General features: G+C 36.1%; 1 protein-coding gene across 7 annotated transcripts; it reads left to right on the top strand.

The window, feature by feature from the left end:
- Positions 1 to 34,752: 34,752 nt before the first annotated feature.
- Positions 34,753 to 67,249, top strand: YTHDC1 (YTH N6-methyladenosine RNA binding protein C1). Of its 7 annotated transcripts, none has more exons than XM_090266805.1 (17): positions 34,753 to 34,923; positions 45,024 to 45,125; positions 45,505 to 45,836; positions 45,949 to 46,372; positions 50,321 to 50,410; positions 50,852 to 50,905; positions 51,483 to 51,577; positions 53,334 to 53,442; positions 53,529 to 53,646; positions 57,310 to 57,394; positions 58,266 to 58,432; positions 60,916 to 60,998; positions 62,198 to 62,234; positions 62,307 to 62,370; positions 62,481 to 62,543; positions 64,001 to 64,135; positions 66,268 to 67,249. In XM_090266805.1, exons 3-17 carry the CDS (start codon positions 45,528 to 45,530, stop codon positions 66,484 to 66,486), a joined length of 2,052 nt encoding a protein of 683 aa, XP_090122931.1. In that variant the 5' UTR covers positions 34,753 to 34,923; positions 45,024 to 45,125; positions 45,505 to 45,527; the 3' UTR covers positions 66,487 to 67,249. The 7 variants fall into 7 exon arrangements, with proteins under 7 accessions (XP_090122931.1, XP_090122925.1, XP_090122929.1 ...); XM_090266799.1 differs by lacking the exon at positions 34,753 to 34,923 and adding an exon at positions 35,134 to 35,487; XM_090266802.1 differs by lacking the exon at positions 34,753 to 34,923 and adding an exon at positions 35,135 to 35,487 and having other exon boundaries at positions 45,505 to 45,833; positions 62,331 to 62,370.
- The last annotated feature ends 308 nt before the right edge of the window (positions 67,250 to 67,557 follow it).

Here is a 67,557-nt window from a genome sequence, read left to right as displayed (position 1 = left end):
CAAATGGCTTCTGCCCGCATTCTACTTATCAGTCATATCACTGCAATCTTGCTGATCTAACTGAAAGGGACAGTTTGAACTATAACTTTCCATATGCCCAAGAGAAAGAAATAAAATTAGTTGCATCTAGCCAGTTTCTCCCACAATCCTCTTTTCTAGCCACTCATCCCTTTTATCATCCTTCCAGACATGAAACATTAACTCAAAACCTTTCATTACTAATTGTGTCTATTCAGAATCCAGGCCCTCCAGGGGACATGCAGTCCTTCCCATCAGACCAAGATGTGATGCTCCGACTCTGAAGACCTATGAACTAAAAATATAAGTAACTCATTTATACCCCAAAACTTATTTCTAATTGCAGTGGTGGAGTGGGGATAAGATAACCACAAGAAACTCTTCCCTTTGGAAGGATAATAAATGCAGCTGCCACTGGTTTGAACCAATTTTGAAATCCTGCTGGGCAGACATTGACCTAGGGTCAGGAAAAATTCTTGATTAGGTTCTGATTACGTTTCCTGGGGAGAGTTCCATTATCCAAAGTTCTCAGCTTCTGAAAGGTTCCTTCTTGCCTATTGTTCTTTATGACAACATCTGAAGTGAGTATTGGGAAGCATGCCCTCTGTAGAGGCTGCATAGATTTAAAAGTCTGCCTCCTGCTCCCACATAGGGGATCTGCAGGTTGTTTTAAATCTTAATATCCCGAATGCTTTCTATTGCACTTCCACAGCTTCACTGGCAACATTATTTCAAAAATTTAATATTTTTGATCTGTTTATAATTATTCCATGTCCTAGTAACTGCACCGATAGTTTTTTCCTTGACATAATTTTCCAATCTGATTTGTGTTTTCTTCACCCTATGATTTCCTTTCCTTAACGGCAGCTACCTTGAGTCCATCTTGAGTAAATGAAGGACATACCTATAACCTGATCTTTGCCGTGAGTCCCTTTAGCCAACCATCAACTTCTACTTAACTTTTTTATTCACAGTTTTTAGTTAGCCTGTCTTTTACTGTTTAAGGTTTAGAACATTAGAAATTTTCAACTTCAACCGTGAATTTCTGTTCCCTCTCTCCTTCTTAGCATTTCTGTTTATCAACTGGCCAATTTTCTCCTGGGATCATCTTTCTTTTTTAACTTTACTTTCCCAAACAAGCCAATTAATAGTCCCCCCAAACATTGCTCACATTAAATTTTCCAAGCTCCTTCTGTAGAGTTACAAGTCCAACTGGCACATGATATGCCTTATAAGGAAAAACAAGAAACAAATTTACAAAAGTTTTGCCAGCATATAGCATAATTGTCTAGTGACAATTCCCTCACTATCACAGCTGATAGCTAAGTCAGTGACCCTTATTATAGGTTTTTGTTAAGGCAGCACCTCCTGTTACCAATTTATGTGCTAATCAAAGTAAAGATCACTATCTACTTTAACAATAAGCCCTGAGATCAGAGGGGTTTAATACAACAAAAATTTGTCTCCTCTTCCTGATGTGGCTCAGGTAGTTCTTCCAGGTGTTTCTGTTCCAAGTGATGACTCAGAGATTTGGATCCCTTCCATGGCGAGGCCCTTCCCTTTCACTTCCAGCCACTCAAAGGGGGAGAGAGTTTGTACAAGATTGAGGACGCATTTTAGTGGCTGTTCAGGAAGTAGCCTACATCACTTTCACTCAGTCACAGGGCTCCAAACTAAAGACATGACAGGCTGTGAAATGTAAGATTACTGGTTGCTTAGTAAAATGAAAAAGTAATGTTCAATGGGTAGCTGATCTCTGCCACACTACAGTAAACAAGAAACAGCCCCAGACTTAAAAGTAGAGTAGTTATATTTGAATCCTGGCTCTTAGTTCTTATTACATGTTTGATCTTAGCCAAATTAATTAATGCCTTATAATCTTTGTTTCCTGATATGTAAACAGTATTCACAAAACCTCTCTTTATAAGGTTACAGAGAAATGCAATTTAATTCTTTATTTTATTGGTCAGGTTATGCAAGTAACAGAAGCCAACTTTAATTTAAGTATTAAAGTAATTTTTTGAAAGAATTTTAAATAGCTAAAAGAATTGCTGTGAAAGCTTAAAGAACCACATTCTGAAAAGGGGAAAGTACAAAGGAAACTAGAGAGCATGGATCCATGAAACCATGGATCCAGAGTCACGGGGAGACAGTTCCTACCATTGGAGAACACTGGATGCCACCACTGGCATGGCCACCCACCTCCAGCATGGGACACCATACGCCACACTAGTTCTGCTTCCACTGGTGCTCTGGAGCAAGTTGTTTCTTGCATGCTGCTATCACTATCAGAGTAGATTCTCTACCATTCCTGCTCCTTTGCATCACTAGCTCTCAATGCAAAGTCAAGTAGGTGCAGCTGATCATTTGAGCCCAGGCCATGATCCTTTGCCCTAACTAAAAAAAAAAATATGGGATACAGAGAATATGGCACTTGGGACTTTTGTAAAAGATGCATATGGTAGAGAATCCTCCAAATATAGAAAAGGAGTTTGCACTCTGGGCAAAAAGACAAAACGTAAATATTTACTCCAGACACTTGAGCTATCGATGCCAGTTTTAGGGTTCCAAGGATAAAAGTCAGTAAAATAGTTCCTGTCTCTAAAAAGATGTGTATAAAAGTATTTTATAATTTAGAAAGATCTCAAAAGCTTAAAATACTGATATTACTATAACAATGTTAAAATCAAGATTATATTAATAGATACTTGAGATATAGATATTTATGTCCTAGTAGTCATCTAATTTCACAATTACGTTAGTCTATTCAAAGAAAAAGGAGCCTACCTACCTGATCTTATATGTAGAATACCATTTTTAATTAATAGCTTTTGATGAAGATTGCTGATTGCAGCCCCGAAGTTACAAAAATACAGTATATGTGGATATTTCTATGATTTCTCTTTAACTAATGAAGCTATGGTTCCTAATCTAGCAGAAGCTTCACTTGTATTCATATAGGAATTATGTCAAACAACCTAAGAAAAACAGGTAAGAAAACCCAAAAACTAACATTGCTTATTTTCTATTGTAAAAAGAGACTTTGGAATTTCACATGTTTCATAGAAGAACACATGAACTTTCTACATTATAATATAAAATAACTGGATCTCTAAAGAGAATTTTTTTCCTACAGAGAATAACAGAGAAAATGTCCCTCCAGGGCCATATAAGTAATTAATCTTCAGTGAGTTAAATGATTGATCTTCTGAAAGAAGTACTGTAGGTCATTCTTAGTCACCTTGTTTATTGTGATAGTGAACCAGGGAGTTTGTGACTTAGCCTGACCCAGAGGAATGGATCAAAATCAGAAGTGGAACTAAGTCTCACAAATCCTACTTCTTTGGGGAACAAATCAGGAAGAACAGGTAACAACAATAGCAATCAGCGGGCAAACACTATGAAAAATAAGCAGGACTTCATAGTTCCAACACAATCAGATCCCAAAGGATTATCTTGTTCATCTGTCTTTGGAATTCAAAATAATCATTTTTGCAACAGCGAAAAATTTTGAAATGCTCTAAGTATAAAAGTTCACATGCAATAACCAGAAAAAAAAACATAATTATGATGACAATAAAGAGGAACACAGCATCACTTCCCATTTACAGAGTGAAAGCAAACCAATTTGCCACAATAACCAGTTTCCTTAGGTAGTGTTTCTGAGACTATCCTTCTCAATCCACATAGTTGAAGAAGGAGTAACCTAGCCCTGTTCACTAGTTAAAAGATGAAAGAAGAAGATGAAAGAAAAAGATGACAGCTGGATTGTAATCATCACTCTGAGTGATAAAGTAAGCTTTTTTGTTCTCAAATGGTAATGTCTGTCCTTTCTCACCCTACAAAACACACATACTCTTTAAACTTTTTAAAGCACTTTAATCAGCAGCCAAAGACATTCTTTAGATTCCCTGCGATACAAAGCTGGCATTTTTCCCTATGACAAATATTCACTACACCATGAATTAAGGAGCAACTAGTGATGATAAAACACGCTGAATATAATTAAATATTCTACATAGAAGCAGAATATCCTTTTAATATTCACACTCAACATTTAAGAAAATATTATTTCAGCCATTTCCTCTAATAGGCTGTGCTGTACATTTCTTTTTTTTTTTCTTTTGTGATTATTTAAAGGAAACAAGACAATAAGGACATAAACCACAGGGTAAATGCAAGACAGAAAATTTTGAGATGCACTGAGCTCCAAAGATAAACCTCATTCACAGCCATTAATTATAATTAAAGATAAAATGATGGCTTCAATTGTAGTAATTTCTAATGATATCGCATTAAAATCTATGAATAAATTTAAGCACCACATTATACCAATTAACAAGATAATTGCAAAAGGAATTCCACTATGAAAAAACACCATATATGACACACAGAAAGGTGAAGTTTTAGATGAATGTCGTTTATCATTTCTTTTAAAATATATTTTCTACACTTTTGTTTACTGATATAAATAGATGTGTCAGTGAGAGCTTAATAGTTTATCCTGTTATCATTTGCCAAACCAAAACAATTAAAATATAACTACTGTGAAATTTGTTATCTTCCTCTAAGAGCAGGGGATAATCAGAAACCTGAGAATTCAATGTGCTCAGATAGCACCGATGCTCATATTCTCTCTCAAATTACTCTAGACCCCATACTCCAGCTTCTACCATGTGTTATTATTTTTAGACTATCAAGTGCACAAAATTGAATTAATCACACTATTTTGTAGCACATTAATAGCATCTGTGCAATGCCTTTTTTATTTTTATAATTTTATTTTACTATTTTCTCCATTCATCCACCATTCTTATCTCTTTTCCACACTTGTGTATTTACTCTATGTCTTTCCAGTCTTTATTTCTATGTTTATTTAGATATACATGTATCCTTAAAAATAAATGTAGTGTTTTCTGGGTGTGTACATTAATATCCTACCCCTGGCTGGTTTGGCTCAGTGGATTGGGCGTCGGCCTGCGAGCTAAGTGTCGCTGGTTCGATCTTCCAGTCAGGGCACATCAGAGAAGGGAAACTCTGACTCCAAAAAACCTCCACTGCCTTGCGGCATACCTCTTCAGGGGAAAGGCTAAGGGAGTAAACCCCGACAGAAAATCCGGAGCCGGAGTCCCTAAGGCGGTTTGACGTTGTAGTCAACACCGGCAACTCCTGCGGCGCACCTGAAGCCAAGCTGTATTGACTCCGTCTTTCCCTTGGACCTTTCAGCTGCGAAGAGAGGGGGGGTCTGCTGCATGGGCAACAGCAGACCCTCCATATCACCTTGCCCAGGCTCTGTAGCTTCAGCTTCACTGGAGAGGACACTCCAGCGTCATCGTAAGATGTCAATTCAACACAGGAGGAGACAGATACTGTGTCACTCCCGAGTCGGACTGCACAGCCATTCTCGGCGGTGCAGATAGACTCTTAAGAAGCTACACCATCATCTCTCGAGACGGACGGCTGCCGACGACGACGACGACATTAATATCCTTGAAAAATATTCTTTTATAAATCACACGTTGTTTCTTTCTTTCTTTCTTTCTTTTTTTTTTTTTTGCTCTTGCCATGGTATTTTAATATTAATCTAGCTATATATTAATCTAAAACATTCCTCATGTGTCTATCTCTCATTTTACTTTCCATTTCTGTCCTCGTGGAAATCTAGGCTTTCTAACTATCACAAATAGTGCTATAAAAAGTATTCTTAGCAACACATGCAAGAGACCTAGGATGTAATGGTTATATCCTATAAAAAGTATAAGTATAGTTACTTTACCAAGTACTTCCAGGTTGTTCTTGGACATGGTTGAACCAGTTTACTTTCCCTTAAGTAAACTGGATGGGAGGTTTCCTGTTTCACAGCATCCTTACTACAGACTTTCTAATTGGTGTTTTAATTTACATTTCTCTGATGACTTGTATAGGAGAGTAACTTTTAATTTGCTTATTAACCATTTGGGTTTCCCATTGTATCTATATATTTTCTGTTTCAGCAGTAGAAAGCAGACTTCTTGGGTGCTGTTATTGCATCTACCTTCTTTTTCCTGATTAGTTTTATCAGAAGCTTGCGTAATCAATCTTTTAAAAAGAAAAAACAGCTTTAGATTTTTATAGCAATGCTTAGCACATAGATGTTCAATGTATATCAAATGAATGATGAGTAACTGCACAAGTGGCAAAGGAAGTTTTTTGCTATGTAACACACTACATAACGCAATGACATAACAGACTTTTATTTCTCACTCACGGGTGTGCAGACCAATCTGCTAAAGTTGGGGCTGAGATACACTCGGCTAGCTCCAGCCTGCGATTTGGCTGAGGTCTGCCATGAAATGAAACTATCCTTTAGGGTTTCTTTTTTTGTTTTTTGTTTTTTTTAACTTTGCTTAAAACACTCCATGTTTTAAATTTCCTTTCTTTCTAATATACAAAAGAAAATGATACCGAATATTTACAACCTTGTAAGCCTAGTGAAAAACCTTGCAAGCTGACATCTGAAAAATTTCTTGAGTAAGATTATACTTGATTATTCTCTATCCTTTATTATAACAATATCTTCTACTTACATTTTCTAACTTTAATGTAAAAAGAGACTCTCCGGTATGCTAAACTGTTTTACTATAGAGATTGTTCTAATCTCTCAGGAATATAGGTTTGTGGTAAAAAACAAGTCAAGCATGTTTCAGAAAATTGTATGATGTCATCAAACATGAAGGCATTTTGCTATTCTGCCAGTAGACATGACAGTACCAGTTGCTAAAATTTTGAACAATTCCATATCCATTGGTAAATAAAACTATCCTGAACCCCTCCCCAGTGCCTCCCTACTACCCACATCCGCCCCAAAGGGACTCATAACGCCCCAGGTGAGGGGCACAACAGGAGCCTTCTGAACCCTCTCTAGCACTTTGGCTGGTGCCTGCTCTGATTGGTCAGTACTAGTTGCTATGTGTGCTGTACTAGATGTCATAGACCTCTGATTATAGGAAATAGTGCATTTTCACATTTAACTTGTATTGTAAATAAACTCATGGTGGTGGTGGGGGTTATGGTCTTTCTTCCTCCAATAAATGCACATAACACATATGGCATGTGTGAAATATCTGTTTGTATTAAAGATGCTTCCAGCAGTTTCTGATCCAGATGCAATGCAAATCATTGCTTTTTTCACTCTTTCCACAACTAGTTACCTCCTGGAGTTACTCCTTTTCTTATTCAAACACTTCCATCCACAGTGTTTTCAAATAGGATCTTTGTGTGTCAGGCTTCTGAGGTACCTACAATTACTTATTTCAGCCTTACATAATAATGGATGAAAAATTCAGGCTTTAAAATTTTCTTATTCTACCACTTCCCCATGCTCTTTCCAACTAAATACTAATATCATTCTTTAATCTTGCAGTATCCTGTCCTTATGTCTTTTATCTTATTTTTTAACTAGCATGTTGTCCCTTCTGGAAGTGTTTACTGACTGACTCTTTCAGCTCACTACTTTGTTTTTCAAGGGGATTCACTCTGAAAAAAACATATGCGCAATACAGTAGTAATGTATATCTGATACTATACCTACTCCATTATTTTATCTATTAGATTTTTCATAATCAGTGTCTCCAATTGGTCCTTCATAATTGACTTTCTTGATTTATGTTTCCAATTTACTCCTTTAGTTCTCTAAGGTAATTTATTATGTTTTTTAAAAATAGTTGTTCAATCCAGTCTATTCATTTGGCTTGCTCTTTTAAAGATTTCTTAATTTGCTTACTTTATTTTCATAGTACTTGCATTCCTCCTACTTTGTTGTTTTTTCCAGTGTCCCTTATGATCTGAAATAATATCCAAATGATTTAATAACAATGTTACAGAAACAGGGGAGTCCAAAAAACCCCAGAGTTTGCGGCTGGGGGATGGGGAGAAGGAAGCAGCTTTTAGAATGCCTCCACATGCCTGAGGCTGGTGGCTAGTGTCTTTTTTATGCAAAATGGCTTTAATGCATCCAAAGCCTCAGGTAGATGGGAGGGGACTTGGACCAGGGGATGATATGGAGAAAGCACACAGGGCCTGCGTGAGGTTCTGTGAATGGTCAGAACTGGTTACCGCACCCTCTGCATCAGGGGATGTAGTCAGGAATTTAAAAATAAGCGGCAGACATTTTAGCCAGGCTGACTGCGGATTTGACTAAGGCTGAGGCTGACTATGTGCATTTGACTAAGGCTAAAACTGACTGTGCGGGTTACAAAAGGACTAACTATACAGTGTACAAGAAGGCTGAGAATCCGTAAGGTTCTGGATTAAAAGCTGGTGGACCCCATAACACAGACAAGGTCTCCCCAATCAGGATTGAATGACTGGCAGCTACTGGTAAAGCTGAACTGTGTTTGGAAAGTAGGGAAAGGGTTTCTCTGACTTCTAAAACTAGCCTGGTTTGGTAGTGGGGGGAGGCAAGTATATGTGTTTATGGGTGTTTTAAAGAATATAAGACTTAACAACAGAAATCCGCAAATAACTAAATCTATATAACTGTTAAATAAACAATTCTTTTTCTTTTCACTAAACTCTGGTATTGAGAGTTATAATTTTGGCGGCAGGCAATCGGGCCCCTAACTAAAGAGCCCGTGGGTTTGTTTTCAATTGGAGCAGCCCAGGGGTTCTGTAACAACGAGATAGCATGGATACCAACTAATCTTAATAGAATTTGAACATATTGGAACAGATAGATGCCCACTATAACTACCTATATAGCCTCGGTGCTGAACGTTCACCTAACTTAGGACTATCCGCTACCTTAGCTAGTTTTGTGAACCATCATATCCTAATTTATATCTCCCAATTGTGAAGTTCTTGTACTAAAAATCTCCTGCCCGATGACCCAATTCTGATGCTAATTTGCTCTCAATTTATTGGCAACATATTCTCTAAATCTTCTCCCAGAGATAAAAAATAATTCAGTATTTTCTTAAGAACAATAAGATTTTTAAGATAATAAAATGTATATAATGTTAAGAAAAAATGCTTCAAGAAAAGGCCTATAGTTATGAATATTCTTGTTTATCATTTAGCAAGGGTATTGTTTTAATTTCCAAATTAGATGACCTGACATAATATCAAATTACAATCATGGATTATTTTATGTACGGTTTTCATTTATATTAAAATTTAACAACATTGTGGTGAGGTTTATTTGACACAACAATACTTACTGTTCTCTTCGTAAATATTTGGCTCTAACACTCAATGTCAGAATAATCTTAAGAACTTACTTTCAGTTAGCCTATATTACCACTAGATGGAGGGTGATGACAACTTATGGTCTTGTAAACAGGTTTAAGTATAATGAATGTGCAGAGTCTTGCATTAACCTGGTGAAAAATTAGTATTCTACTTTCAAAGGTGAATTTAGAATAAGTTCTTCCCTTCTAAGTTATTAAATATGAATAAAACAAGCCATCTCTATAATGCCTCCTCTAAATCACCCTATACTTGTTTAGGAACAAAAAGGAAGATCTTTAGCCCGGGAATAGTAGATCAATCAATCAAACTCAATTCAGCCTTGATGCTGCACATACCTGAGGGTTCCCCAAGAATTTATCCAGCCACATTAAATCAGGGTAGGATAGTGACTCCTCCAGCAGATTCCAGAAGACGGAATGACAGCTGTATTTGGGGGCCCTTCGCACCTTCCTGAGTCATAGTGCTCTTCTTCACAGAGGCTTCTAATTTTGAGAGGCAACACATTCAGAGCCTGGACCAGTGCACAAGTAACCCACAGAACTTATAAAATTATACTGATAAATAGTATAGCATTTGCACCTAAACTGAATTGGCTGCAGCATAATCAAGTTACATAATCTTAACTTCTAAGTTCAGGCCTACAGACTTCAACTGAGTTTAATTTTGGAGTCGGAAAAGAAGAAAGTTTCCTTGGTGTTTACTTGAAAGATCTAAAGAGGATTGTTTGCCTCCCGATATAGGGCTAACTAGCTCTTAAAGTTATTTATATAAGTAGTAGTACTTATACATGGAAGACAAAACAACAGTTAAGTTTCCCATCATTTGAGATAATGTTTAAGTGCATTGCTGAAAAATACTGAGGAAACAGCTATTATAAGACTTGATTATAATTCACTTATGTGAGAATTTAAGTACTGGCAAAAGAAATTCTAAGTATTTAAATGATGTCTTATTTTTCTTTTTAAAAAAGTAAACAAATGCATTAATCATAATTATAATCATAATAATGACAATATGGATCAAGGATGACTGGAAAGAATATAAACTGGTGTAAGTTTTCAAGAGGGCAATTTTGCTATAATTATACAAATTAAAAAAACAACAACAACAAACCTAAAATATCCATACTGTTTGATTCAGAGGTTCCACTTGTAGAAATTTATTTATCATAGAGAAAAATATAACGTAACAACTTAAGTGTAACAACCTAAAAATATAAAATTTAAGGAATGGTTAAGTCGATTATAATACAATGGTCTACTTCAATTCCAGTCTATTTAAAATATTCTTTCTGTGTCTTCGAGCTTGGCAATTAAAAACTACATTTCCCAGACGCCCTCGCTGTTAGGGTTTCAAGTAGGTTTGGGCCCACCAGTCAGAGACACGGATCACTAGACACGGGACCCGCGGCAGCCCCGGTTTTTGGTGCTGTGAACATAGGAGGATCCTTCGTCGTTCAACCCGCTGCAACCTTGTGGTTGCTAATGCTGCTTCGGAATCGCTGGATTAGCTGTGCGATTGTGGCTGGTGGAAGCTCTCCCAGAAGTTCACTTAGTACCCGCTCCTAAAATTTCGAAGAGATTAAGCCATCTAATACCCAGTAATAAATTCATTTCTCCTTAAACTAGATAGAACGGTCGGCTGAACTATATCCGGTAGTACATGCATACAATGGAATATGACATCAGTTTTAAAAATCATATGGTCAAAATGAATATTTAATGATATAAGATTAAATTCTGTAACTTTTCTAGTGGACAACTTATTTTTTGTATAACTTAATCATTACATCGAAAACTTTTCTTAAGAGCCTCTGTGTCTTACAGAGAAAACAATTGAGCACATGTGAGTAGTTCAATGGTGGTTGTAGGGAAATTTAAAAGTGCATTTATTTTTCACATATAGAACTAAAAAGATTTCTGTTTTTGCTTTTCATCTTAGCCATAATTCTATTGCTGTACTACTTAATTTACCTCAAGAGCATATGTTAATTGTTGATTGTTACCTATCCTGTGTCCCTGGCTGGTTTGGCTCAGTGGATTGAGCGTCGGCCTGCGAGCTAAGTGTCGCTGGTTCGATCTTCCAGTCAGGGCACATCAGAGAAGGAAAACTCTGACTCCCAAAAACCTCCACTGCCTTGCGGCATACCTCTTCAGGGGAAAGGCTAAGGGAGTAAACCCTGACAGAAAATCCGGAGCCGGAGTCCCTAAGGCGGTTTGACATTGTAGTCAACACCGGCAACTCCTGCGGCGCACCTGAAGCCAAGCTGTATTGACTCCGTCTTTCCCTTGGACCCTTCAGCTGCGAAGAGAGGGGGGGTCTGCTGCATGGGCAACAGCTGGCCCTCCATATCACCCTGCCCAGGCTCTGTAGCTTCAGCTTCACTGGAGAGGACACTCCAGTGTCATCACAAGATGTCGATTCAACACGGGAGGAGACAGATACCATGTCACTCCTGAGTTGGACTGCACAGTCATTCTCGGCGGTGCAGATAGACTCTTAAGAAGCTACACCATCGTCTCTCGAGACGGACGGCTGCCTACGACGATATGTTTTTAGACATAATCCAGTTATCAAATGAAGTAGACTGACTGTTCTTTAATAGTCAAGCAAATTTGACTCAAACCTACATAAATGGTAGATGTCCTGGTTTCAGTTGCTCATGTAATTGTTGGGAAAGTGAAGGAAATTAGGAAGGTGGTTTCAATAATTTTTATGAACAATTAAATCTAATGGTTTTCTGCTTGTTGTCCCTATTATTTATGAGAGGAAGGGGACAGTAATAAATTCTTTCCCCCCTGATAGGATTTATATCACTTCCCTTAGCTATGTTAAAGTAATTAAACCAGGAAGCCATTAGACTGAGGTGGCTCTGAATGTGCGGTCCGCCTGTGTAAGCAAACCAAAGCCTAAGCCTGTAAATGCCTCGAGGTTAGCAAATCAAAACCTAAGGACAACCAATCTACAACAGCCAACTAGGCTTTAAACTAGAGCCAATCAAATAATTTCCTTTCTTTGCCTCAGTATTTTCTCTTGTTAAAGAGAAACCCCAGGCCCAAAATGGTATCATTCATCCTAAAAGCTCATGATACCAAACCTAGATTTAATACCTGATCTAATTGCAATTTAAAACTCTCCCAGACACATAATCTTAATCAGCCAGTCTGGAATATTTTGGTCAAGCATCAATAGTCTGTTACATGGGTCCCCTCAATCCCCCACAGAAAAGAGGCCATTGGCATGATTAAAATCCCTTCCCCATTCCTTTCCCCACCAAAGAAAATTTGTTCTGAGCCCAAAAGGTTTTTGTTTGTTTGTTTTGTTTTTTGTTTTTTTAAATAAGCAATGCGAAGAAAATTTTGGAGCAGCGACAATAGAAGCACATACTACCCAGGAATTTAATAAGTCAACACATAAAAAATGTGAAATAAAGTAATTAGTACTATTTAAAAACAAAACTTAACTGAGTAAATTTGAAGATTAATTGGCTTAATTAAGTGACTCATGAATCTGGCAGTATCACATCTTGGAACTAGAAGGGCACTCGGAGGGATTGTACAAAATGCAAAGTTTTTCTAGGAAGCAGGGTGGGGCAAGGGAGCGATTAGTGAAAGAAAAGGAATTATTTTAGGCCCTATACTTTTTTTTTTTTTTTTTTTTTTTTTTTTAAGGGAGGGAAGGATATTTATCATGCAGATTGTCTCTTCTTTCTATGGGGGGTGGGTGGGTATAGAGAGATTCTACTACCGTGTTTCCCCGAAAATAAGACACTGTCTTATATTAATTTTTGCTCCTAAAGACATGCTAGGTCTTATTTTCAGGAGATGTCTTATTTTTCCATGAACAAAAATTCACATTTATTGTTGGACAAAAAAAATCAACATTTATTAATATACTCTAGTCATGTCATCACAAACATCAGCATAACCAGCCAAACTCGGAATTCCATCAAGAATTTGGGGGGAGCTGTAGCAATAACTGCCACTAGGTTGTATTTTCAGGAGAGGCCTTATATTTCTAAGCCTGAAAAAAATTGCACTAGGTCTTATTTTCGGGGGATGTCTTATGTTCGGGGAAACAGGGTAGCAAATTACCTTACTGGTGCTTGACCAGAAAATTCAAGATTAGTTAATCAAGATTACATTTCTGGGAGACGTGGAAACTGCAATTAGATCAGACATTAAATCTACGGTTGGTATCATGAGCTTTTAGCATAAATGATGCCATTTTGGGCCTGTGGTTTTTTTTTTTAACAGTACTAACACAATGATCTCTGCCTGATCTGCAGATAATGGAAGTTAGAACTCTTTTGAAGCAATCATCTATGTAGTCATGCTCCAAGAGCTGATCATTTGTTGTTAATAAAACTTTATGTCTTATTCCTCTTCGCTCTAAAAGGAAGCCATGGTAAAATCACTACCAATAACAACAATGGTGACAATAATAATTTATATTTTTTGAGCACTTACTGCTATGCACCAGATACTACACATGCTTTACTTGCTAATCCTGCAAACAACTGAAGTAGAAATTTTGATTCCCACATACCATCATGGATTAGAACACACCAGTAGAAAGTGGTTAATTTGATCAATAGCAAGCAGCTGTCTAAATGAGAACAGAGAGCCTGATATCAGAGTTCTTAAAGGGAGATAAAAATCTGCAGACTTGGAGCACCCACAAACCAAATTACTAGATGCAGAGATTGATAATTATCTTTTTAAAAATGTAAGTTCAATTATATTATTCTCTTGAATCGGTTGAAATGCTGGTTAAAAGGGCAGATCCCCAGGCCTATAACAAACCTCTCCGGGCTCAGGAGTCTGCAGTTTTAATAAATGTTCCTATTGGCAGCGAAATGGCACCAGGCATTAGACTGGTGGAGTCAGAGCAGACCTTGGTTCAGCAGCCTCAGTTCTTGAGCTCTGGCTAATAAAAAATCAAGAGTCAACATAAGAAACATTTAAACCTGTAAGAATTTTTATGAGCTTATTTGAGCAAAACTGATAACGACTGTCAGGAAGCAAAACCTCAACGGATTGAGAAAATGCTCCAGAAAATGGTCGTTTTGCACCTTATTTTGTACATTACAATCAAAATAGAAGATGTAAGTGGGTAACAAGAAATCCATAAGGGAGGCAGGAGAAAGCAAAGTGGAGGTGGGTGCTTCTGGGACTGGACAAAAAGTAAAATGATAGACAGTGTACTTCTTTGACACAGGTAGGTACAGGATAGTTAACAGTCAACAATTAACATGATAACAATAACAATGAGACAATCTGTACCTCCCTCAGGTTCAGTGCTTGTGCTCTGAGGGATCCAGAAAAAGGAAATTTAACATTCTAAAGGTGTGCTATTATAGATACAAAAAGACAATAAACAGGTTCAATTAAGGTAAAGATTGACTTTTGTCAAAGATGCAAGCCTAGGACTTCACTGCCTGCTGTGATCTGCTTTTAGTTAGAAAGTTTTTAATGTCAGACCATTCTCCGTGGTTACTTTAGGTCTCTGAGTTTGTAAGGTCATCATGCAGGCTCCCCTAAACTTTCAGGTTTTGTACGTGGCCCTTTTTCATTAACATTTAGAAAGTCACAGGGCTGGCTGAAGAAGTGAGCTGTAGAAGAAATGGGCTCAGGAAACAAGTTACTGAAGGAAAAGAAGGGCCCTTGGAGCTTAGGAGAAAGAGAGCCAAGGAAAACATGCCTAGTGCAAGGGGTGGAGAAAGGCATGGGCAAGTTGGGAGGGGAAGGAGAGAGAAAACACCTTGCTGGGTCATTAGTCAATGCAGTTGGTCCTGAGCCTGAGGTTAGCGATGGTGTCTTGTATGGTTTTGCTGCTTTTCTGGGCCTGGAGCTGAAACAAATGAGTCCCTGATGTATTTGATGCAGGTCAGAACCTCATTGTCCTGGGAGCTTAATGCTTAAGGGCTATTCTCCCACCCCATTTTTGGTCCCCCCAAGAAGGTCTAACTCTCATGATAAGCAACATACCAGGGGAGGAGAGGTCAGCGGAAGGTCCAAACAGCAGGATAAGCGACATGAAAGGTCAGGGGGTCTAAACTGCATGACTAGGTATATGCTAGGGGAGGAAAGGTCACCCTGGGAGTGAGGTGCTTGTGTTTCTAATTTTGCTGGTTGCTAGGCACCCAGGACTTTCTGCTCTATGACCTTCTGTACCTGGCCCATTGTCCTTGTTCTGCTCATGCTTGTCTAACTGCCTACCATATTCCCTTGTGAATCTTATGCACAGTACAAAATGTGGGTGAGAGAACTCCACATAAAGAGGATCAAGTTCAAACTCATTATTTTGGCACAAAAACCAATGTCTTGGGCAGTGCCTACCATGTAATAAACGTTGAATAAGTACTTGGGGGAGGGCACAGAGGAGACAGGGAGGGGCGGAGAAGGAAAGTAGATTGGGCTACTTAAGTATTGGATAAAACTAAGGTTTAAGATGGAGATAAGATGTGTAAACTAAATATCCTACAGAAATTCTACACATATTAATCTCAAACTTCAGTCTGCTTTCTAACTTGTTTTTCTTTCTCCAAAAAGTTGGGTAGCCCTTGAAAAACAAATGCAATGATTAACTAAGTGTAAAGTTAACTATTCAGCTTTTAAATGCCTTTTATATTTCCCCTCTTTTTATTATACCTTTCTCTGCTCACAGTGGCATAGGAACTGATCTGGTGAAATGAGTCAGTTTACATGGAAACATTAATTTACAGGAGCACAGCTTGTGTTGAGGTCTTCCTGAAGCATGCTAGTCATACATGCACAAATGTAGTAGCTGCACATCTGTGTTCCAGTTAGCCCACAAAATTTCTACAATGTTCCTGGAAATTTTGCCTGGAAGTTTCTTCAGAGTCTGGCACAATTTAAATCCATACTTACCCAAGTAAAAAGTCTGCTAATTAGGTTTTTGTAAGACTGTTTTTTTTAGAGTAGTTTTAGGATCACAACAAATTAGAGAGGAAAGTAGAGAGATTTCTCATACAACCCCTGTCTCCACACATGCCACACCCCACCACCAGGGTAATGCATATGCTACAACTGATGAATCTTCATTGACACATCATAATCACCCAAAGTTCATAGTTTATATTTGGTTTACTTTTGGTGTTGTACATTATATGGGTTTGGACAAATGAACAATGATACATATCCATCATTATAGTACCATAAAGAATAGTTTCACTACTCTAAAAATCCCTGGTGATCCACCTATTCATTCTAACCCCACCTGCAACCTCTGATCTTTTTACTGTCTTTATAGTTTTACCTTTTCCAAAATATCATGTATTTGGAAACATACAGTATGTGGCCTTTTCAGATCGGCTTCTTTTACTTAGCAATAGGCATTTACGTTTTCTTCATGTCTTCTCATGGCTTAATATAGTTATGTCCTTATAGCACTGATTAATATTCTACTGTCAAGATGCACGCCAGTTTATTTATCCATTCACCTACTAAAGGATATCTTGGTTGCTTCCAAATTTTGGCAGCTATAAATAAAACTATTATAAACATCTATAAGAAGGTTTTTTATGTGGACATAAATTCTCAGCTCCTTTGGGTAAATGTCAAGAAGTGTGATTACTGGATCATATAGTAAGAGTACACTGAGTTTTGTAAAAAATGGCTAATCTGCCTTCCAAAGTGACTGAACCACCTTGCATTGTCATCAGTATTAAAAGATAAACTCAGGCATTTAAAAAAAAACGAGGCCATTAGATTGAGGACACTAATGCCATGGTGACCTATGTAAACAAACAAAAACCTAAACCTGTAAATTTCTCAAGGTTGCCAAATCAAAACCCCTAAGGAAAACCAATCATAAACCACAGCCAACTAGGATTTAAGCAAAAACCAATCAATGGATTCAAAAGAAGCAGCACCAAACCAGAAGTGATCAGGAGCACACCACTGAGAGGACTCAGGATAGAGAAAGTGCAGAAGCAAAGGAAGGGAGTTATTTGACTGGCTATAGCTTAAATCCTAGTTGGCTATTTATGATTGGTTTTCCTTGGGGGTTTTAATTTGGCAACCTTGAGAAACGTATAGGTTTAGGTTTCAGTTTGTTTACACAGGCCACCATGGCATTAGTGTCCTCAATCTAAAGGCCTCGTTATTTAACTAAACAGGATGCATGGTTATCAGTCCAAGTCCAATGGTAAAAATGCATCCAGGCTTCAAGAAGAACTACAGATGAAAACTAGAATGCTGTAAGACAACCAAGTTGTGTTTTCCCATTTCTCCTTTTTCTTTTGCATTTCTTCATCCTTCTTTACTGGGAGATCAATCTTATCTGCTACTCAGTCCACATTATGTCAAACAGTGATTAGTTTCAAACACATGTTAGTTATAACTTCAGCCATACAGGGAAAATGATACCTGGTCTGATTCCATTTCTAAATTCTGGGATGAATGACTTGGGACTAACTCTCATCAGCTGTGGCCAGGAGATAATATAACATTATACAAATATAGCCGCTGGAAGCTGAGTGTCTGAAGGACAGTTGAAGTCAGTGGTGTGCTGGAGCTGGCTCATAATGACTTAAAAGAACCAATGGTTAGATTTTCAGATATTTTGCAAACTGGTTGTTAAATGACCACCAAAAGTTATATAAAGTTACAGTTAAGTAAATTATATTAATACAAAAGTAATAAATTTCAAAACTTATTTCTTCCTAATTCTTTCAATTAAAATTTAATATTAACTATGTTTTTGTGGTTATATACACTTAACATGTATTACATATGTATGATGAAAATACTACATAATTGTCTGTTATTGTACAATTGTCAGCCCTGCTCAGTGATGTGATGTCACATCAGTAACTTAAAATAGATCAGGGTGGGAATATTTATACCACAGAAATTGGCAAGTACTACAAAGAACGTTTTTTCTTCTGGAGAGCTAAAGGAGTCAAAATACCCTTTTCTTTATCATGTACTACCACTGTAATAGGAGATAAGTTTTGTTTTGTTTTTTTAAACTAGCTATAACAGTTAATTCTAATGTAATTGTTCCTTCTATAATTTTGACAGTCTAATGAACTAGTTAAAAAAAGCTGAGTGTGTACCCTGGTTACACACTCAGAAGTTATTTATGAAACTTCAAAAAGAAAGACAAATGTTTTTTAAACGATTGATTTACAACATTTTTCTAATCTTATCATCAGTGGCAATAAAGGATTGAGGTTAAGGGCACAGACCATGGAATTAAAAAAGGCAAGTTCAAACTCTAGTTCTGCATTATACTAGCCATGAGCTTTTATCTAGCAATCTGTAAAATGAGTATTAAGTGAGGGTGCACATAAAGCACTGTTCACAGTGCTTGGCATTTAAAAATTAGTAAGTATTGACTAGTTACCTTAGGATCTTATCTGTTTCCTTCACCTCCAGTTTGCCTAACTGACCCATACACACACACACATATAAAACCCTCATCCATGTATTACCTATAGCCTAAATATAATGGTGTTATACTCAATTTAGATTTTGAAGTCAGAATCTTAAACATTTACCAAAGAGGCAAATTTTATTTTGTTTTTATGTCTGCATTAACAAATATTTGTTGAACAACTATCACTTTGTTTATAGTACTAAGGGAGAATAAAACACTAGATAGTGAACAAATCATACATTTCCAACTTTTCAGAAGAATTATAAATTTTTTTACCATTCTTTTTATCATAAATACTATATATAATTGTACCATTTGGGTACTCAAATTATATGCATCATAATTTTGGTTCAGAAAATAGAAAGGTGGTTTTAAGAATAAGTTATTGTTCATCAGAAGATGATAGTGAATTTGAACAGATAGATATCAGCTTGGATAGCCATGTAAACAGGTTCCCACAAGAGGAGAGTCTCTGAAAGGAGCAGACAGGCAGTGTCATGGGACTACAGAGCAGGCAGTGGTCACTTGAAGCAGGCTGGATGATATCCTTTTTTTAAAAAAAAGAAATATGCAGATAAATATAGTTTTATTTTTATACAAGGTGTACATACTTACAGACCCTGGCTGGTTTGGCTCAGTGGATTGAGCGTCGGCCTGCGAGCTAAGTGTCGCTGGTTCGATCTTCCAGTCAGGGCACATCAGAGAAGGAAAACTCTGACTCCAAAAAACCTCCGCTGCCTTGCGGCATACCTCTTCAGGGGAAAGGCTAAAGGAGTAAACCCCGACAGAAAATCCGGAGCCGGAGTCCCTAAGGCGGTTTGACGTTGTAGTCAACACCGGCAACTCCTGCGGCGCACCTGAAGCCAAGCTGTATTGACTCCGTCTTTCCCTTGGACCCTTCAGCTGCGAAGAGAGGGGGGGTCTGCTGCATGGGCAACAGCAGACCCTCCATATCACCCTGCCCAGGCTCTGTAGCTTCAGCTCCACTGGAGAGGACACTCCAGCGTCATCGCAAGATGTCGATTCAACACGGGAGGAGACAGATACCGTGTCACTCCCGAGTCGGACTGCACAGCCATTCTCGGCGGTGCAGATAGACTCTTAAGAAGCTACACCATCGTCTCTCGAGACGGACGGCTGCCGACGACGACATACTTACAGAAAATTAAAGTCAATTAAAGAAAAAGTAGAAAGAGCTTTTCTTCACAATTGAAAAGCGTGTTGGACTCCTCAAAGGGGGCAGTGAGGTAGGTGCCCAATTCACAGCCTTTTAGGCAAGTGCCATAAAAAACAAACATCTAGAAGGTAACTTAGTATATAGAAATAACTGAGATTGTTTCACAGAGTTTTGTAACTCCAACAAATACTTCTAACAAATACTTCCTTAGTTCCTTCTTCTGGAATCAATCCATCATACAGTGAGTTAGCTTTGATTGATTTTCTACTTGGCTTTGTCACTAACAGCGCTTTAGTCTTCTGTACTTAACCCCCTGACTAGTTCTTATTTATGACCTCTGGCTTCTCTTTCTCTTTCCCTTTCTCTTCATTTCTCCCTGCTTTATTGTTTATTCATTCACCTGCAAGAGAGGGGATATAATTTGGTAGGCCAGTAACCATCCAAAGCAAAGTATTCCTGCTGAACAGAGCTTTCACTCTAAGCTAGGCCATAGGTTTCTGAGACAGGAGTCTGACCCTGATCCATACCACTACGGCAAGGGCAGGCAGATAGTTTAAGAAACATGGGTCATATATATGTATGGTACAGCTCAAAAGGAACTGTGAGCACATGGCACAGATTATCTAGTGGAAAGAGAAGTTAATAAGAAACAGGAAACAGGAAAAATGAAATTCTGGGTAGAAGCAACATGAGCAAATTTGTAAATCTGATAAAGAATAGTACAGTGTATTTATCAGAGAGCAGAAAGACAAACAATTCAATGAGATCATTTGATTAGGTGTAAGTGGGAGATGAGAATGAAAAGTTAAGTGGTACCAAACGTGGAAAGTCTGTTTAAGGCTGGGTCGCTTATCTGGACAACCAAAGAGTTTCTTATATATATTGAACAGGGAACTAACATGATTTCAGTATTTTAGGAAGGCTATTCTGGTGGTGTTAGGCATGATAACCTGGATCAAGTAGGGAGTAGATCAACCAGTTGAGAGGAAATTAATTAGGGATGGGGGCAATGAAATTAGAAAGGAAAGGACAGATAAAGGAAAAAGAACTAGTACTGTAACTGATTCTATTTCAGAGAAGATAATGATGTCTTATCAGAAGATGCAAAAAGTGTGAGGTAACACTAGTTTGGAGGGTCTTTTAAAACCTGTCAATATAAGAATGACTTCCATCTCTGGGTTGAGACTTACATTGATTCATTCTCTATGAAAAAGACTAAGCAGCCTTGACTGGCATGGCTCAGTGGATTGAGTGCTGGCCAGCAAAACAAAAGATTATCACTTCAATTCCCAGTCATGGCACATGCCTGGGTTGCAGGCCAGGTCCCCAGTTGGGGGTGTGTGAGGGGCAACCACACATTGATGTTTCTCTCCCTCTCCTCACTCTCTTCCCTTCTCTTTATAAATAAATAAATAAATAAATAAATAAAAAGACTAAGACCTGTCAGCACTCCTACCCACATTAACTGTAAGCCCTTCCTCAATATGAATTTCTTGAGTTCAAGCACTCTGGAAGCAAAAGCTGGTATGGCTTGTAGTCCCCTGGTCAGACACAGAAGGCCAAACCTGTCACCCAGCAAGTTTTGTGGACATGACCCACGTGGCTGTTTCAAGGGTGTGGGAAAGTATTCTGTCCCTATGATAAGGCAGAAACTGCATTCCTGAGTGATAACCTATTTTAATTCTTCTTTTTATTGGGATAATTAAAAAGCCAGGAAATATGCTAGTCAAATATTAGTTATTTTAAGGCATCAAGGACCCTGTGGCATCAGACTCAATAGTTCAGCAATGTTTATTGTTGTATACAGTTGATCCTTGTATATAATGCAGGGGTTGGGGCACCAACCCCCCTAGTTGAAAATTCATGTATAACTTTGACTCCCCTCAAAAGCTAGTTGTCCTTCACTGTCTGTGGAGAATTGGTTCTAGGTACCTTGTGGATACCCTAATCTGTGGATGTTCAAGTCCCTTATATAAAAATGGCATAGCAATGCATACAGTCCCCACCCCCTCCACTCCAGCATCTTCAGACTCCCAACCATGGATCAAAAACAGTACAAGAATTTATTGGAAAAAATTCATGCATAAGTGGACTTAAGAAGTTCAAAGCCATCGTGTTCAAGGATCAATGGTTCTCATTGTTATCTTTAGAGCTTATAAATCTACTTCAGGTGGTTTCTAGAGATTCTCTTCTCTAAGGCTTTCCTTCAGACTCTCTTTTCTAGCATTCTGCTCCTCACCTCAGAGTTTCCCATCATTTGGCTTCTCCATTTCTGGTCAAACCAAGACCATTTGCCCTTGAGAGGTGTAGGTGCTTGACAGATGTTCTTCAGAGAGGAGCAGCTACAGTACAAACAATTCCTCCCTATTTTTTAACTTTTTTTTTCAATTCTATTGATAAATAAAGAATGTAGACCCTTAAGGTAGAAAATGTGATATGGATATACATTGTGAAATGATTACCATGATCAAGTTAATGTAAAGATCCATCATTTCACAGAGATACCACTTTTGGATGTAACAAGAGCACAAGACTTACTCCCAACAGATTTCAAATATATAACACAGTACCATGAACTATAGTCACCATGATGTAAATTAGATTCCAAGAACTTATTCATCATATAACTAAAGGTTTATAACTCTCTTGCTATTATTGCTTTCTGTTATTATGCTAGATCATTTGGTGCATTATTTTACAAAAAGACCTCATCCTTACCAGGCATGGGTGAAGATAGGGAAGGATTCAGTGTCAGGAAGAGCAAAGCAGGCCCAGCCATGTTAGCTTACACATTAGCTTCCAATGGTAGACAGACAATACAGAAGAGAGTCTGGGATGTGGAGGCAAGTGTTAGTACACACACACCCAGCGAAAAACCCGAGACTGAGTATCTACTCCTGTAAGTGGATGGCAACGAAAAACTAAGGAAAGAGGCAGGCCACTCCAGTCTGGCAATTAGCAGAGTTTATTGAGGAAAATTTACATACAAGGTGCATTTTGGGTGGCTGCAAAACAAAGTGGATATCTTCTATGCCCCTTGATATGCACCAAAGAATTGTATAGGGTAAAAGTTGGGGGCAGGTGGAGGGAATAGTCATGGGTATTAGTGTGTGAATGCTACCAAGTCAGGAAAATTACTTTACATGCCTGACCAGATCAGGACAATGGCCTCTCAGGAACCAGCACTTAGGCAGAGGCAGGGTCATGGTGGTGATTTATGTCAGAATAAACATTGATTATGATCAGACAATCTCTAATGGGGACTTGTGGGAAGCAATCTCTATTCTGGCCGAGGCCCAGCTTGCAGGACAGACAGCGGTCACCTCATGGAACAGACTCTCCTTCACAGCAAGTTGAGCTTTCTGCATCTGGAGGTCCAGGTAAGCGTCTCAATGAAAGATACACAGTCCTGTCTTGTGCTCTGCTCTCAACTACACACACTGGATTAGTATATTCTCTTAAATTTTCATCAAGCTGTTCAGAATGAGCAGAAACAAAGCCCAAAGTGGAGAAGTCCAAGAGACAGACTGTGGGAGGGTCAGTTTTTATACTGGTTTGACCAACTATGTTATTTTATTTTACTTTATCTTATTTCATTTTATTTTTCCTTTTTATTGAGTTTATTGGGGTGACACTGGTTAACCAAATTATATAGGTTTCAGGTGTACAATTCCACAACACATCATCTGTACATTGTATTGTGTGTTCACCATCTCAAGTCAAGTCTCCCTCCCCCGCCATTTATCCTCCTTTACCCTCCTACAACTCTCCACCTCCCCGGAAATCAACACACTGTTGTCAATGTCTATGAGTTTTTTCCCCTCTTTTCTTTTTTGCTTGATCTCTCCACCCACCCGCTCCCCCAACCCTTCTGTCAGCCTGCTCACTGCGAGTCTGTCTCCATTTTGCTTGTTAGTTCATTTTGTTTGACTGACTATTTTAGACACAAGTGAATAATGCGATGATGAGTCCTATTTTAAACTTAAGTCTAACATTTTTTCTTTGGCAACCTATTCTTTTTTTTAAAAAGATCTTATTTGTTTATTTTTAGAAAGAGGGGAAGGGAGGGAGAAAGAGAGGGAGAGAAACAATAGTGCGATCCTTTGCCTCTTGCTCGGCCCCAAATGGGGGCCCGTCCTGTAACCCAGGCATGTGCCCTGACTGGGCATCAAACTGGCAACCTTTTGGTTTGCAGGCCAGTGCTCAAACCACTGAGCAACACCATTTAGGGTGTTAACTAGCATTTTTCATGTGAAATATAATATATTCCAAAAACACTGAAAACACTAATATAATTTTTATGTACTCACTAATTGTATTATTTTGCTATGTCTCTCAGGTCTTTTTTGTTTTTAAGTAAATAAAGCATATCTTTGTATTCCTTCTCAGTTCTATTCCTCTTATCATGTAACATTATATTTTCTGAATCTAATCATAATGTTACATATGACTCTAGTTATTTTTAATGATGTATTGCATAACTGTATATGAATATGACACAAATTATCTATGTAATTAATGTTGTATTTCATGCCTGGGTATGAAGTACTTCATTGATTTACCTATTTGTCTTACATTATTTAGTACCACACTGTCATGTTCGTAAGTCTTAAAATCAAGTAGTGTTAGTCCTCCAAAATTGTTCTTGTGTTCCAAAATTGGTTTGGCTATCCTATCTATTTTTCACTTCTCCATAAATATAAATTTACCTTGTCAATTTCTATTGTGATTTTAATTGGATTTGCTTTGAATCTATAGATCAATTTAGGAAGAATTGACATCAGTAGAGTCCTCAGTGCATGATAAGTATCTCTTTATTTATGTCTTCTTTAATCTCTCTTAACATTGTTTGCAGTTTTCAGTATTCTTAAGAATTTGTTTTTAATACTAGTATAAATGTTTTAAATTTTACAACTCTTTCTTGCTGCATTTAGACATACAGTTGATTTTTACATATGACATTGTGTATCAGTTATCTATTGCTGGGTAAGAAAACAGCCCCAAAATTTAGTAGCTTAAAAAAAACCTTAAATATTTATTATCTCTCAGTTTCTACCTGTCAGAAATTTCAGAAACACCCAGTGAGGCAGTTCTGGATTATGAAATTGCAGTCATATGTTGATCAGGGCTACAGTCATGTGAAGGCTGATAGTCTTGAACTTGTGAAGATTGGACATGTATACTTAATAGGTGCAGATCTATGGTGAGCACAAGTTGTTTCTTAACCTTAGCATGCAAGACTCAACCTTTAGATTTTGTTTTCCCTGTGAATCTTGCTGGGTGTTGGTTTTAGTCTTAGAGTGGGTCATCATTCAATTTTACCTGAGGTCAAGGTCCTTATTCTTATGGTGTGGCCTTTTTGGTGTCTCAGGTGGATATCAGGAGTATTATGAGGTATTAATGAGGTCTCTCCTTAGGAGGGCTAGATCTCCAAAGTTCCCTACCATTGCTCTTACCCTAGCTTTGTGTCCTCTAGTATCTCTGTTCTGATATCAACCTAATAATAGCTGAAATCTAGTAATCTTTCTATGGTTCTGCTCTACACATGTGTTGCCGAACAGCAAGTTGGGTTCTGCTGCTGCTGCCACCCTCTAGGCAAAATTCCAGAGGCAAAGTTTGTGTGATAAAGGAAATGAGTCTTTATTCAAAAGCTTCACAAATTTGGCACTGGCTGATGTGGTCAGTGGATTGAGCTTCAGCCTGCAACCTGAAAGGTTAGCGGTTTGATTCCCAGTCAGGGCACATGCCTGGGTTGCAGGTCAGACCCCCAGGTGGAGACATTGGAGAGGCAACTGATTGATGTTTCTCTCACACAATGATATTTCTCTCCCTCTCTTTCTCCCTCCCTTCCCCTCTCTCTAAAATAAATAAATAAATAAATAAATAAATAAAATATTAAACACTAAAAGTGTTCATATTTTTTTAAAAAAGCTTCACAAGTTTGGAATCACAGCTTTCCACATACATTAGTCACTTAAACCTATCGATCAAGGCTAAACTCTTTAACACCTGAGTTCTCTTAGCATTTCCCCCTGTCAGTTTTAATTATTTTATTTCTATAGGGTTAGTTTACAAACTAAAACAACATAAGATACAAAACCTACACAATTTTGGAAGAATGTCAGACTTCTGCCTCAGAGCTCATTCTCTCTAGAGCACCCAAAAAATAACCCTGCCACCTTCTGCCAGGCCAGCTCAATCCTAAACTGTGCCCTGAGTCCTTCCCATCCAAAATACCATCCACTGGGAAATACAGGCAACTGCAGCACAATCAGGTACCCTCAAAGAAGAGGGAGCTGGACAGCCAGCCCCCTTTTTTATTTCCCTGCGCTCTGGAGACATTCAGCTTCTCAGCCGATCCCATCCTAGACTGTTTACCATTTCCTCAGGCAACCTCCTCTGGCAGCCCCTCCTACTCTTCCCCAGAGATCTGATCAGATCTCTTGCATCACATGGATACCACTGGGCACTTTTCATTATTACCTAAATTCTTTTAATCTCAATTCGCAATTCATTACCATCAGTTTAATTGGAGCTTCTCCCTTCAGAAGCTGTATTGGGGGGAAGGTGGGCAGGGCAAGGAAGAGTAATGGGGGAAAAAATGGGACAATTGTAACAGAAAAAGAATAAAAATATAAAAAGAATTTTTAAAAGAATAACAAAAAAAGAAGCTCTATTGTATTTTAAAACAATATTGTGATAATCCTTGAGACCTGAAGAGAATTTTTGGCTGTACATTTTTAGTTTACCCATCTTTACTCAGGATATTATCTGCATTGTAACTAAGCCAAGTAGAGTCTCACAGTACTACATCTTCTGTTAAGTTCACTGATGATAATTGGTAAAATGATGCATCTTTTCTGAACTACAGAAATAATAAAAGTAACAGTAGAGCCCTGGCTGGGTGGCTCAGCTGGTTGAAGCATTGTCCTGTACACCAAAATGTTGCAGGTTCAATTCCCAATCAGGGCACATACCTAGGTTGCTGGTTGGAAACCTAGTCTAAATGCCATGTATGGAAGACAACAGATCAATCTCTCTCTCTCTCTCTCTCTCTCTCTCTCTCTCTCTCTCTCTCCTCTTTCTTCCCCTCTCTCTAAAATCAACAAACATACCTTCAAGCAAGGGTTTAAAAGTAACAGTAGCTCCAGTTTATTGGACATTTAACTGCCTTTTTCTAATCCTTTTACACATTACAGCACCTCTTTGAAAATAATTTCTAAATCCTCATTTATAAAAATGCCATATATTAGAGGTTAATTTCTCTAAAGCCTTATGCTAATGAGTGGAACTTGTACTGGCTCATTGTGAGCGCAGAGCCTTTGCTCTTTATCACTGCACAACACTATACAATCATTTACTTGAATAAACCAATGTTTAACAAATCTAGAGTTCAATTCTTTATAACCATAACAAGTTTTCTTTTTTTGTCAACATAACTGAAAGGAAAGCCATATTTTTTAAGTAGCTGCGCTTAAAAAAAATAATAACCTTATTTTAATAACAAAGATTTAAATATAGGATTATATGATATTTACATTAAAGTTTATTTTTAATTACATCTTAGTACTGGCAGGATAAATATGGAATAAGAAAAATGTCATTTCGATCTCACTACAATTTTCTTGGCTGATTGCTCTTGCTCTGCTTTTCTTTAAAATTATTAAAGAAAATTTCAAATATTAAAAAAAATGTAAGGAGGAGAATACATCTACTCATATATATCGTACAACACCCAGCTTTAACTCTTGGGCAAAATTTGTTTTATGATAACCTCCGACTATGTCCTTCTGCCCTCTACCAGTTGATTTAGAAGCAAATCCCAGATTTCATATCATTTCATCTGCAAATATTTTCTACTAAGTAATTATAAACATTCTTTTTTAAAAAAGATAATATTACAACTAAAACAATTAACAGAAATTCTTTCAAAATCATCATGTTACTGGACAAGGGACCTGTCCCTGAGTAAGTCTGTCTAGGGCCAGCCGATAGGGTGTGAGGTCTTGACTTCCTGCAGGAAGGATTTCAGAACAGGTGACGATGAGGATACATTTATTAACGCAGGAGACAGTGTAACAAGAAAGAGCTTAGCATAGAAGAAGCAATAAAGAAGACTAGACTGGGCTGCTTTAGCTCACTGGGAAGTCAGAGAAAAGGGGGCCTTGGAGGTTCAGGGGATCAGCCTGGGATAACCTGCTGCTACCCACTGCTCCCCTTGTTGCAAGTCTCATGGGGACCCTTAGAGTTTAGGAGATGTGTGACAATGGGAGAAGAAGGGAGAGAAGGAAATGGCTCTGGCTTCTTCCCAGAGGAAGAGCAAGTGGGCTGGCTCCCTTGTCTTGAGGTTTTTTATCTCTCTCTTGCAGGTGGGAATGTTACAGGAGGTTACAGGGCAGGGTTTCAGCAGAATATTCATCAGTTTTCCAAGTGTGCTCTTTCAGGGTGGTGGTCTCCACTGATTGATCAGCACAAAAGCAGGGGGCCATTAGTCACTGCAGTTGGTTCTGGTGTGATGTACCTGGTTTTGCTGTTTTTCTGGACCTGGAGCTAGAATACTACTGAAGCCTAAATACATAGGGAGGTTACCTTCTGTATCTGGCTGTAAAGTATTTGTTCAGTTATCTGCCTCAGTTTCCCTGTTCCACTTGCCAAGGAATTCTCCTAGGCTCTTACTATCCTGTTTTAATCAGGCACTCAGTGTTCAAAGCTTGCTGGTATCCGTGTGTGTGTGTGTGTATGTGTGTATGTGTGTGTGTATTCATGTATATAATTTTGTATCCATACAAGGTTCATAGTATTAGTTTAATAGAGCTACTGTAACAAAGCTCCAGAAACTGGGTGCCTTAAAACAAAAGAAATGCATTGTTTTACAGTTCTAAAGAACAGACATCTGAAATCAAGGTATCGACAATACCACATTCCTCTTGAAACCCATAGGGAAGGATCCTGCTCCTTGCCTTGTCTAGCTTTTGGTTTTTGCTAGCAACCCTTTGTGTTCCTTGGCTGCATGACTCTAATCTCTGCCTCCATTGTCACTTGGCTGTAGTTTCCTGTATGCCTCTCTGCCTCTGTTCTCCCCCATAAGAACACTAGTCATAATGGATTAAGGATCCAACCTACTCTACTATGACCGTATCTTAGTTACATATGAAACAACTCTATATCCAAATAAAGATACATTCTGAGGTACTGCAGGTTAGGTCTTCAACACATTGTGTGGGACAGAATTCAACCCATAACATTCACGTACTGCAATTGGTTTATATTTTTTTATTTCTCATAAGTTTTTAAAATATATATTTACTCCTCCAGCTTTCTTTTCTCCTTTCTTGCAATTTATTTATTTATTTTTTATTGTTGACACTATTACATATGTCCCCATCCCCCGCTTTGCCCACATCCACACAGCGTCTACACCCCCTTCCTTCTGACCATCACCACAGTGTTGTGTCCATGGGTATGCATATATATTCTTTGGCTAATTCCTTCAACTTCTTTCATCCAGGCCCTTCACCCTTCTGACTGCTGTTTTTGTTCTATGTGTCTATGCCTTTTTTTCAATTTTGTTCCTTAGTTTATTTTGTTCATTAGAGTCCACATATAAGTGAGTTCATGTTGTATTTGTCTTTCTCTGACTGGCTTATTTCACTTAGTATAATCTCTAGGTCCATCCATGCTGTCATAAAAGGTAAGATTTCCTTTTTTTATGGTTGTACAGCATTTCATTGTGTAAATGTACCACAGTTTTTTAAATTAAAAAAATTTTAAATCCTCACCTGAAAACGTGCTTATTGATTTTAATGAGAGGGTAAAGGGGGAGAAAGAAGAAGAGAAATATTGATATGAGAGAGAAATATCAGTCAGTTGCCTCTGACATGCACCCCGACAAGGGACTAAACACACAATTCAGGCACTTGATGTGGGATCAAATCTGCAACCTTTTGGTTCAAGGGACTGTACTCCACCTACTAAGCCACACCAGCCAGGGCTGCACCACAGCTTTTTATCCACTCATCTACTGATGGGCATTTGGGCTATTTCCAGATCTTGGCTATTGTAAATAATGGTGCTATGAACATAGAAATGCATATATTTTTTTCACATTGATGTTTCAAGATTTTTAGGATATATCCCCAGAGGTAGGATTACTGGGTGATAGGCAGTTCCATTTTTAATTTTTTGAGTTATCTCCAAAGTGCTTTCCACAGTGGCTGCACCAGTCTGCATTCCCACTAACAGTGCACAAGGGTTCCCTTTTCTTCACATCCTCATCAGCCATTGTTGTTTGTTGATTTGTTGATGATGACCGTTCTGACAGATGTGAGGTGATATCTCATTGTGGTTTTTATTTGCATCTCTCTGATTAGTGATGTTGAACATTTTTTCATATGTCTATTGGCGATCTGTATGTCCTCTTTGGAGAAGTATCTATTCTGGTCCTTTGTCCATTTTGAAATTAGATTGTTTTCCTTGTGTTCAGTTGTATAAATTCTTTATAAATTTTGGACATTAACCTTTTTTCAGATGTCCCATTGGTGAATAAATTCTCCTATACAGTGGATTCCCTTTTCACTTTGTTGATCATTTCTGTTGCTATGCAGAAGCTTTTTAGTTTGATGTGGTCCCATTTGTTTATTTATTTTTTATTTCCCTTGCCTTAGTAGACATAGCTGCAAAAGTATTGCTACGAGAAATGTCTGAGACTTCACTGCCTATGATTTCTTTTATGATTTTTATGGTTTTATGATGTACATTGCAATTTATTATTATTTGTATTTATCTATTTGAAAAGACTTTACTTATTTATTTCTAGAGAGAGGGGAAGGGAAGGAGAAGGAGAGGGAGAGAAACATCAAAGTGTGGTTGCCTCTCATGCACCCACAACCGTGGGCCTGGCCTGCAACCCAGGCATGGGTCCTGACTGGGAATCAAACTGGCCAGTGCTCAATCCACTGATCCAGGGCTGCAATTTATTTCTAAAGACACCTGCTTGTTTGTTCCATAGTTTCCTATTGTGTGGATTTTGCTAATAATATTGGTGTGTCATTTTTCAACATAGTCACTTATGCTTTGCCTGTGCCCCAGGACATAATTTCCCAGCATGAGCACTATTGGCATTTGAGTTGGATAATTCTTTGTTATTGAGGCAGGGGCTTTCCTTGCGGTATGTTTAACTGCATTCCTGCTTCTACACAGTACATGCTAGTTGTGTTGGGTTGTGGCAACCATAATTTTCTCCAAACATTTCCAGATGTGCTCTGGGGACGGAATTACCCTTTCTTGAGAACCACTGATAAACGTCTTGATGAGATCCAGGCTTAGTCTTTGGGCAAGCTTTCTTTATAGACAGTGTTATGTACTTCTCTTAGAAGGTATATAACATCTGGTTGCCTTTTTGTTATATTAATTGGCAGCCATTAATAACCATTGTTTCGACCTATTTATTTTGTTAATGGATATAAAATGATGATGTCCTGGTTCTATCATTACTTTGTCCTGGCCATGTATTAGGTGGAATGCTTTCATAAAGTGAAATTTCCCTTCACCAATTACTTACTTATGAACACTGAGTTACAATTCTAATTGGAAAGACAAGGTAAATAATAATTTCTTTTTGTTTACCAGTTTTCAAAATAATGAACTGTTTCCTAACATCATTCATAGGGTGCTGAAAAAAATTTTTTGAATTATTATAAATTCATAGAATAAAACATATTTGATATGCTTCAATCCAAAGCAGTTTTATCTTTATAGAAGCTCCAAATATCTCATATGTGTCCAGTGGGAGACAGTTTAGTTAGCATCTAGTTCACATTTTTTATTACTTATTTGTTGTATGACAAGATGCTCTAGGTTCATATTGTACGTTTGCCTTTCCTATAATGATATTCTCTAAGACTTTGGACTGTGTTTCCTTTGCTCCTCACCCTAAATAAGCTTTACAGAGCAACAGAATCCAACTACCTATTTTTGTTTCCTGAATTCACACACTTGATAGATATATACTTCAAACAGTAATATTCACCATGGCTAACGCAATTGATTGGGGTGGTGAAGGCCAAGACTCACTAAAAAGGGCATGAGCTCACCAAAGGCAATAAATTTCAATAGAAGCACACAACACTGCTAGTTAAGGGAAGTCTTAGTTCAGTGAAAACCAGTTTGCAACCTGGCTATATTACCCGGCCCTGTCCTGATTAATATTGAATACTGTGAAAATATGTTTCAGAAACTCTAGACTTTGTTTTCTTCCTATGAGTAATGCTGATCACTTTCAACTTGTGTAGGCTTGGTTTTACATTTTACAGGTGTGAATCTGTAGAAAGCCCAAGATGTTCTCCATTCCCAACCACCAATGAATTTAACCTTGAAATCCTGTGTCTCTGCAGATCTTGTACTGCTTTTGCTTTAGGCTAGGTCTTAATTAGGTCCTCACTCCTAAGATGTGGCCTGTCCCTCATATATTATCTCAGCCACTTTTCCTCTAACTCATGATCTGGGCTCCAGCTCATTGGTATTCTCCTTAGTTTCCTGACCATACCAAGATCTCTTTCTCCCCCAGAGCCTTTATATATGCTATCCTCTGCCTGACTCTTACCTCCAACTTTTTCTAGGTATCAGTCTCAACCTCACCTCCTCACAAAGCCTTTACTAATTTTTCTACATTAAAGGCACCCTCCCCTCCCTCCCTTTTCATATTAGCCTCTTGTTCCTTTCATACAATTCATCATGATTTTTAATTTGTTTATTTATGTCTTCCTAACTAGAGAGAACTCAAATTCATACATGTATAAATATATATATATATATATGAACTAAGTACCTTTAGCAATATTTGGGACTGAATAGAAATTTGATAAATATTAGTTGACTGAATTAAAAATGAGTAGAACATTATAGAACAATTTTATTGATTCAGCCTCTTCTTACATAACCATTGAACATCAACCTGAATTGAGCTATGGGCAGATCTTCCCCCTAGAACACCCCTGTCCCCTACCCCCCTATTTTTTTTTTACCATAAAAACAATTTTGCTTATCATTGTTGTCCTATCTCACCTTCACTTAAACTAATAGTCCCTTAGTTCTCAACTGAGCTTTATATTTCCCTTCTCCAGAAAGCTTTCCTTGACTCTGACTACATTGTGTACCACCTCCCCAGTCTGAGTGACATGCCCCTAAGTGTTCCAAAAACATCTTGAGCTTACTCCATATGAGGCAGTGTGTATTGTCTAGTGGATAGGCTGGCTGGAGCCAAATGACCTGCATTTGAACGATGTTACTTACACTTCTGACCTTTTGTACTTAATTTCCCTTAAATTATGTAAAATAGAGCTAGTAATATAATTTAATTAGGCTTTTAGATGATCAAATCATATTGTATAGGTCAAATGCTCAGAACAGTACATGTACACAGTAAGAATGCACAATTTTTAGCTATTATTCTTACATGGTAATTTCCTGTTAAATTATCTCTTGTCTATATTATCCTAAAAATTTCTTGAAGGCAGAAGTACTATCCTGTTAACCCCTGATTCATAAGCATCTGATATGTAGCTGGATTTTATATTGAGTTGGCCAAAAAATTCATGGGTTTTTTCCGTAAGATGGTTGTAGCAGCATTTAGTTGCCTTTAATTCCATTCAAAACAATTCTGTTATATTGTATTGTGACAGCTGTCCTACTGTGTACAATTTTTAAAAACATAAAAATTGGCAAATTTTTGTGTAGCCATTTTAATATTAAACTTGGAAGAAAATACACATTTTTGGCACGCTATGCTTTATGATTTCAAAAAAGATAAAAATGCATCCTGGCTGGTGTGGCTCAGGGGATTGAACGCTGGCCTGCAAACCAAAAAGTCACTGGTTTGATTCCCAGTCAGGGCACATGCTTGGGTTCTGGGCCAGGTTCCCATTTGGGGGCATGTGAGAGGCAACTGATGGATGTATCTCTCGCACATGGATGTTTCGCTTCCTCTCCCTTCCTCTTTCTCTAAAAAGTAAATAAATAAATATTTTTTTAAAAAAGGAAGGTAAAAACGCAAGTGGCACACAATAAGATTGGTGCAGTGTACGGTGAAGGTGCTGTGACTGGTCAAACATGTCAAAAGTGATTTGTGGAATTGGTGCCAGAGACTTCTTACTAGACGATGCTCCACAGATTGTGATCAAATTTACTGAGAACAATCAACAAGAGAGATAGCTGACATACTCGAAATATTGAAATCAATAAAGTTAATGGTGAAAATGAAAAAATGTGTCTTTTGTTTTACAGAAAAAAACATACGGACTTTTTGGCCAACCCAATATTTACTGAATTGTTTTTCCTTCTCTCTTTTCCCTGAAAAGCCATCGGATGACTCCAAACAATTCCCCATTCTTTTGTGGTCCTTAAAGATCTTCCAGGGCCTTCAATTTGGTCTCAACTTGTTACAAAGGCCATCAAGGACCAAGGTACTGGAGACTCTTGTCTTTCTCCGAACATACCATTTGTTTGTTTTCACATAATGTTACATTTTTTTTCCTTCAGATTTTCTTTCCCTTGTAAACAGTTATGGAGCAGTGAAACAAAATTAAATTCTTTTCAAGATTAATTTTCATTCCTTTGGACAATGAACTTAAGTTACTTTGCATATTTTACCATATTATGTTAAGTAATTTTTCGTCACTTTTGTAGTTTCAATTTTTCCCTATTCTTCAATAAACTGTGTACTCTGAAGCCTAGGTAATTTTTTTAAATCAAATTTATTATGTGAATTAAAATGCAATATTAACACGCAGTATACTTCCTCTCCCCGATTAAAAATAAAACCACTAGGCTTTTGTGACGTGAGCTGATTGCGCCCTGTGCTGCCTTTGCGTAGGCCTGGGACATCAACTAAGCAAGTACCCGTGGTATACAGAGTAGAAAGTGGTGGCAGCAAAGGAAAGGGACAGGCGCAGACTTGCTTTGAATAAGTCTCCGATTTCCGGAATTGAAATTCAGAAGTCCTGCGGGGCGACAGGAAGTCTTCGCCCTGAAGGTGGAAGGCCCTCCAGTAAGCGGTTCAGATGAGAAAACTGATCCCCGTCAGGATACCCAACGCGGTAAATAACTAACTCGGGCGGCCTAATGGCTAGAAACACTTATTCTAGGGACCACCGGGCTGCAGGGGGCGGGACGACATGCCGACATTTGTGTCACGTTCTCTTGCCCGTTTCGCTTCCCCGCCCCTGCCCGCACTGTGACGTTGCCAGGGAGGAACGAAGCGTAAACAGCGCTCGGCATTTTGGGAGTAGGATTGTTTCACGCAGGAAGCAGGCTCCATTTTAGCGCCGCCCGCCGTCGCCATCTGTTTCCCTTCCCTCCCCCTTACCCCCCCCTCCTATCCCTAAGCCCCATCGGGAAGACTGGGCCTAGGCCTCCCGAGGCTGGAGTGCAAGGAGGGAAGGGGAGAAGGGAGAAAGGGGAAAGCCGAGGAGAAAAAGGGTGAGTCGAGGAAGGTGAGTGGTAGAGGCAAAGGTGCGGAGCACGCAGCCCGGCGGACGGACTGACGGACGTTCCCGTGCTTCTGCTGCCGCGGCTGCGGCCCACGCGCGAGTCGCGTCGAGGCGGCGGCGGCGGCGGAAGCAGGAGAGGAGCAATGGCGGCCGACAGCCGGGAGGAGAAAGGTTAGTGCGGATAAAGGTGACGGGCGGAGGCGGGGCTCGGGAGTGGGTCGGTGGAGCGGTGGTTCTCCGTTGCAGGGTGGGGGTTTGGGAGGTTAGGCTCCCCGCGCGCGGCCGGTCCGCCCACCGAGACACTTACACACCTTGGAAGATACCGGACCTGCCCTTTCGTCCTGGATCTCCATGTGACCCAACACTTCTTCTGGCCTAGAGTTTTTCTTTGATCCTAATTCTCCTCTTCACTCTCCGTTTAGCTGTCCGGGGCGGGGCTCAGATAAGGCCTGTTCTGAGTTGCAGGCCCTTGGGTTTATTTCCCGGCAGGGTTATGCCAGTACAATGCAGAATAACCTTTTCTATTAGGCCGAATTTCGAAAACCCTTAGTGCCACGATCAAAGCTGGTAGTCTGGTAAGTGAGCATGTTTTAAAAAGTAGTATAGGCAGGAGGATTATATGTGCAAGTAACTCCTCCTGGCTGTTCCTATGAAATAGGCAACGTGGTAAAAATCGCCAGTTTGGTTCCTAGAATACTTATTTTGGAAAATACGACGTTTGAAAACATAATTGTATGACTTAAGCCCGACAAAAAATTTCGGGTCACTATTCTGATAAAACTGTTGTGCTTAGCTTTCAGAGGGTACAACCAGGAACTAACGAGTGTAATTATATTACAGAGAGTGGGGTGGGGGGATAAATACAATGAAATATGGGGAGAACTGATGATATCAGAATAGAATGCCATGTCTTTGGAGATACCGACCCCCCCCCCCCCCCAGTCGCTAGAGACGTTAATGTAGATCCTGGATCAGTACATGCTGCCTTAATTCTTTTCCAACCCTGAGATTATCACGGTAGATTTGGAAGGTTATGGTTGATAAAAATGGGACACATCTGCTTATTTCACAGATCTACCTTTCTGTGTGTCTAATTAATTGGGGTGGGGATTTGTTAAATGGGCTCTAGAGTCTAGCTGCATTAGGCCTGTACTCTTTTCTTCTCTAATTTTTCTTCAGAGAAAGGAGTCTTCATGCTGCAATAAACGCCCTAGCATAGGGACAAGCTTGGGAAGGGGGGTGGTTGAGAATAAGTTTAAGATATTGCTCCTGTCCTAAAGCAGTTGAATTAGGATAGTTTAATCTTCCTATGAATTCTAAAAAATATCCATCCCTACTTTTTTGAGAAATCCAGAAGGCGTGTGAATATATGGTGTTAGTAAATAAAGGAAACTGCTTTTAATTAGTAGGTATTAAACCAAATGTTTTTAATCAATAATTCAGCCAACGTTTGATTGTGTGGGAGTGGATGGCGGTTGTGGTGGGTGAGATGAAGCAAATATAAAATGACTAAAACTCACTACTCTCCAGAATTCACTGTCTGTTGAAACATGGTTGTAAGTCAGTAATAGAGTAAACGCAGTAACATACCTTGAGGAAGAAAAGTGGGTGATGTTTTAAATACTTTTGTTTTAGAAATGGAGTTACTGGTGAAAATGCAGTCTAAATACATGAACTTGGTAACTCTTAATTGGGAAGCAGTAATGCCACTATATTAATTGTCCTACTTTTGAAAGGCTTCACATTTGAAGTTTTTATAAAACTTCCAGAATTTGTTACCTGTTTTAAAATTTTTGATAAAGTGCTTATCTTTACAGTTTAGATAATGATTATCTCAGGTTTATTGGGAAAGCTAGCAAATACGAACCTATCTGAATTGCTTATTTAATTTGGGAATGGGAAGATTTCTAGAATAACCCATTTTGCAAATAAGGAAAATGAGGCCCAGGGTGTCAAACTTACTTGGTCATTGTCACACACCTAGAGTAATAGCCAGAATTAAAATCAATACTTGACCTTTTCTTCTCATATTTGAACAAGAAAAAGTGGGCAGCTGAGTATGTAGTATCATCAGTTATTTTATATGAAACTATAAAGATAAACTTTGCAAGAATCTTAGACGTGTCACAAACCTTAGGTCCCTTCTAAATGATTTCATAACAGAACAGTTAAAATATTTTTAGTCGTGGAGTCCTTTGATTATTGGGTTTTTCACATCATCTAAGACATTAAGTAATAAAGAGACATTAAGTTCTATGAAGCTTCTGTAATAACCATAATTAGCAGCTTAAAGGCTATATAACTGGACAAATTACCAGTTCCTTTGATTATTTGTCCAAAAAGGTGATTTGAAAGAATTTGAAATGTTGATACTATATGTTGTTTTTTTGTATGAGGAAGTATGCTTTTATACTATGCTTATAAATTTTATTTTTAAGCTCTTATAAAATTCTCTCCAAAGAATAGTTACAAAGTTTAATGTGAATAATGAATTACCCCGTTCATAAGTAACTGTTTTCTGGGTTACCAAACTGGAAGCTCCATGAGGGCCAGGAGAAGTGTGTCTTGCTCACCAGGTTCCTGCTGTACAGTAATTGTGTTGTTGTAAATCATTACGGGTTGGAGTTCATTAATAACTGACTAGTTATGTGACATTTGCTATTGATGACCAAAGCTAAGAGTTTCAGAGTTTGAATTACATACATACATGCACACACATGCAGGCAAGTACATATAAATATGTACAGGCAGTTATATGTACACACACATAATGTATATGCATACTGCAGTCCTCCCTATAGTATGTCCTTAGGATAAGATTGACTCTTGGTCCACTTTATTTAGGGCTCTATAAAGTATAGAGTACCTATTTGGCATTCTAATATATTTGTTTTACCTATAATAAAAGTGGGATAAAAAATTAAAAGTGCTTTTCTTAGACTTCAATTCTATGCTTTTTTGGAAGACAGGAAATATGGTTAGGATGGGAAATCCAAATCTCTACATTTTGTGTAGAGGACTGACAGCTTTGAATGACAAAAAAGTGACTGAGAGACTGTCTAATGTAAAATGTATCAGAAAAGGAGGTTCCAGGAAATTTTCTTCCATTGCCATACACCAGTAAAACTATATTAAATAAATTAAAATAAAAAGTATAATGTACTCTGATGCCCTGTTTAGAAAACAAAATGTATATTTACCTGCCAGTTTTCTTTATTTAAATACTCTCTGAAGTCCTAGTCTGAGGCTGGACCCTGAAATAAATAGTACTTTGTCTCTTGACTTAGAAGCTTCTTGGGTTTAAAAAACAAAACAAAAATGGACTGTGTCAGATAAAGGCTAATTTTCTACACTAATATCCCTGGAGTTTGTGGCCTTACTGGGCCAGAAATTGCAAGGTTAAAGTGGAAAGAATACTACATTTGGGTTCAGAATTGTGAGATTTTAGTCATTTTAATTCTGGGGGCTTCATTTTGGAGTTGTTGCATATATAACCTAAAGGTTAACTACTTTGAAAACCAGTTAGATTTTTTAAATTCCCATGTTTATCTCAAACCAAAATCCCCCATAAAGCCTTGGTACTGCGATCGTCTTGTCAGTTTTTGAACAGGCTCTAAAAATAATGATTCTTTTTATTTCCTTATTTTTGCTTCTTATACCCCTGAGTAAAAACTCTGCTGATAGTTTTGTGGTAACTGAGATCTTGCTAGATTAGCTTGCACCACTGAGCATTAAATGAAGTCCATGTACATCATATATTGGGAAAGCACAAGGTTCACAGATGATGACACTTCCACAGAGGACTCAAGCTACACCAGCCTGTTGTTTTTTAATTTAGGCAACATTTAAAAGGCAGGCAATTCCAAATGAAACTCTGAATTTGGGAATTCTCTTGAAAATGTAGACACTCTGACAACACGGTGCTTGCAGTCTGTCATGGCAGGTAGTCCATGCGAGTTAAGTAGAATTATCCTCTTACGCATTTGTACTCTCACAAAGTACCATATGTACTAAAACGGAGTTTGGTGTCCCCTGTGCCTCATTGTTTATTGAACTGAATCTTCAATTGATTTGCAGTTATTAAGCATCAGTGTTATTTAGGGATTTCAGGATATATGCATACCAGGATCAGGCAAATAATGTACTTGTTTAATACAATAGGTGACGGTGAGTATACGTTTAAAAAAATAGAAGAGCAAGCACAGTTCATGGTCAGGCTATATTAGCAAATATACTTATTTACCAGGCATAAAACCAGGTTTTTCTCATACCAGACCTTCACATAGGCTACCTTCTCTGTATCTTAAAAGAAAACTGTTAGGACTGCTCCAGCTGGCTGTTATCAGGTGAGAATCTGGGCCCCTAATATCAAGCCGTTTTTTTATTTATTTTTTATTTATTTATTTATTTTTAATAATATAAGGTTTGGATTTTTATGTTGAATCTTTAGTTGTCAGAAACAAAGCATCCAAGAGCTAGATTCATCTAACAGTCTGATGCTGCATACCCTTTGGATGGATTTGGATTTTAGCCATGAACTGAAGTATACTGTTTAATGAAGTGTTTAGTGTTCCATTTGACTAATACATCACACTGACACGAAAAAAATTTATTTTGTTGTAGACTTAACAAAAAAACGATGTGAGGTATTTTATCATAGAAATACGACATTAGTGTTATTTTCTTTTAAGGTTTTATTTATTTTTAGAGGGGAAGGGTGGGAGAAAGGGAGAGAAACATCAATGTGTGGTTGCCTCTCGTATGCCCCCAACTGGGGGCCTGACCTGCAACCCAGGCGTGTGCCCTGACTGGGAATTGAACCGGCAGATCTGGTTTGCAGGCCAGCACTCAATCCACTGAGCCACACCAGCCAGGGCTAGAGTTATTTTTGTAGTACATGAATTGTGTGTTCCTAGAACTTTTCTTAACCTGACGTTTGCTTTCCTTTGTTCATTTGCCTTAATGTTCTTAGGTTGGGTTGCTTCTGTCAAACTTTTATGAAGTAATATAATATATACATATTTCTATACAGAATAAGGGTAAATTTCAAAACAAAGAGAATGATTTTAAAAATTTACTAAAGTTATTTAAAGTCACCATAGAGAACTTATGGACATTACTTTATTTCTCAAAGTTTTTCTTTTTTTCCCTAAAAGGATAGCCACTGATTATTGGTCTCTTAATAGCAGTAACTTCTGAAAATGTTAAAATTTTTTTTCTTCATGACTAATTCATTCTAAATTTAAAAAAATGAAAATATACACCGAGTGTACATTTTCTAGTCAGTGAGAGAAAGGGTCAGAGGAAGCAGCTTAACTTAGCAGTATGATAAACTCTGGCCTTTTGGGGGTTTTAAAAATACACCTTACGTTTATTATTAAAATCTCTTAAGTTTAAACAAAACAAAATAGATAGTAGTTTTGAAAACATCTGTAGGATACCAAATATTTGACACCTTTACCAACAATAGGTGAAGTCTCAGGTCTGTTTCCTCTGTTTGAACTTGCGTAGACTTTTGTGATTGTCTCTGAATAAAATATTGTGGTAATATTGCTAAGCTTTTGCCTGGCCCTTTCTCTGTTGGGATCTGTATATCTTTAGAGCCCTAAATAACCAGGTAAGAGGTCTGCCTCCTGAAGCTGCCATGGTGGAGAGTGACCACAGAAAGAAATGCCCTAGAAGCCCCAGATGTTGTTGAGTCTTTCCATCCTAGGTGCCAGCCGGAAATGTGAACGAGCAAGCCTTCACATGCTTCTAGCCCTGGACACCATCTAACTGCAACCATAGAAGACCTACCTAGGTTGAGCTTCAAAACCAAGCAATTGTAAATGATTGTATTGTTTTAAAACACCAAGTTTTGCTCTGACCAGTGTGACTGTGTTATTTGGACCATCATCCGGTGCACCAAAAAGGTTGGGGGTTTGATTCCTTGTCAGGACACATGCCTAGGTTGCAGGTTTTGTCCCCACTCAGGGCATGTACAGGAGGCAACCCATTGATGTTGCTCTCTCACATTGATGTTTCTCTGCCTTTCTCCCCGCTCCCTCCCCAAAAAACCAAAATCTTAAAAACCAAAAAAAAAAACCCCCAAGGTTTGGGGTGGCATGTTATACAGCAACAGATAATGAGAACATGTACATATTTGGCTTAATGAAAAAATTTTGTTTTGTATTTTGGACCAGATTTTGTATATCATGTTCCCTAGTCATTAACAAAAGGATTGTGGCAGGCAATGTTTATTACAGCGGTTCTCAACCTGTGGGTCACAACCCTTTTGGGGGTTGAACGACCCTTTTACAGTGGTCGCCTAAGACCATCAGAAAACATATAATTACATATTGTTTTTGTGATTAATCACTATGCTTTAATTATGTTCAGTTTGTAACAATGAAAATATATCCTGCATATCAGGTATTCACATTACGATTCATAACAGTAGCAAAATTACAGTTATGAAGTAGTAACGAAAATAATTTTATGGTTGGGGGTCACCACAACATGAGGAACTGTATTAAAGGGTTGCAGCATTAGGAAGGTTGAGAACCAGTGGTTTATTAGAATCTGATAGTGATAGAAAAAGGCTTACAGGCAGAAAAACTCATCAGGATAGTCACATAATTGTCCTCCTGTTTCCTTCCCCAAACACTGATATTTTTTTTTTCTAAATGCCTCCTATAAGAGGTGAAGAAACTGGAGCTCAGACTGGAATTTTCCCAAGAATATCTAGCTCTTAAATGGTAACCTGTATTTTCTTAACTTCCAAATCCAAATCTCTTTCTCCTTTGTGCCATATTTAGTAAAAAAGTAAGTAGTTTCAGTGATGGAGAAAAATAACTTAAAATTTGGTCATTTATTATCAGGACTGGCAAACTTTTTGTAAAGGGCCAGATAGAAAATAATTTTTTTGGCTTTATGTGGGACACACATGGTATTTGTCACGTTTTTCTTTTTTTTTTTAACAACCTTAAAAATGCAGAAACCTTTTCTTGTGGGTTAAAAAGAAGCCCTGTGCTGAACTTGTTATGCAGGTCTTAGTTTGCCAATATTGTAGTAAAAGCACAGTTAGCCTATTGTTATCATGAGATATAATACAGATAATGTGTGCACCATTAAGTGAGGATTCTATGACTAATCTTAAAGTACATTTAAGATGCAATAATGCTGGTAATACAGAGCATTTTGGTGCACTAATTTGAAATTAATCTAGTGCACACTGTTTGATAACTTGCATTGTTTCCTTGTATTTTGTTAAAGGTGTTTTTCAGTTTCTCCTGAACTTTAGACTCATATGTATCTATTTCTACCTAAGTAACTTTGTATATCTGCAAAGAAATGGATGACAAAACATACCTTACTTGTTTCGTATCATATGTATGTATGATACACATGAAAGTTAAAAAGTGTTTGAAAAGTAAGCATTGGTTAACATTTGTTGTCTGAAGAATTTATAGATGCCTTTTAAAACTAATTTCTGACTTTCAATAATTATTTGTTACAGCTTTTTAAAACAAAAATTCACTTTTTAATAACAGGGAAATCATGATTTAGGCATGTCTGAAATTTAAGTTGATTTAAATTAAACTCCATAGTTCTTTAATTCTGTTACTTATATAAAGTGTATAATTTTATGTGAAGGTTCATGCTTTTGAGTTGATATTTCTAAATAAGAAATATTTCATGATTTCATGAAAAGAACTAGCAGTGTATTTACTTGCCTGCTTTGTTGTGATAGTTTTAAGTTTTTTCTTTTTGTTTCTATAAATGTATCCTATCAAGATCTGTTGGGACCAACTTTTCTTTCTGACTAGAGCTTTTACTCAAGAATTATTAAATATCTGTCTTTTTTCTATCAAATTATATATATTTTTAATTTGTAATATAGTCTAAAATTTTGTCACCATTCTTGAGAGAATTTTCCCATTAGTGGAAACATTGAATCCAAAAGATAAGAGAAGCCTTTTTGGTTGACATATTTTGATTTTAAATAACACTTAAATGAATAAGTAAATGAAAATTTAAAAATCCATACAGTATATATTCTTTAGAAAAATAGTAAAGTACAGAGACATTTTATCACACAAAAATAAAATTGCTGTGCCATTCCAAGCATGTGTAATATTCATATGCTTTTAAATAGCAACTGTTGCTAACTCCAAATACTGAGGAGGGTGTTACCTTTACTGTATCCTACCTAACCTGGCTTTCCTTCTTACCACACCTACATTAATTGTTGTTTCTCTTCAGTCACTGATTTCTATCGCCCTTTGGGAAGATTTGAATCCCATCTAGCCTGCTTATAGACCTCAGATTAATAACCCTTGCTATACTTTGAGGGGCTTGCTTTTTGTTTGGAGCCATAAATATATTGTCCTATCTCATTAGTTTCATGACTTTATACTTCTCTTTGCCACATCTTAAATTTGAAAAACTTTGATACTAGAATACTTAGTGTTGAAAACTTTTACCATTAGATTTAGTCCATTATAAAGAAAAACTAGTTTAAAGTAGTCAATATTTGCATGTATTTCTAAGATGTACTTTGGCCTATTGGAGAGCATGAGGGTGGAAATGGGGTGACAAAAGTGAATTCTAGGTTTTCATGCCATTGAACATTATGTAAGTTATAGCAGTAGTTTCCTTGTGTGAACTAGTTACACATTTATAGTCCATACCAGCAGCCTCAAACATTTTTGGTTGTATAGCACATTAATAAATTTTTAACTTTATTTTGTCATTATTTCAAACAGAATATCAGTAAGAACAGTACAAATAATTTTGTTTTACTTTTCAGCCATATTCCACAAATGTTAGCATTTTACCACATTTGTCTTTCTAATTCGTAATATCTCTCTCACACACATTTTCTCTCAGTATGTATATGTGGATATATGCATGCAGACACACTTTTCCCTGAATCGTTAGTCAATTGCAGACATGATGCTTCTTTGCCCCTAAATATTTAGGTATGTATTTCCTAAAAATTAGGATCAACTTAACTATAGTACATATTATCAAAATCAGGAAATTAGCATTGATACTTACCATAATCTATAGACCTTATTTAGAGTTTATTAGTTTTCCTAATTATGTTTTAGATCACGTGCTGTATTCAATTAATCATGTCACTTTAGTCTCCTTATATGATATTGACATTTTTGGATGTTCCTGAGTTTGGGCTTGTTTGGTATTTCCTCATGTATAGGTTCAAATTTTGCATTTTTCCATAGGAATATCATAGAATTGTTCTTAGTGCAGGAAGTCCATGATGTTGATTTGACCCAGTATTGATGGTAACTCTGATTACTTGATTATGCTGGAGTCCACCAGCTTTTCTCTTGGTACTCAATAAGTATCTTGCAGGGAGTACACAATCCTTGGAAAAGTATATTTATAAGTTATACACATGTATTTCCATACTAATTTATTGTGCATGTTTTGAGCAATTACATCTAGTAATTAAAGGATGTAAGATACAATATAAAAGTTCTAACATCCCCTTTTGTATCCCAGCAGATCCTTTCATACCCTATGGGGTATATATTCCTGGCTTTGTAGCTCAGGGATCTGTATTGTCTTCTTTACTTCATATGATTTTATAGGAATTATTTGTCTTCATCCTGAAATAAAGGTTTTTTGAGGGTTATATTCTTATACTTCTGTGGCCTTAATGATAATGATTTTCCCTATTTTAATTTTCTTGCTTTCAGATGGAGAACTTAATGTTTTAGATGATATTTTGACTGAAGTACCAGAACAGGATGATGAACTGTATAATCCAGAGAGTGAACAAGATAAAAACGAGAAAAAGGGTAAGATTCTGTTCTTTGTTAAAATAACTGTATATAGAGATTTAATTTTTTAAGAAAGTGACTTTGCATTTGTACTTGTTTCTTGAGGCATTAGTACCAAAACCACAATCATTATCAGTGGTACCTAATTCTACATCAATAAGAGTAATTTGGTTTTTTATTTTTTTAAATGTGGAAAACATCTCAAATAGATGTATTTATTCCATACTGTGAAAGCTGTATTTTCCTTATGATTAACTTTAGAATAAAATTATTTCAAAAGATATTTTAAATAAATGAGGCTTTCCCCCCTCTTTGATATATGGTATCTGTTAATCGTTAGTGAAATAAGTGTAATACCTGAGCACTTTTATATGTCATTTTATATTGTGTTTTTAAGGATCAAAAAGAAAAAGTGACCGAATGGAATCTACTGACATCAAACGACAAAAGCCCTCTGTTCATTCAAGACAATTGATTTCTAAGCCACTGAGCTCATCAGTTAGCAATAATAAAAGAATAGTTAGTACAAAGGCAAAATCAGTCACAGAGTATAAAAATGAGGAATATCAAAGATCTGAAAGAAACAAGCGTCTAGAAGCTGATCGGAAGATCCGTTTATCAAGCAGTGCCTCCAGAGAACCTTATAAGAGTCAACCGGAAAAAACTTGTCTCCGGAAAAGGGATCCGGAAAGGAGGGCCAAATCCTCTACACCAGATGGTTCTGAGGTGGTAAATATTGCAGCTATAAGACAAAGCAATTGTTTTGAGGCTTTAGAACTGTTTATTCACTCTGACCTTGTCTGTTACATGACTGCTGACTCCCTTTTTCTTTAAACATCAGAGAATTGGGCTTGAAGTGGATAGACGTGCAAGCAGATCCAGCCAGTCTTCTAAGGAAGAGGTGAACTCTGAAGAATATGGCTCTGACCGTGAGACTGGCAGCAGTGGTTCTTCTGATGAGCAAGGCAACAACACTGAGAATGAGGAGGAAGGGGTGGAAGGTGTGGAGGAAGATGAAGAGGTAGAAGAAGATGCGGAGGAAGATGAAGAGGTAGATGAAGATGGAGAGGAGGAGGAGGAGGACGAGGAAGAAGAGGACGAAGAAGAGGAGGAGGAGGAAGAGGAAGAATATGAACAGGATGAGAGAGATCAGAAGGAAGAGGGAAATGATTACGACACTCGAAGTGAGGCTAGCGACTCTGATTCTGAATCCGTTTCCTTCACAGATGGGTCTGTCAGATCTGGTTCAGGCACAGATGGATCAGGTACTATTTATCTGCAAAAGTTTGTCCTTTAAAAATAAATTTGACCTGATTGATTTTATTCTTGAACATGTTTGAATTATAAAATTTTTGAGGAGATGGAGGATGTCAATAAGACTGCCTTGTGATTTTTTTTAAGAGTTAATTACTGTTCTTGAGTATTGTAAAAACATTTGAGTAAGATTTATATACCTTTGTAAAGGCATTTACCAGCTTGAATGTATTGTATTATAAATGAACATAAGTTTGTTTTTCTGTAAGGAAATGTGTTTTGGGTCTTAATGTTATGAATTGTTAGATCTTTATATTAGCAACAGCCTTTTTAAAATGCGAAGTATATGGCACCTGTGCACTAGGTATTACAGTATTTCCATGTTAAATGCCTCTAGATTTTCATCATGTGGCAGTAGAGATTGAAACAACTTTTCTTTCTTTTGGGAGCACAAACTTTTTCAATTCTATAGCTGTGTGTTGACTGACTGGTGCAGGGTCTCCAGAGAGCTGGGTGTAACAGTACAAAATGTAAAGTAAGAGAATATAAAAGTCTTGGGGAGAGCTTGGGTAAGAGCCATCTTGGGTCATTCCTTTATTACTACACGTCCTACCACTTTATCCCTATTTGATCCATGAGATGTAAATGTAGGACTGTTTGGTTGTTGTGGTCACTGGGTTGAGGGACCTCTTTTTGGGAGTAATTCAGAGGGTACAGCAAGGAGAGGCCAGGGTACTTAAAGATCTTTGCCCGTGTATAAGGGTTATTATACTCACTGCTGTCTTATGTAAAGATGCAGCCAGATCTGCTACTTCAGTAAAATGTACTAAACATTGCAATACAAGAAAAATCCTCTTCTTTTGTCTATAGGATAGGTACATAGTCATTATTATAGAATTTTATCATTTTAGTGGTACATTGTTAGTAAATCATTCTTGTTAGAATGTAGATGACAGAGCCAATGGCCAGCTACTTCTGTCATTGACAGCTGAAGTGCTTTCAGTCTTTTGCTCTAGAGTTTTTTAAGTTTGGGAGTTTTGAAAGCTGATGGGGTATATCTTTTATAACAATGGATAGAGAACAAAGATTGCATTGGCAATATCAATTTTCATTTATTGTGGAAAATGTGTCTAACAACTGTGGGGTTAGAAACATTTTATGATAGGAGTCTTCTTTTTGGTATCCTTGGTAGAAACTGTGTCTTAGACTTCATCTTGTTTAAGTTTATAAGAGAAACTTACTTAAATGGTAGGACCTGAAATCTGCTGATACTGTAGCAAAGTACTTTATTATTATCGTAGTTAAGATATTTCATATTGAATGGTATCCAACTGTTTAATAAAATCTTGATAATCAAAACTGTTAATAGAAGATACATATATATTTGTTTTAAAAAGATACCTGAAACTCCTTATTTTCCTTAATAAAGGAGATTTTACAGAATTTTCTTCAAAGATCCCTTATGTGGAAGATGTTTTAGAGACTATTTAGTATGTATTTAGTATTATTTTTATCATGGAGTAGCTTCTCTTTATAATAAATGGGTAAAAGAAATAATGAAGTGGATTTGGGGCTCCTTGATTAGAAGAGATCAACTTTTAAATATAAGGGATTTCAACTTGTGCCACAATTTTTTTAGATTTCAGTTTATTTTACCTTTCTTTTTTTCTCAGAATTTTGAGTAATTGTCTTACAAAGGTAACACAGTTTGATGGTTGTTCAAGATTTGTTAGATGACTTTCATTGTTCTTTTGACTTGAGAATAATAGATGGGAGAGGAGATCATAAACTTTATTAAAGAGTATAGGAGTTATTTGTGCAAAAAAGATGAAAAATGCTTGTAGATTTCTCATGGTAATGTTAGATTCAACATTACATAAAAACAGTAGGACAGGGTCATATTTGTGCTTCTATTTTTTTTCTGCATTATCTTTGTAAGAGATCTTTTTAGTACTTTGAACAATAAGGTTTTTAAAAAATTAAATGTATTGAGTAACATTGGTTAATAACGTTTATAGACATTTCAGGTGTACAGCTTTATAATACACATCTGTATACTTACCATCCAGACTATAGTCTCCTTCCGTCACTGTATATTTAACCCCATGAAGCATTGTTTTTAAATAGCAGCAGGAGATGTATCATTCTTAGTGATCAATTTATAGTAGTATTTGGACTCCTAAATATTCAAAGGAAAAATTAAAAGAAGCATGCTAGGATTTTTGAAAGAAAAAATTTAAGGTTTTATTTTTTAAATCTCGTTCATGTGGATGTCATATTTGATTCAATGAATCTAGTGCGTACTGTATACTGTGTGCCAGGTACTATAGGTAGGTGTAGTCAGTGAATGAAACAAATGCTTTAGAAAGAGATTTGGATTTTAACACAACCCTTGGTTTTTCATCTATTTGGGTGAGGTTCTTAGTATTTATACTGAAAGTTTCAGTCAGGTCACAAAGTTAAGGATCATTATTCAAAGCCAGCAATCCTGATAATAAATGCTTGTCTCAAAATATCGCTGGTTATTTGAAATAATCATTCAGCTTACATAGTTGCTAGCTTTAAATGGTCTTAGCTTTGTAATTGTTCAATTATGTGCTTCTTTGCTCTTCCTTTCAGCTCTGAGTTAACAAAATTAGCGTCATTTATAAGCTTGTTACATCTCTTTGGATTTGCAGTTATTAGTAAATTACAGAGGGGAAGATGCTTAAACTGAAAGAAGAGAAACTTGGGAGGTCCTTGGAGTTTTCTGAGACTTAGAATTCCCTTTCAAGAATAGTAATAAAATATCTTTTTTATTGGCTCATTAAGAATAGAGCTCAGGGTTTGTACTTTCAAGTTACAGGACATGCATTTGAAACTAGGTTCTACTACCCAGAAACTGCAGGACACTGGCCAAGTTGCCTTATAAAACACCACTCTAGAAGTTCTCTTTCTGTAAATGAAAATAATGGCATTATGTATCTCATGAGCTTGTTAGGATTAAGGGAGATAAATTATTGAAAGCTTTTATAGTAGTTAACTCTATAGAGCCATTATATAATAGGAGATATGCAAGATCATTGATGGTTATATTTCAGCTTTGGTTTTTTAATATGTAAAAATGCATTTTCTCCCTTCATGTTCATTCTTATCTCCTAGCTGAAAAGTAAAGGAGCTTATAATGGTATAATTAAAATACCAATAAATAGAGACAGGAGAACTTTGTTCCATTTATGGGCTTATAAATTTTCAGATTAAGCTTGAAGTAGTTTTTATATGACAGGTAATGCAAACCTTCTGTTTACTGAAAAGTCCCATCTTTTTTATCAAAATACATCGGAAATCGTTAAGAATTTAGGAATTAATTTTAGATAGACTTTGAAGATACGTGCGGTAACCCAGGAAGGAAATGATCAAGAGGAATGGAATTGAAGATACAAAAACGAGCAGTGGCCACCAGAAGGGAGTCATTAATTTACTATAGTTTTTTTTTTTTTTTTTTAAACAGTTGAATAGCTTTGGGTCTAGCGTTCATTAGACATCTAAGATAGAATGAGTTGGAATTGTGATGCAGATTCATAGTTTACTTTTAAAAAAGAGGACCTAGAACAGTGGAACCTGATACATAGACGAGAATACAGTAATTTTATTGAAGGAAAAATTGGGTTTGCTTTGCAGATACTTTCCCCCACTGGAAAACTATCCAAGACATCTTTATATATAGGATAAATAGCTCACAATTATGGGCATGTGTTTTTATTTGATTGGAATTGGTGGAAGAAACAACAATATGTCTTTAGTTTTTGAACAGTGTCTTTGAAATGGAACACCTCATTCTGAGGGAATGACTATAAACAGGAAAGAGATTAACAATGGTTAATATTTAGGGATTATGCAAAAAAAGTACATAATAATACATTCTTGTTTATTATACCTGTGTTGTAAATTTTTTAAAAATCTTGTTCAATTCTTTTTAGATGAGAAAAAGAAGGAAAGAAAGAGAGCTAGAGGCATTTCTCCAATTGTTTTTGATCGAAGTGGAAGCTCTGCATCAGAGTCATATGCAGGTATTCTCATTTACCTTTATTTGCGATCATATGTGACTGATTCTAATGTAATCTGCTATAGAAAGTGTGGAGGCTGTAGTTTAGTATGAACTTGTTGATGGCATGTTCAGTGTAATAATTCTAGAGAAAACTAAGCTTTTTCTTATTATTTTAATCCTGTTCTGTTACTGCTTAAGTGGAATTTCACTTTTTTTTTTCCCTTGGAAGATGATGATTCAGTGACTAGTTTTCTGAGTGGGAAACTGTTGAAATATACATATCTTGAAAAATTGAAACAACCAAAAAGCAAAACACTCGTACACATTGAGAAGTATTTGTGTGTGTGGGTGCGCCAGGAAGAATAATTTGTCTTGAATGAGAACTTTATGTGACAAGACTGTAGAATTTTGTTTTATCTCTATTAAAGCTCAATCTGAACAAATGTACTTTGGCTAAATACAGGTTCAGAAAAGAAGCATGAGAAATTATCATCTTCCGTTCGTGCTGTCCGAAAAGGTATCATTTAAATTTGAAATTGTTTTCATTGCATGCTGCATAAAGTCATTGTTTTGCCTTATTGGTTCTCCATTAATAGTTAGTTTTAATGTAGTAATGTTCTGATATATTAATGAAAAAATCATGTGGTCTTACATAGATCTCTATGTTCACTTACTGCATATCTTTAGAGCAGTAGCACACATCTCAGGATACGTTACAGTTTGGGGCACACATCTCAGGATACGTTACAGTTTGGGGACACAGTGGATGGTATATATATATTTCAATAGCATAATCTTATCAATCTTTAAAAGAAAAATCTGATGAAAGAAATAAAATTTGTAGCCATTTTCATACTTAAGTATGGATCTGATGATATATCGGAACATCACTGGATTAGGTTTACTTTCTTGCAAAATGCTGATTCTTTTCTTAGCTTTGCTTCATTATGTCTTGTGGCTTAGATTTACAGGTTGAATGGGTGATTATGAAATTTAAAAGTTCAGCTGGGTTTTGGAGGGCTAATTTTAGTACAACTTAACACCCCTTTTTGTGATAATGACATCTCTAATCAATTTGGATTTCTTTTTTTCAGATCAAACGAGTAAACTCAAATATGTCCTACAAGATGCAAGATTTTTTCTCATAAAGAGTAACAACCACGAGAATGTGTCTCTTGCCAAAGCTAAGGTATTAGCATCAGTTTTGTTAAAGTTATCCTAATCTTGAAAATTTTAAATGGGAAGGTCAAGCTAATTAGCGCAAGATACTATCATCTTTCATAAAAACTTTAAAGATCCAGAGCCCAGTTGTCACTTAGGGTCTGTTTTGTGCTTGGTTAGGCAACCTAATAGTAATTTTAGTTTTCTTTTAAATCTTTAAAAGATGGTTTTAGAAGTCAGATATTAAATATTGAAGAATATATTTGTATTATATTTTGTACCAAAAAAGATGTATTTCTTGTTGATTTTTGTGTTTTTATAGTCAGTTGCTAATTATTATTATTATTATTTTTTTTTTGGCAGAATTGCTAATTATTTTTAATTTTTTTTTAAGATTTTATTTTTAGGCGGGGGGGTAGAAAGAGAGGGAGAAAGACATAGATGTGAGAGAGAAACATGCATTGGCTGTCTCTTGCATGCCCCTAACTGGGGGACCTGGCCCGCAACCCAGGCATGTGCCCCGATTGGAAATTGAACTGGTGACCTTTCAGTTCACAGGCTGACGGCACTCAGTTCACACTGAGCCACACCAACCAGGGCTGTACTAACACTTTTAAAAAAGTTTTGTTAATCAATTTTTGCTCTATATTGATGCTTGTTTTACACCTTGAGATCTTGAAAATAATTCAGTTCTTTATGGAGAGCTTTTTATTTTTGAAAGTAAGATCACTTGGAATTAGAAGGAAAGGAAAAGATTAGCTTAAAGGCCAACAGCAGGCTTTACAAAAAGGATGTGCCCAGTTGCTGTAGGATGTTCTAAGATAATCATTTCCTTTTAATGTTTTTGCTACAAAAATACACATTTGTTACAGCAGCTATTATACCTTTCTATTCTTGGTTTAAAATGAGTAATCACAGTTTCTGCTAATTTTTGGAAAATTAAAAACTAAAGGTAAACATTTTTTTCTAACAATATTTCTATCATTATTAATATTCTATATTTGTAACTTATATCAAGGATTACCCATCAAACTACATATGGAAGGACTAATGTACCCAATAGCTATCTAGTAGAGGTTTATTCTTTTCTTTAGCTGTAGTGGATTTAGGCACTAGTAATTAAGCACTTAGTGTGAATGAGATCTAGATTGAGCAGATAAAACTAAATTAGAGTGTTTGCCTCACTGGCCCATTCTTTCTCTTAATCATTCATGAACAAAGAATTGCTTAAAATTCTTTGGAAATTAACTGTGTTCTGGCTCTGTAAAGAACACAGGCCTCTTCAGTTGGAACTAGATACATAAAAATTTGAACTTAAGTAGAAAAACAAATACTAGAAATTTGATAAATTTTTCATATATTGATAATTTTAAATTATTTTCTTAGTCACAGTCTTTTAAGACAAAAAAATATGTGTTGTAATTCGCCTTCAAACAACATGTTTTTCCCACAGTAAAATGACTGATATTAAGATAATTTTGGGTGATTGTTTTTATTATATAAAATTCTAACCTATAAGCTTTGAATCCCATTTCTCCCCAAACGTATATTTACTCCAGTTGTTTTAATAATTTTGTTAAGGTTGGTAATTTTTTCCATATATTTCCTGAGTTTTAAAAAAATCATTACGTTATTTTAATAGCTGATAAGTAAGACCTCTTCATTCTAGCTTACTTGAATTGAAAATACAACAGTATCAATAGCTTTGGTCTTTTGCAAATATACTTGGAAGCGTGAAAGATTTACATTAATTATAATCTATATGATCTGCATTTTTTGTATAGGGTGTATGGTCCACACTGCCAGTAAATGAGAAGAAATTAAATGCTGCATTCAGATCTGCAAGGAGTGTTATCTTAATATTTTCTGTCAGGGAAAGTGGAAAATTTCAAGGTAAGAATAAAAATGATCTGGATATATGAAGACATTGATTATACTATATTAGCATTTTTATATTATGTTGTGGTTTGTTTCCCTAGGATTTGCAAGGCTTTCTTCAGAATCACATCATGGAGGATCTCCTATACATTGGGTGCTTCCAGCAGGAATGAATGCTAAAATGTTGGGAGGTGTCTTTAAAATTGACTGGATTTGCAGGTAAGTTACAAGTATAGATAATTAAAGTTGCCCTTGTTTTGAATGAATGGGCTGGGCTACCAGTTGGGAATAATGTTAAAACTCCATGGTGGTTTAGTGGAGTTTTTATCATTCTCTCTGGTTATTCCTTTTTTTTTTGTCTTATTTCTGGGCTGATTTGGATTATAAAATTTAACAATGTTAATGTAAAAATAGAATCAATAATACTTAGCTTTCTTGTTTACTATCTTTATAATCTAATGTAGGATGTAAAGTTTAAAGGTTTGTTTAGTCAAGATTCTTATGTATTTTATTCACCATAATAGTAATATAGCAGTAAATTTATCATGAATTAGATAATTATTTGGAATTTTATGTGGCATATATCTATATAATAGTGATTTAACATGTTGTTTTTACTGTGGAGTGGGAAAACACTTCCTAACATTTTGGGGGTGACCAATTTAGTTGTGAACAAGTTGTGATTTTTAAGGAGGTCAGCAGTAATTGTGATTTAAATGCTTATTAGAAAAAGACTTATTTTGAACACTGAGTTACTACCACTCCTCTTATGTTCTTACTGAATGATCGTGCATTGTTTAAAAATGATTTAAAAAGTCAATTTTGTTGATACACACAAAACTTTAGCACTAAATCAAATGGACAGTCTCCTGTGAAGAGCTGCAAAATGAAGCAGAGGGCAGAAATCTTTTATAGGATAAAGAATGAAGAACAAGGAAGAGACAAATAGGAAATAACTAATTGGCTGTGTCCACACTGTGAACCTTCTTTGGGGTGAAAAAGCTTTGAGTTGGCTAAGAATATCTTAAGTTTCAGTTTGCTGACATGGCTTCCTGGGCAGAAGTGGCTCTATCTTGGGCCTAGAAAGTTATTTAAACACATACAGGTCTAATTATTTAAGTGAACTTTATATGGCATATACTAATCTATTACCTATAAAATTAATTTTAGTCTAATAAAAATTACCTAAAAGGGTTCCACTAGTGTTTTGTAATTTATTTGTTGGCTTAGGTGTTGGATTTTGATAGGGATGGTGGAAGGGAATAAGGAGGAAAAACGCAATTTATATTCAGGTAGGCAGATGAGCATAAGAAGAACATGAAAATAGAAACCGTGGGGTGGGAGGGTATGTGAGTGGGCTAGGCAGTCACTTTTTTTATGAAGCAGATAGTGAAGAGAAGACCAAAACGGAAAGATAAAGAGTAATGTGCCCAACCTAAGGCGTTAGGCCTTTACTGTGGGACAGTGAGGAACTATCAAGAAACATAGGCAGTGATATAGTGGAAATAGTGTGTTAGGTTGATTGTTCATAGAGTAGCAAAAAACTGCATAAAAACGTGTCATTACTCATCCTGTCATTGGATGAATAAATTGGTTAAGTAAATTAAGGTTTGTTACTTAAATGTAATATGCAGAAATAATTGTCCATGGAACAAAAAAGGAAAGGTATAACAGATAAAAAAAGAATTACAATGTTGGACTGTGATGTTAGGGTAGCGGGCGTTTGGGTGATAATCTCCCTATTCCACTGCACTGAGTCTTAAAAGATAAATTCATAATCCTTAGGATTAACATTGTAATTAAGTTACAATTAAATTATAACCAGTAAAATTTAAAATCTGACAGTTTATAGGGAGAACAAGGTGTCAGTTATTTCTTACAGAGATATTATTTTTTGGATGGATTAAACTATAAAGGCCTAGGGAAAGGCTTTTTAGTTCATGTTTTTATGACTAGAAATATTGGTGTCTATGGAAAATATTTGGAGATGATACTTTCTTAGGAATATGAGGAAAAACAATCACCCAGTTTTAGATTAGTTGCAGCAAATTCTGTTTTGAATGTGAGTTTTTTTTGCCATTATTTACAATTACTGATAAGCAAATTTGTTTCTAAATTTTAGTAGGTGGGCTTAATTTATTCATGGATTATTGTTTTCATATTTCTCTTCATTGACTTACGGCTATTTTCCCACCTTGTTTGACTTGTATTTAGCACAGAAGAGGTACAAATCCAAATTATTCATCTTACTAATATTTTGTGCACTCTTGAACCACTCTTGATTTGTGAAGTAAGATGTGTATTAGACGAAGAGGCCTAGTCTTTCTGTAATACCTAGTGGGCAGATCTATCATGTACAGCCCACTTCCCTCACAGAGTCATATCGCCACCTCCACCGCAATGCATGCCACCTTATCACAATACTGCTATAACTTCAGGTATACTTCTCTTTCCCTGTGAATCTCAGCATTTTTTCCTAACGTTTAAAAATGTTACACAAAATTGGAGCATTTGATATTCATCTTTAAGGAAATTCATGTAAGATTAAAATAAGTGGTTACATAGCTTGTCCACTGGACCAGCTTACTTAGCTTTTCCTCTTCCCTTTTGCTTTTGCTCTAAGCCCTTCTCATTGCTTCAGATGCTGTAACCCTGCCTTACTGTTCTACATGAGCCAGTCCCCGAGCCCTTCGTCCTTCAGACTTGCCCCTATGCCACTTCCTCTAGGAAGCATTTTCTGATCATTTTTCTCTCCAAAAGAGACATGACTATACATTAAAAACAAAATGAAATTTTGTATTGAATTCTTTGTATCAGTTCTTTTACAAAATAATTATTTGTGCTTGTTTATTCTTTGTTAGCTGTGGAAAAAATAGTAGTAATGAAAACAGCTCTTTACCTTATGCATCTACGTATATCCTTTCACTGAGCAGTTTCATTTGTATTGTAGATATAATAGTTCTTAAAGCATTTATTTAATTTGGCTTACTCACTTTGTACACAAACATAAAAACTTATACCAAATGATGGTATCATTTTTTATTAGTTCTTAACAGCTAACAAGTATTAAATGTCATGTGTGCTTTCAGCATCATGCTAGGTTGATAAAGAATTACAAAAATACAAGGTATCTTGTTTTTTTTTTAAGTTAGACCATTTTGCCCTATAGCTCAGAAAGAGTTAAGAGTTTGTTTAAAATTATATACTAGAATACTACACTATAGTGTAAATAGAGGGCATAATTAATACATAAAAATATATAGATTTATAGACAAATGTTTGTATTGTTAAGAGCCATTCTGTGGATAATGGGTGATAATTAATTGCCTTATTAAATGGGGAAGACATTTGAATCTGGGAAAGCAACCCTGAACCAGGGATAAGGGGACATTTATTTTTTTTTTGGTATTAACTACATTGTTAAGATTCAGCTCTTTGTTGATCAGTTAATAAAAAATACAAATTTTTTGAGTACACAGAATCAAGAAATATACTAAACATTTTATATATATGTCATTTCATTTGCAAGCTATTTAAGAAGTAGGAGGTGATATCATTGTTTGTAAGTTGAAGAAACTCAGACTCAGAAGTTAAGAGACAAAGAGAGCTGGATCTCAAACTCCAAATCGTCTTGGTTTCCAAGTTCATGTTCTTAAGTACTACATTATTTAGCTTTTTTTGAGTGCACCCAAAATGGAGAATGTGACAAGAGTGTATCTCTGAAGGGGCTCCTTCTCTGGGGAATAAGCTCTACCAATCTAAGTGATGCTTCAATTTTAGTCACATTTAAATCATGATTAACATAGGAACTGACTACTGAAAGTAGCATAAGCTCCTTAAAGTATTCTGCAAAAAATGTAATTACTATTACTTTGTGTTTAGGCGTGAATTACCCTTCACTAAGTCGGCTCATCTCACCAATCCTTGGAATGAACATAAACCAGTAAAGATTGGACGTGATGGACAGGTTTGTTAATTAATTGATTCTTTTAAAAACAAATTTAATCAATATTTTTTGAGATCTTTATTGAGGAACATTTTAAACTTTCTGAAAGACTGTGTGTGTAGGATTAAGGGGAAATGTATTTATTTGGAGTTTATGATTATTGTGGTTATGACTTATTAATAAGACCTCCACCAGTGTTGGAAGTTTTATATGGTACTTTCATTAATACAATTGAAAGAAACATTTTTGAAGAGAATTGGCCTGATTTAAATGGCTTTTCATTATGTTATCACTGGTATTCTAAACTTCGTGTACATTTTAGAAATGCCAATTAACATCTTTGCTTATGTTTTCTGAATAGAAAGAAGCTTTATGAAAAGGTCAGTATATGTACTGAGATTTCAAGTGTTACAGTTACTTAAAATAAACACAAACCTTTGACCCACGTAGTTTTTTGTAGGTAATTTTAAACCAGAGGTATTCAGTTTTCACTGCTCATAAGTGAAAATGTTGATAATTGGATTTCAGTGCATTTAGCAGTGTATAATTATCAAATATGTTGGCACGCACTAACATACATGTTTTTCCTCCACTGTATTGAAATGTATGGATGCCGTTGTCCCGATATTTCTGCAGAGGGCAGTTGTCTCAGTTTTAAGCAACTGCATTTGTGTATTCGACAATTCTACGCTTTTTTGTTTTACCCTTGTTGAAGACAGGAAACAATGTTGAAAGGTTTAAACCTTTCAAGGAAGTTTATTGGAATCCCATGTGATCACCAGTTTTGGGAAAGAAGTCTCCAAGACAGTTTGTTCTTGTACATCAGGAAAATACAAATTGATTTTAAGTTTCCTCTATTTTCATTTTGTACTTTATTACTTTCCTATTCTAGGAAATTGAACTCGAATGTGGAACCCAGCTTTGTCTTCTATTTCCCCCTGATGAAAGTATTGACTTGTATCAGGTCATTCATAAAATGCGTCACAAGAGAAGAATGCATTCTCAGCCCCGATCAAGAGGACGTCCATCCCGTCGAGAACCAGTCCGGGATGTGGGAAGGTTAGAAACGTTCTTTGGACTGATAATAGGCACATGTATCAGAATAACATGATGGAGGAATGTGATTCGTCAAAAGTTTGTCCTGCGGTAAAGAAGAAAGAGAAAATCCTCAAATCAAGCTGCATGGACTAGTTTGTGGCTTCATTGAGGATTTCACATGGTCACCTTGATCTCAGTCATTTTTCAAGAGGAAAATGGGGATCTTTCCTTATGCAGAAAATTATTTGCTAAAGAGTATTATCCAGTTTAGATTAGTTATTCTGATAATACAATGTGTAAAATTGAAAAGAGGTAGGCCTTTGTTGCTAAAAACAGGCTAGAAAAGAGGAAGAGGAGGAAGTCTATTCGCAAAAAATGTTAATATTTTGTAAAAAGCCTTTTCTTGCAGGTTTGTCTCTGGATAAGCCTTATGAGATATGGGACTTTTATAAAGGATCACTAATATTTTTTCAGAAGATGACGCCTCATTTAGAGGATAAAATATTTTAAATTATTTTGATATTCAAGAGGAGCATTATTGGGACTATTTCAAATTTTATCACCGTGATGTGTTAATCCCATTGCCAGATATTCTCTAACATGTACCCAGTGAATTCATACATCTTGCTGAGCTTCTGAAAACAGTAGGTCCTTTCCAGAGGGGATCAAGTGGCCCTGGGAGACCCGGCAACAAACCAAAACGAAGGGCTGTTGCTGTGTCTGTTTACAACTTTTCCAGATGCTGGCAGTACCTGTGGACTTAAAAGTGTTTTTTAGAGGATCGCCATGGTTATTGATCACTGCTTTATGAACTAAACATCATTTTCCAGGAAAAGGGGGTTTAACTTGTTACAGAATTGGAGAAGTCTTTGCAAAGGACTGATTTAAGCCCTTCTACCCAACACCTTCCCCTGTATAGATTTGCATACAGCTAATCTAAAATATTCTGCTAAAGACTGTTGGATGTATGGTTGATGGGATGAAACCTTTGGTTAAGTTTCCTTTTGATGGAAACATCCTGTGGTAGGTACAGATAATCCAACAAGAGCCCCCATTTCTTTGAGCTTAAAAAGGACACTGTCAAGTAGGTAGGAGGAAACCTGGCAGAGCCCCCTTATTTTCTGGCCTAAAAGGACTGAGCACCAAGATGTCTTTTGAAGTTTTAAGCTAAGAGGTTTCCAGTGCAATACAGTACATACAAGTGAAGTTTTTACCTCAGTTTTGCAATGGACTGCAAACTATACTTATTACACCACTACACCTTCTCAAGCCTGCCAGGGCCTCCATATGTGTATGTGGCTTACAGCTTAAAGTCAGTAGTTGGACTACTGTATGAACTGTTACTATCATGTTTTATACCGGTCGTAAATGCACTCCCCAAACTACAAGAAAGCGGTATGTTTATTTTTTAAACCAGCTTTTAATTTTCTTAGTCTTATTTATTGTAGATACAACTGTTTTATTCTGTTGGGGGAGGGGTTTGGGGTTGTTGCACTTACAGTTTACGTGAACTTGTGTTGCAAAAGTTAATAATACCCAGAAGTAGCTGGAAAACTAGTGATGCCAGGTTTTGACAGTTTTTGATAGTTTTTAGACATTAAGGGTAAAAAGATATACTTGTTACCTTTAAAATCTTGGACATTTAAAATTTTGTGTACCTCTTAAGTGCTAAGTAGAATGAAGTGTATTTGATTATGTATTACCTTAAACATTAAGATTTATGAAAGACAGTAGAGAACAACACTGTGCATAAGAGTAAAATTTTACTTTCTAAAGAATACACATTGAATTCCTTTTATGAACTCTGTTAAAACTATGCCCCATTACTTGCCAGTTTTATTTTAAGACATTATCTCTGGAAGAAATTTCCTTAATTCCTAAATGTTACTAAATACAGAAATTTATTTTTCATAGTATTAAGGTTTTCAAAACTTTCCTGTAAAGTCACTTTTAATAAGTTACCAAATTTTCTGTATGATGATATGAAAAGTATAATTTTATGCAAAAAAGAATATTTAAGAAATTCTTAGCTTTGTTAGACGTATCCAAAATGACATTAAGAAGTATAGATTTTAAACTTACCTATTGTGTAATGATGATAGATACTTTTTCCTTTTTCATTTGAAAAGAGACTTTATTTGGGAAAGTGTATTAATTGTTAAACTGGATTATTTAAATTAGTTCGAGGGGGGATCATGCACTTTTGTTTAGAGTACTGAAATGTCATTTACATATTTTGAGCAAATTCCTCTTTCCAGATGTCTCATCATAACATGAGGATTGCAGAGAATATCTACTTCCTGCAATATATTTAAAGATTGACTATAGTAATTTGGGAAATTAAAATTTAGAAATTTTAAGATTACTTGCTTACCACAATCTGGGTGTTATTTTAAAGTAAATAATGGGAAATTTTTTGTACTTATTTCTGTCAGAAACTCTTGCTTTACTATTTGTTCTCCAGCAGTTTTTCGTTTAATTTCTAATATGTCTAATTTGTGTAGGCGTCGACCAGAAGATTATGATATTCATAACACCAGAAAGAAACCAAGGATTGACTATGCCCCTGAGTTTCACCAGAGACCAGGTTAATATTTTATAATCCTGCAGATATTTGACTTAAAACTATTAAAAAACAACAAAAACACAAAAACTTCTATTGTAATAGGATAGTTTTAAAAGTGAGAAAACTAAGACATGAATTCTTAAAACTTTAGGGAATTATTAATAGTCCTCATCTAGTAACTTCCTCTCCTTTATTAAGGTTGTGTAATTTATTCTAGTGTGACTCATTCTCATAAATCTGTTAATCTGATATTGCTAATTTATAATTATTGCAAAAGGTTAGGTATAGTTAGGGAAGTCAATCTTGAACTCTATGCTTTTTATTTCCTATGATATTTAGTATTTCATGTGTTATATAGCTTTGATTGGGAGTTGAAATTATGATATATTTTTCTAAATAAAAATCTGACTATGTTTTTAGAGAAGAATGGGAAATATTTTGTTTGTAACCTAACAGCTTTTTAAGCAGTCTTTTCCCTTAATGAATTTAAAAAAAGGAAACGATTTACAAGAATGTATTTATTTAATATCGTGATACATTTATAAAAATTAGGCAATTTGGAAATTGGTATCAGTGACCATAACAGCACTATTACATAACAAGTGGCTTAATATGCCTTACTCTTCTCCAAAATGGGATATTATGGAGTGTGAAATTAGTTTTTCTCCAATAATAGGGCTACTGAAGTTTTCTGTGTTTTAATAATACTGAGGTCTTACTAAAAGGAGGTAGGAAAATACTTTTGTTGCCATGGTTATTTCATTTAAAATCTACACATCTTTATTTTTGCAGTTTTTTCTTCCCTTTAAGTTTACATTTTTTTAAAAGTATTTGTGGCTGACCTAGCAAGACTGTATACTCAGGTAGAAGGTAAACATTTGTTTTAAAGAAATTCTGTTGCAGTGTCCTCAAGATTATTCCTTTGCCCTTACTTTCCTTATGGTGCAGAATGAAGAAATTTTCTATCTAGCGAAAATTGGGGTGTGGATTTAGAAGATCCATATGAAAACCTCTAGCAGTTTATAATTCTGTGATACCAGTAAATTATTACTTCCTAGATTATCTGAGAAGAAAATCTGAAAATGGAATACAATAATAGTCTCACTTAATAGCATCACAGTATTCATGGGAAGAATTGAGATGAGTGGTAAGGAAGGCTTAATTATGATGCCATAATAAAAACTAAATTTCATTTACTAAAATGCTTGATGTTTGAACAGGGTATTTAAAGGACCCACGATACCAGGAAGTAGACAGGTAAGTTTGGTTCACTCTTGCTTAGTTTTGAATTACATTCTTGGAACTAGTTTATGAATTACCTGAATTTAGTTTCACAAATCTTATTCCCAACAGACGATTTTCAGGAGTTCGCCGGGATGTATTTTTAAATGGGGTAAGCATTTCATTTCATATATAAAATGTACATAAAATCAAGTTCTGATTTATTATGTAGTTTTGGGTTTTATTTCTATTTGTTATTGACATTATCGTCTTTTATTTTAGTCCTACAATGATTACGTGAGGGAATTTCATAACATGGGACCACCACCACCTTGGCAAGGAATGGTTTGTATTCTATTTTTGCAACTAATTTAACTATTTGCAGTTTCATGTTTTTGAGTGCTTACGTGAAATGTGATTCTTAAGAGACTTAAATATATATCTTTGGTAATAACTAATTGTATGCTGTTTTTAAAACTAAAGACTAATGAATAATTTGATTTGTGTTGATAACAGGTTTAATTGATAACGGTTATGGCTTATTATGGTAGTGGCTAGTGGTACAAACGCTGCCTGGGTTCATATACCTTACCTTCTTAATTCTGACGTTGGGCAAGTTTTATAATTTCTTTCTTAGTTTTCCTTGAATGTAAAACTCAATAAGCATTCGCTCATTCTTTGGCTCATCAAACTAATGTTTAGTATCTACTTTCTGTAAGGCACTGTGCTTGCTCTGGTTATCCATTGGCAAACAAAATTGACATTATACCTATTCTTGTATGGCTTAATATTTATGGAATAGTGTCAATCTTATAGGATTGTTGAGAAGCTAAACTAAAAAAATATGTGTAAAATTTAGTATAGTGTCTGATCCTAAAGTTTGGCAAATTCTCTATATAAATTAAGGTTAAGTAAACCCTGTTTCTAATTTTTAGTTTCTTTAAGAGAACTGGATATTCTTAAGAGTATATTTTCAGGTGTTAAGGGTAGGTGAAGCATTAATTCCCAAGAAATAAAAAACTTGGAAATGTAAATAGTTAGTTCTTATTATATTTTACCCTTAGAAAAATAATAGTAATACTGCCTGTAATGTGGTCTCTTCATCTGGTGTTTGTTTTATTTAAGGGCCTATATACAGATAGATGAATTACGAAGGTTTCTATTTTTTTTTTTATTTTAGAGTTTATGAAACTTAACACAAAAATTTAATACAATTTTGGCACTAACTAGAGAAGTAACCTTTGATTTGCTCTTAATTTATAATCAATTTAAAAGTTCATTAGCTATTAGAAGGTCTTTTTTTAAGAATAGATTTTTACATCATAGTTAAGATGACTGCTTGTAGAGCCAGAATGCCTCATGTGTACAGCTTTACTCCCCTATTAGCAATGTGATTTTAAGCAAGTTACCTAACCAGTTGGTGCCTCAGTTTTCCCTTTTGTAAAATAGGAATAATAGTACCTATCTCATAGAGTTGCCGTGAGAATTAAATGAGGCATATAAAGTGCTTAGGACAGTACTGACTCATAGATTATAAGGATCTGCTATTTCTGTTAGTATTTAAACCATACTGTATTAAAATATAAACAGGTTAAATCTCAAAAGATATGTAATTAGAGTTCATCATGAACATATTCTCAACAAGCAAATAAAGGATATTTTGAAAGAACCCTTGGCTAATACAGATTAAATATTTGTTTGGGATGGGTGGTTTAGGTGGGGGAATTCTAAGAGTGGTTTGTTTATAAGGATATTTGGTACATACTTATGGAAGAGGGCTTTTGTCTTTTGGGTTTTCTTAGGCTCCTTATCCAGGAATGGAACAACCTCCACACCATCCTTACTATCAGCACCACGCTCCCCCTCCGCAAGCTCATCCCCCTTACTCAGGACACCATGCAGTACCACACGATGCAAGATACAGAGATAAACGAGTAGTAAGTGCACGAGAAGGCAAAGTATGAGTGAGGGAACTACTTAGAATTGTGTAGGTAATTTAAATGTGGAAGCTACCATGCTATTTTGAGTGGTGGACTGTTCCATATTCTTAACTTACTCTTGAAGTAATTCATAACTTGTTTTTTATTAAAAATGTCTAATCCCTTTGGATTATTTAAATAAACTGTTTCTTTCACTGATCAAACACAAACTGCTTAAGTTGAGGAAACTCCTACATATAGGTCTTAGGTAATGTCCTAGGGGTATAGTATACTAGGATATTCTGTGTTTTCATTTATTATTGTGTAATTAATATTATTGCAAATAGGTATTTCTAAGCTTTTTGTGTGCTCTGACTCAATTTTCATAGGATAGATGGTGTATATTTAGTTAGTTAACATCTCCAAACTCATTTAGTTATTTGTTTCTACCAAATTTTGTTAAAATTAATAACCAAGTGAATTGTTTCACCTATCTCTGATTCTTAGGATGATGTTAGCAAATGACAAACATGTTATGATGTATCGGGAGAGTAAATTGTACTTTAATAGTTACTAGTTCTAATAATTTGATATGGTTGATATGGAAGCTTTTTTGACCACTTAAAAGGAGGATGAATGAAAGACAATCTATAGTTTTGTTTTGTTTTTTATTTTTATGCTAGTGAGGCTGACTTTATTAGATGGTATTCAGTTTTTCCCTAATAGCTCTTTTATTTTTAAAAGTTGAATTGTCTCCTAGCATTTGTTACAAGCATAATTCCTTTGTATATAAGTTTGATAGCCTTAGAAAGGTAGATTGGTAGTTAAAATAGGATATATGATTAGAAATTTCACCCACCAACCCCTAACCCCTAGACACACGCACGCACACATGCACGAGATGGGTTTGTGCTAGGTCACTTAGATGACAGAATGCATATTTCAGTGTTAGCCTGCCCAGAGGTTTCCTAGCCTATCTTTGGATACTTTCATCTATTGTCATTTATTTCCTTATCCCAGCGATTTTCAACCTTTTTTCTCTTATGGCACATAAACTAATTAATAAAATTCTGTGGCACACCAAGAATTATATTGTAATAGTTATAATTTTAATTGATTTACAAAAATATAATAGTAATTCCCTAATCTTTTTGCTCCAAAGTGATTTTTTAAAGTTAACTTATTTTTTAATTTTTTATTGAATTTATAAAGCGATAATTTTAAAAACCAGGTGCCTATACTTGTATATAAGGATTTCTGGTGCCAAGAAATAACCAACCAGACACAACCTTACTATGCAGTATGACCAATAAGATGCAACTTTATTATATGCCCTGTATGTTTATGGTTCAAGACAGGCTATTCACAGTAGACAGCTATTTTGTGTTGGCTGTTGTCATTTTTTTTAAATTTGCCAATCTAAGGGAATTGTATTTTTGAATCTTCTGTATATTTATGCTAACTTTTGAAAAGACACAAGTTCACTAAGTAAAGGTGAGTTAAGAATTAAGAGTAGAAAGCTAGAGCAGAGATCAAGCCTAGAATTAGTGACAAAGACAACTTGCATTTCACTTAGACAGTTCATCTTATTCTTGGCCTTCTCAGCCTTTTGTGTATTACTAGCTCTTTGTGGAATTCAGTCTTACGTGAAGTACATACTTTCTTAAAATTCTTTCAAATTTTATAAATGGTCATCAACAATAGTTTAGTTTGAAAGACAATCTGGAATGTGAGTATTCTGTTAGTTTTTAGAATCAAAGGCGAAGGTTATCAATAGGGGTTACTTGTTACAAAAAACATGGATGACGTTTAGTGTGATTGTCAGCATATGTGCATGACATGGTTGATAGTCATTAGGTGATTTACTTTGGCCGAAATCTTATTTAAAGGGATTGGATAGAAACGTCATTAAAATTATGTTAATAAACTGCATGGAATGATTTTTAGTGAGATACATATAACCCTCTATTGTAAGTATCTGATTAATTAAAACATCAAAATTCTGTTTCTAAATGTCAGAATTACATTTCGTGAATTAATGCATTAGTGCATTTCTCCAGATTCTTTCTACCAGACAGTAATGATAATGTAGGAACTCATAAATTTTACTCAGTTTTTGACATTCTTAAACAACTTCTTACCTTTCCTAGCACGATTATGATATGAGGGTGGATGATTTCCTTCGTCGCACACAAGCTGTTGTCAGTGGTCGGAGAAGCAGACCCCGTGAAAGAGATTGGGAACGAGAGCGAGACCGCCCCAGAGATAACAGAAGAGACAGAGAGCGAGATAGAGGACGTGATCGAGAAAGAGAACGATTATGTGATCGGGACAGAGACCGAGGGGAGAGAGGCCGATACAGAAGATAATGTGCTTGGAAGCACTGATTGTTTGAAGATAAAAAAAATCTTGTATTTTTTTTTGTGTGTGTTTACAAGTAGTAAATTTATTTTCAACTGTCTACTTAAAGTTCATTGTGTGTAGAAGGATTTATTATGACCCTCTTTGTTCCAAGCATGCAGTATAATAAGAACTGGAAAAAACTCAAATCCTCCAAAAAATGCACAGTTGACATTCTGAGTTGACACTTTTATTGGGGCAGAATGGAACAGTCCACAAATGTAGATATTGATTCATTCTCCGTAAATGTTCATCAACTTACAGTGTGTTCATCCTAGAGTTTACTCTTTGTTGCTTTTTTCCTTTTGGATTTTGATTATGACTGCCATGATATTTTGCTTTGATGTGTTTCTAACTGTAGTTGCACACGGTTCAGTAAAAATAATGCTGCTATCAAGTATGCAATTATTGAAGTATGATGGTTTGACTGTATGGCAGTGTTGTAGCAGCCTCTCGGTTCCACACTTCCCCTCTTTTTTTAACCTTAAATGACTTTTTAATTTTCTTAAGTCTTCGATGATGAGAGCAATATTATGAAGACATTGCTATCTAATTTTTAATCTTTTTCAATAAAAAATTCCTTGTTCAGTAGCATGGTTGATGCTATTGTTTAGCCTTCCCCTCCAAACTGTAAACATTGGCTTGGAATGTTCACAACTTGCGTGTGTGGCAGCAGAAGATAATCCCCATATTCTACATTGCTACTGTTTTATATAAAATAAATTGGTAAAGATTGACATCTGTTGTATTTCTTTCTTGTCTGGGTGCAAGTTTGTTTTCTTACACATTGGTAGACATAAAAGAATGCTTTGTGTTTATTGTAGGAACCATTTGCCTTTTTTTACAATTGATGTAGGCCAATTATATTAAATGCTTCTATTTCTATGTATGAACTAATGATACACAGTGGAATTACATTGGTATTTTGTTAAGTGTTTATTCTCCTGATAACATTTTAGGATCTACTCTTGTCAGAGGACTGTTATTTCTTATTTCAGGTTTTCTGTCCTAATATCATCTCATTAGTGAACTAATTTATG

Source organism: Furipterus horrens, unplaced genomic scaffold (genome assembly GCF_987537825.1).
Source record: "Furipterus horrens unplaced genomic scaffold, mFurHor1.1.pri manual_scaffold_2, whole genome shotgun sequence".
Classification (NCBI taxonomy): domain Eukaryota; kingdom Metazoa; phylum Chordata; class Mammalia; order Chiroptera; family Furipteridae; genus Furipterus; species Furipterus horrens.
Note: the sequence above shows the minus strand (reverse complement) of the source record. Positions and strands in the feature narration are given on the sequence as shown.

Excerpts from the sequence above, each read along its gene's own strand:
- YTHDC1 (XM_090266799.1), top strand. The coding sequence starts at position 35,460 with ATGGCGGCCGACAGCCGGGAGGAGAAAG. Across the intron at positions 50,906-51,482 it reads CGTTCGTGCTGTCCGAAAAG|ATCAAACGAGTAAACTCAAA; the intron begins GTATCATTTAAA and ends TCTTTTTTTCAG. Across the intron at positions 62,371-62,480 it reads GGGATGTATTTTTAAATGGG|TCCTACAATGATTACGTGAG; the intron begins GTAAGCATTTCA and ends CTTTTATTTTAG.